This window comes from Chelmon rostratus, chromosome 14, assembly GCF_017976325.1.
Source record: "Chelmon rostratus isolate fCheRos1 chromosome 14, fCheRos1.pri, whole genome shotgun sequence".
NCBI lineage: Eukaryota > Metazoa > Chordata > Actinopteri > Chaetodontiformes > Chaetodontidae > Chelmon > Chelmon rostratus.
The window spans coordinates 22,592,716-22,664,641 of NC_055671.1; the positions used below are offsets into that span (position 1 = coordinate 22,592,716).

The 71,926-nt window shown below is 42.3% G+C and overlaps 3 protein-coding genes across 5 annotated transcripts; 2 read left to right on the forward strand and 1 right to left on the reverse strand.

The window, feature by feature from the left end:
• The first annotated feature begins 1,823 nt into the window (after window positions 1-1,823).
• si:ch211-247j9.1 (rho GTPase-activating protein 22) lies at window positions 1,824-7,879 on the forward strand. The gene is made up of 9 exons (XM_041953069.1): window positions 1,824-1,875; window positions 2,937-3,050; window positions 3,371-3,578; window positions 3,670-3,802; window positions 4,332-4,405; window positions 4,611-4,732; window positions 5,280-5,514; window positions 6,059-7,039; window positions 7,639-7,879. Exons 1-9 carry the CDS (start codon window positions 1,824-1,826, stop codon window positions 7,877-7,879), a joined length of 2,160 nt encoding a protein of 719 aa, XP_041809003.1.
• A 3,353-nt stretch (window positions 7,880-11,232) lies between these two features.
• On the reverse strand, window positions 11,233-18,753 carry LOC121617239 (putative monooxygenase p33MONOX). Of its 2 annotated transcripts, none has more exons than XM_041952343.1 (9): window positions 18,629-18,753; window positions 17,121-17,250; window positions 16,827-16,890; window positions 15,470-15,645; window positions 15,229-15,340; window positions 14,868-14,995; window positions 14,178-14,281; window positions 13,901-14,076; window positions 11,233-12,228 (listed from the first exon to the last, which is right to left on the reverse strand). In XM_041952343.1, exons 3-9 carry the CDS (start codon window positions 16,849-16,851, stop codon window positions 12,017-12,019), a joined length of 933 nt encoding a protein of 310 aa, XP_041808277.1. In that variant the 5' UTR covers window positions 16,852-16,890; window positions 17,121-17,250; window positions 18,629-18,753; the 3' UTR covers window positions 11,233-12,016. The 2 variants fall into 2 exon arrangements, with proteins under 2 accessions (XP_041808277.1, XP_041808276.1); XM_041952342.1 differs by having other exon boundaries at window positions 11,233-12,231.
• Window positions 18,754-19,880: 1,127 nt separating this feature from the next.
• Window positions 19,881-51,380, forward strand: pof1b (POF1B actin binding protein). 2 transcript variants are annotated; one of them, XM_041952627.1, is made up of 13 exons: window positions 19,881-20,438; window positions 24,602-24,679; window positions 36,014-36,267; window positions 38,632-38,665; window positions 38,955-39,035; window positions 39,685-39,777; window positions 40,872-40,985; window positions 41,829-41,981; window positions 42,132-42,251; window positions 42,972-43,103; window positions 44,656-44,726; window positions 45,824-45,938; window positions 47,779-51,380. In XM_041952627.1, exons 1-13 carry the CDS (start codon window positions 20,115-20,117, stop codon window positions 47,797-47,799), a joined length of 1,590 nt encoding a protein of 529 aa, XP_041808561.1. In that variant the 5' UTR covers window positions 19,881-20,114; the 3' UTR covers window positions 47,800-51,380. The 2 variants fall into 2 exon arrangements, with proteins under 2 accessions (XP_041808561.1, XP_041808562.1); XM_041952628.1 differs by having other exon boundaries at window positions 47,824-51,379.
• The last annotated feature ends 20,546 nt before the right edge of the window (window positions 51,381-71,926 follow it).

Below are 71,926 nucleotides of genomic sequence, written 5' to 3' on the forward strand. Positions count from 1 at the left end.
AGGGTGAGGATAGTGGGAACAAGGGAGAAGGACGAGCTGGACAGGGACATAGAGAGGGACAACGGGAGAGACAGAGAGGAAGGAAAAAGGGACGGAGTGAAGGAGGAGAGGAAGAAGAGGGATGGGGATGATGATGAAGATGTGGACATTCAGTTATGTAGGCTGTGTTCTGGAAATAGAGAAGGGCGTCCACTTAAAGAGCTAATAAGGGAAGGACAGAGAGGGACACAAGGAAGGAGGGAGGATGCAGAAGGGAATACTAAGACCGTCTCTTTCCTCGTGGACGATGGAGTAGTTAGACCCCCTGGCTGGTGGAGGGGACGAGAAAAAGAGTAAAATGTTCCTTCAAGACAGTCTGACTTTTTATCTGCTGCTGAGAGAAAATGTAATGCGAAAAGAGTGAAATATAGAGAAAGAGACAGGTGGAGTAAGTCTGATCCTCTGACGGTCATCATGAAACACTCCTTCCTACAAAGAGAGGAAGCAAAGTCAGACGTCTCACTCCCGGTGCTTCGGCGGACCGGAGACAGTTTGGAGTTCATGGGTGTGAACGGACACGTTCTCCACGAAGTCTGCTCTTTGAAGCAACAAAAGGACAAATGAAGACTCTCTGTGTCTGCGGGTCTGGATATGGACGAATGCACCCTGAATGATTTCCTGTCCTTTGTAGTAAAGGTAGAACGGTTCTACCAAGAGGAACCGGCACATCCAATGAGCAACTTGGAACATTTTGAAGGTTGTGTCTCTCACTAAGCATCACTGCACATGTATGCTGAGATCATTTTCTTGCATATGTTGAACTTTCTGTCAGGAATTTCTGTGCCTCTGCAGTGCGAGGAGGAAGCTGGAAATACAGGAATCGGAAAATGTTGACTTTGTCTCGTAAATGAATCGACTGAAACTGTCTGTGCATCCACAGCTGATGGTCTTCAGAAGGGAGCAGGGAAAGATTTTTAAGAATAGTCTGTTTGCTGAGTCGTGCAAGGTTGCAGCATCCCGAGACTTTTCTCTCTCTGTTCCATATTCACCAGGATCGTCTCTGTCTGCAGCTTTCAGGAGCCGCTCCTGAAGGTGCAATCCTGCATCCAGTGACCTCCTTTTAAGCCTTGGTACCCATCAGATCTCCTTTGAGGTTAAAATCTGTCTTTAAGGCCCCACATCCACAAGGAACCTCTCCTTAAGACATATACCAAGGACACGCCTTTTTTAATGATAGGAAAAGTTCCTTATCTTCCATAATCCTCTTTTCTTCAAGGCTTTGTGCCCATCTAGGATAACTTAAATACCAGGCACGACCCTGCAAGTTTAAACATATATGCAAATAACTTGTTTTTCATAGTTAAGTATCCAAATGCAACACTTTTGTTCTCCTCACCTGAAACCTCTCCATCATGCTAGTTGAAATTTCCTTTAAAGGTAGAATTTATTCCCTCTTACTGTAAAATCCACTCATTCACTCCACTTATTAAGGCGCTATATCCACCAAAAACCTCTCTTTTAAGTTTTTATAAGGCAATATTCATCAGGAAATTGTGGCCAAATATCAACCAAGGACCTCTCATTAAATCTATCCACCACTTGAACCAGAGTATCCAGGAAGCTGCATGTATGGCTCCATATGCACCAAGAAAGTGCCTTTTTTGAGGCTTTTCCCCAGGAACAAATCTTTTTGACCACACATCTACCAGGATGTTAAAGACCACGAGCTTGACTGAGGCATGACAGTGATTTCTACGCACTGCTGCTGGTCTGGAAAAAAAAACTTCACATCGTCGTGTGTAATTTGCATTTAGCATCTACAACCAGAGCAGGAGTGCTGCAGCATGGGACTCAGCTGCTTCAAGTCCTGGAAACATGACAGAACAGGACACAAAGGTGAGACACACACACACAAAACCACACATGCAATCAACATATTATTTGTTAATCCCTCCAGAACTGTAGCTGTGTGTGTGTGTGTGTGTGTGTGTGTGTTGCCCTTAAGTGACATCTGTTAAATGCTGACTCAGGGTCTTTAGGCTTCTATCAGAGGTGACATTGTGTGTGTGTGTGTGTGTGTGTGTGTGTGTGTGTGTGTGTGTGTGTGTGTGTGTGAGTGTGTGTGTTTCATACACACATGTATGTGTCTGTGTGTGTTTCATGTGACTTTGAGGAGGACAGACAGTGGGGCATGATGGGACATGGGAGGAGAGGAAAGTGTATTAATGAGTCCATGCCATAGAGATGGGGTAGGGTGTGTGTGTGTGTGTGTGTGTGTTGCTGGTGGCTGATAGTTGGAGATAATACATATTTGACAGTACTGGGTGGTAAGGTTTTGGTCTTTGTTGATGTGAACTGTGGTCATGGTGTTGTTTCTTTAAGCCCCATGTGGACATTAAATAAAATTGCCTCACGTTAAATAAAGACAGCATTTGCTAAAGAGACTTCGGTCAACATTTACACTTACCAGACAAAGTCCTCTATCATTTTAACCATGACATTTCTCTAAGTTTAGGAGCCAACCAAGTCTGAGCAAGTAGTTTTTACTCTCTAACCAACCTTTAAAGGTCCTGTGTGTAGCATTTAGTGGCATCTAGCAGTGAAGATCAGATTCAACCAACTGATTACCTCTTACCTTACTCCTCCCATTCCAAGGAGATCCTAACCACAAAAAAACAAAAGGCGCTCTCTAGAGTCAGAGGCAGGCTCCGTGGAAGAGGACCCACTTCTGCTGTAGCTACACAGAGCTTCAATTTCTCCCCATAGATCCCCCTAAAGCCTACACACTGGACCTTTAACGGGGAAGTAAATCAGCTTTGCTCATCTGTTATAAAAGTGCAGTAAACTGGTGGCACACTTTGTGAAGCATAGGGTGCTATGTCAGCAGTGATCTTGACTTGGTTTGACAAACTTGGCACCTGATTTGTACAAGCCCCCTAAAAACAACATGTTTGTAGGTAACAGAGACGTGTTGGCCAGCCCAGGCTCGTATTTCTTCCTATCTAACAGCGCCGGTCAGGGTGACGAGTGGCTGAAGAGCCTCAACAAGGGAGTCTGGATCCCCTTCACAGGTACACACACATAAACACAAGCACCTAGAAAAAACATGCAAATATTGCTCTGTGTCTGCTGGATGTTTAAGTAGGCAACCGTTTGCTGAAAAGTCAGCCATAACAAAATTATTGATAATCTATAATTATATATATTAAATGAAAATTTTCCAAAGCCAGACGACTCAGATCATCTGATTTTCTGATCATGGACACAACCAATTGTTTTCTTTTTTTAGCAATGTAAAAGGTTTTTCAAAGACCGGTCATCTTCTTTGTGATTGGATGAGGTGGATCTCGGCTCCAGAGAGGGATCTCATTCTAACCTTCGTCCCTTGCAGGGGTCTTTGGTCAGCGTCTGGAGGAGACGGTGCTGTATGAGCGGCGTTATGGGGTGCGTTTGGTTCCTCTGGTGGTGGAGCAGTGTGTGACCTTCATCCGGGAGCGAGGCCTGCATGAAGTGGGTTTGTTTCGCCAGTCAGGACAGGCCAGTCTGGTCAAAGAACTGCAGGAGGCTTTTGATGCCGGGGAGAGACCGTCCTTCGACAGGTGCAGTCCCTCTCCCTCTTGCCTGTACTGGTTCCTGTTCACGTGTTCTTTAAAGGGTTGAAATCTAGCTCGCTGTGTGTTTCGCCTGCAGCAGCACAGACGTCCACACGGTGGCGTCACTGCTGAAGCTCTACCTCAGACAGCTGCCGGAGCCTCTGGTTCCATACAGTCGCTACCAGGAATTCCTCTTCTGTGGTCAGAAGCTGTCAAGTGACCGCACACTGGTAACTGCAGTTCTGTACACCACGCTGTCAAACAAGTCATTCATTAAAGGACCAGTGTGTAGGCTCTAGAACTCCTCACCTTGCTGCAGTGATGTCCAGGTCTAGTCCAGGACCCTGTGACATCACTCTTGGCAGAACACACTTCTGACTAAACCACTAAACTGACTAAGTTGCTCTTGTGAGGCACAGTTATATTTACTTTCAGTATTTCTTGCAGTTTATCAGTGAGGCCTAACCAAAAACATTTGTAAAGCCAATGTGAAACCTGTGTTAATAACGTCTTCGCATTTTGCCGGTTCATGTTTATCCTTGTGCTTCTCCACATTCATCAAAAGATTGGTCTTTGGCACCTGAAATGGTAAAAAACTCAAACTAAACTCACTTTAGTGTGTCGGCACCAATACAGTAAGAAGAAACATCCATTCTTCCTTCTCAACCTGTGTCTTTGCTTTTGTCCTTCTTTTCTTTCACCATTCTTTCACCTCCACCCTCACATCCTCTTGTTCTCCATGCCTACTTCTACTATCAGGGTTTGGGGGAGTTGAGAAATCTTCTTCGTGAGTTGCCGGTTGCAAACTTCAACCTACTCAAGTTTATCTGCCAGTAAGACTCCTCCTACCTTGTTGTTTGGACAGACAGTCTGTAGCCAGGTTTTCATTCACGTGTTTGTCTTGTATTATTAAATATGGAAAGGACAAAGTGGATTGAAATTGTTAAACTCAAACTCAAACTGCGTGTGTGTGTGTGTGTGTGTGTGTGTGTGTGTGTGTGTGTGTGTGTGTGTGTGTGTGTGTGTGTGTGTGTGCAGGTTTCTAAATGAGGTCCAGAGTTACTCCAGCAGTAACAAGATGAGCAGCCAGAACCTGGCGACTGTGTTTGGGCCAAATATCCTCCGAGCCAAGGCTGAAGACCCACAAAGCATCATGGGAGGTAAACAGACAAACTGGCAGCATATGAATGTTTCATTACTGTTTTTCTTTTCAAATTTATGGCCCATAAATGGTTCCATAAATCATTGTTATGGAAACTTATTCCATCAGAATAATTTGAAAGATCTCGTACTTACATAAAACACTTTGTGCACTTATGAGCTCCACAGGGTCGTGAGTCAGATTTGAATCACAAGCAGTGTATTTAGACATATTTTGACAAAAACATGAGTGTTTGGATTATACTGAGTATTTGATGGAAGCGGAAAGTGGATTATGCTGCAGGAGTGTTTTGCCAAGTATCTATGACACTTTCACAATGAAGCTGGATCAATCCATTTAAATCACTGTGAATCCAAGCTGAGCATAGCCTCTGCATACCGAGTGCTCCACCCAGGCTTTCCTCTGATCAAATCTGTATTGTCTAGCTCCACCAAAACCCATTGGCAGCATTAAAAAACACTGTTAATGTTTTTCTAGTTTATCACAAGAACCTGCGAGAACTAAAAGGGTTCTTTTAAGAATATCTTAATCTATCTGTGTCGTAGGTGCAGCATTGGTGCAGGTGCTCATGTTGGAGCTGATCAGAGAGCATGAGTCTCTATTCGCCAAAGTCCCTCCGTCCATCTCCGCCCGTACACCAGGAGGCTCACGTGCATCGCCAAGTGCTTTGAGGCAGCCTCACCTCCACCCGTCACCCTGCCTCCGCCAGCTGTCTCTGCCGCTCATCACAGAGCGCTCCAGAGAGCCAGGCCAGCCTGCTGCAGATGGACAGAAGACCAGGTACAACACACCTGCTCTAACAAAACTTCAACATACAAACGTCTCACAGTCTCACACTCTATCTGGCTCCTTCCAGGTGCCCCCAAAACAGGTAGGACCTGAACCACATGACCACCTTTCCACCATAAAGACCTGGAAAGAGGATAGACTACATTCACACACAAAAGGCAAAACTCAAGTGCACCATTCACACAAAGGGAAAATAGGCAGGTGCACCAGTCACACAGAGAAAGAGAGAAACAAGAGCACCATTCACACTGAGGGAGAAGAGACAGGGGTACCATTCACACAGAGGGGATGGAGAGAAGGGAACCAGTCATGCAGAGATCTGTCTAAGACACACCTAATAAATAACTTTATCTTCTATCTTCCTCACTTTTATCACTTTCATCCATCCTCAGTGCCCACTACTACCTTAGGTCAGTAAACCTTTAATCACACACTGTTGTGGTTTGGTCCTTGTGGTCCTTGCCAGTAAAATTTAGATATAAAAACCACTCAGAGGATCTTGAAAGTTTAACCTCCCTTTTGTTGCTTCCTGTAGCTGTATCCACTCTTCTGCTGCCAAATCAGACTTGTCCTCTGGCCAGAAGAGACTTCTCGGCCATCGCTACACCTCCTCCCACCCAGAGAACTGCTTTTACCCCCTGCCTTCCACCAGTCAGCCTGTTCAGCACCACTCTGGCGAAGCCAACATAAATTACCACCAGAACCACGCTGGCCAAGGACCATCTCCTGTTAGTATTCAAGCCTCTACAACCAGCCTCCAGCTACAAGACCCACTGCCAGACAGCTCCAAACCCAGGCCGAGGCTCATGGGCTGGGCAACGGCCTGGCCAGGCCCGGGAGCAGCAGGTGCTGATTTCTGGACTTCTGGTGCCACACAAGGAGAGAGTGCAGTGCCAGAAATAGCCAGTGGGGGCAGCAGTGAGGCTCAGGAGGACAGCACCCCTTCTGCCTATGACAACCTGGACAGAGTGTCTCAACAGCAGAGGATGGAGGATGTGACTGGTGGACATCTTGAATCCAATGATCCAGTAGGCCATATTGGAGGTAAAGAGATTGAAGAGGAGGCGGAGATAGAGGAGGCGGTACAGACAAGGGACTCCTCCTCTTCATGGTCTTCCTGTGAGGTTCTACCATTGGATGAGAGTGGTGATGCTGTGGGTGCAGTTAGTCTTGACATGTCACCAAAGAGATCTAAAAGGTTACCTTCAAGTCAAGTAGCAAAAGAGGGAAACAGCGAAAATGACGAACATGAAGACAACAACAATGACAACGATGATGATGATCAAGATGATGATGAGGATGATAACTTCCACCACCCTAACTCCCCTGCCTCAGGATCTGTACTCAGTGACAGCCCTCTGAGTACAGGCAGCTCTGAGGTGTTCCTCCCCTCTGGTCCTCCAGACCTCCAGGGGCCTGAGCCTCAGCCACAGCTCAGGGACGCTCACTCACTCCTGGCTGAGCTGCGGCAGCAGATGGCCCAGCAGAGGGCTGAGTACCAGACCAGGATACTGAGGTGAGATACCAACACAAGGAGGAAGATGGCATCCTTTCATCATCCAAGCACATTTTTCATCCACATCCAGTACTTTTGTGTGGAGAATTAAAATCATTGTGTTTGTAGATTTGTCCTTTGGTATTGAAGTTGTAGCTTCTTTGATAGAAATGAAAGGATTTGCCACCATACATGCTGCTCTGGTACACTTTGAAATCTCATTTAAATTCTAACTTCTACAAACTAATTTTGATTTCACTGAACATGTACATGTGCAAAAAATGCTCCTAAAAATCATAAAATTTTAACATATCCCACATGTCTTAACTGTAAAATTGTAGATTTTAACTGTAGATGGGAAAACTAACTGAAATATACAGTAGTCAGAGAAAGTGATGATTATTTACATGCAGGCCAGAATCAGACAGTAGCCTAGATCAATATAAACAACACAAAGAGAACGTAAATATATGCTAAACTTAGGAAACATGAATAAATACTCAAAGTAACCTTAATTTAAATTGATGTTTCACAAGTGTGAAATACTTTTTAGATAGTGTTTGTTGTATACGTATGCACTATATGCACTATAAACATGTGTGTATGTGTATATGCTGCAGGTTGGAGCGCTGTAATGACGTCCTCAGGCGTCAGGTTGCTGTACTTCGGGTCAGTCTGGAGCAGCAGAGGCGTAGCCAGAGTGTCGCCGAGGTCAAGATCCGCAACATGGAGCGAGCCAAAGCCGACGCCGACCTCCGAAACAGCACGCTGCAGAGAGAGATGGAGCTGTTCTTCCAGATGTATGGAGAGTTCAGGAGAAGAGGAGGGGACGAAGGAGAAAGAGGAGGAGCGACTCTCTGAAGATAGACGGAAAGAGAAGGGAGGAGGAATTCTTTGACGTGCATGGATGTCAGAGGAGGGTAGGGAGGGAAGCTGAAAAGATGATCCAACTCCTCTGAGCGGACCGCGAAGGCATCAAACCTTAGAGGAAAACAGTCAGTGAAAGAAATTACGACTTTTTGTCTGATCCAGAAGACAATCACAGAAATAAAACAGTTGTGTGTGAGTTAAGCTCAGGCTGAGTTGGTCAAGTTCACAGTTTCCAGAAGAAGAACGTTTGGATTTAAGGAGCAGCGTCACCTGTTTTCACCTGTGCAGTGAATGTCTGGACTTCCCCATCAGGGGCTCATTGGATTGCTTTCACTGAGCGACTGATGAACACTCTTTCTTTCTTTCCAGGAGTTTAGGTGTTAATGGACACAAACCTATGTGTCCTTTGAGAAAGCAAACTCCATTCTGAACTATTCCTGAACAGCCAAGATCTGGTCCTGGAAACTAAAAGCTTGTCCAGACTATAAGACTTTCAGAAGTGCTGTATTGTTCACACTTCAGACTTTTTTGTCATGCTGATATGGGGGCTTACAGCCCACACAGCTAATCTCAAATGAGGTTTACAAGATTATTCCAGTAGGAGAGAACTGTGACTGGAGTGCATGATGCCAGAATTCCAGCTCAGTCAGTCCACCTCGTTTCCACCTAAACCAGGGACCACCAGTGCTGGTCTTTGCCTTCTCTGAAGCCATTTTATGTTATTTTGGAGTATTTGCTGCCTCCCTCCTTCCTTAACCACAATTTTCTGACAATCTTACTGGGTATTAATCAGGATGTCTCAGATTTGTCTCCATACTCCAGTAACAAGCGCATCCTGGCTTCGCTACGATAAAATCAAATACGTTCAACGTTTTCTGACGTAGCATCTGGGACAGTTCACAACATGGTCAAAATAAATCTCAGAACGGCTCAATCTAGACAGAGTGTTTGGATGGGAAAAGGTGTAGATTCCCTTTTCGATAAGTTTTAGTCTCAGACCTCAAAAATATATATGGGATGGGAAAATCATTGCTAAAGTTATGCATACTGCATTGGGCTTCAGATGACTTGAATAGGATCCTCCAGATGTATCAGAGAGATGGAACACTATCAATCTTTTTACATATTTATTAACCCCAAAATACATTTTTGGCAAGTGATTTAACAGTTCCTAATTGTACTGTGTTCAGCTAATATAAGCTGGAGCACAGGGGAAAAACTTGAATCTGAATGTCCATGTTTCCTTGTTTTTACACAGCTCAGGACCAAAGTCATTGGGAATTCTGACTGTGCCCTGAATGCAGCATCACAACCTGTATCTTTGCTCTAAAAAAATGAAGGGACTTGTTGGAAATAATAAAAGAAAAATAAATCAAATGGTATTACTGGAGCAATCTGGTTTATTTTAAGATAATCTTTGAATCATTTGGATGTTTCACACAGTGGCTACCACTTTTTTTTTTTCCTGTTCACTCCGCATGAAGATGGTTTTCCAATAAAACACTCTGCTTTCTCCTTTACCTGAAACAAACGTCGCACAGGTAATCAAAGAATCGCTCCTGTGTATTTGTCAGCTCCAGTTTTGTTAAAGATAAATCCAATTCGTTCTTTATTCCTACTTGCTTGTTGTAGTGGATCAACACAAGGTGAGAACTGTTATTAGTGGATGGTGAACTGATGCCCTCTAGTGGCTGAAATAAATCACTACAGACCCGCAGGGAGTATTTCCATGGCAATAACACTGTGTCATTCAATCAGTTTTTCACACTAAACATAATAAATGAATGAAACCTGGATCTTATTTTTCTGATGAGAATATGTAACATTTATTCTCAAATTCCAAACTGTGATTGAAACAGAAACAGTACACAGACTGTATAAATCAAGGAGAACATCTCTTAACATCAACTGGAAAAAAATCTGATGAACAGAAACATACTATAGATCAGTCAGTCTGTACTATGGAGTCACACTACCATACAGAGGAGATTCAGATGTGTTACTTCAGTCAGGGAGAGATTTAAAGGGAAGAGCGTCACACTGTAAACACAGAGCACTTGTGGACACGTACTATGAAACATGAACAGTTACAGTTACAGCTGCTGACGGCAGAGTGTGTTTCCCTCTGCGTTCAGCTTCAGGATCGTTCACCAAGACGAAAAGAAATCTGACAACATCCGACCGACACCTCAGCAGAGTTACAGGCGACAAACTCTTCCACTGCTGTGTCACGTTACGCATGGACTCTATTACCAGCAGACACAGTGTTTCCACTTAAAAATGAAAGTGCAATAATAATAATGACGACAACAACAAACAGCCAGGTGCTTCCAAGCTTCGCACACACGCACATCATCTTGCAGGAACCAGAAATGTGAGACAAACTCACTGCAGTTTCTAGAATAAAACCCTGGATTTCAGTCATTTTCTGTTACTGTAAGGCAACGTGTTTTCACTGGGGTGACGACTGCACTCATCTCCAAATGGCAAAAGCAAAAGTTTGTCTGTGAAACACTCGTTTTCTGAGTGACACAAGGTTTCTGCAGGATGAGGCCGGTGTGCACAGCAGCTGTCTCTTCAGTCAACGGTTCAGCACTCATCAGAAACAGAAACAGGAATCCTTCATATTTGACCGTTGGTGAAAAAAACAAAAAAAATAAAAAATAAATGGAGGCAGAGTTTTTAACTGGGCTCACATGCTAAAACTAAAGAGGCTTCAAACACACACATACATACACACACACACACACACACAGTGGGTATTTCTTTCTTCTGGAACAAAATCTGTTGCATCAGTAGCAGATAAAAAAAATAATAATCTACACATTAAAACAACAAAAGTGTACAAAAAAAAAAATCAAAAAACAAATAAGTGGAACGTTTCAATGAGCAGGAGCCTGCTAAATTTCCAAAATTTCCTGAGACAAAATTTCTACAATTATTTATGGATTTTTGTTCTATTGGTTTAACTCGTATTAAACTACACTTAAGGAATTGATTAGCCTCGTTGTTCCCACCCTGCTTAGTGAAAAGCCCCTTTAAGAAGAAGAATGGTTTTTAGAGACTGACAGCGTGTAAAGTCTAAAAACACTGAAGCATTCATTTACACTGGATGACAGATGATGGAGCTGGTCTCAGTGGGGGGGATAAAGTGCATGTACGGGGGATCATTTTAACCCAGGATCACCATCATCTTCACCTTCATTCATGCTGAATTTTTTCAACATGCTGCAGCTAGATTAGCTAAGAGCTAAACAGATGAAGGACAACAGCCAAGCAACACAGTAAATGCCTCAAAGCAGCACAGATGGGAAACTGTCGACACTTCTTTTTTTTTTTTTAAATCCAGAATAGCTTCGATGGCGATGACGGTGGACAGAACAGTGGTTATCTGGTGTTAGAGTTAAAGGTCCCATGAAATGGCTTTTAGGAAGGACGACGAGAACGAGGGAAATGTCATGACCGGCACCATGAAGGCCAGATACCTGTCAGCAGAAAAATGGGCGAATAACACTGATGATGTTTCAAACTGGCACCCAAATTCAGATTCATGTATTTGCTGCTAGCAAGATGAGCTAATCCACTTTATTCGCAGGGAAAACTTAAAGGTGGCACACTTGAAATGTGAGCCCCTCATCTGACAGGAAAACCGTCAGTGCACCACTACAGTTATTATGGTATGTCAAAGGAAGCAGGAAGTTGGACTGTAAACTATGATGGATGTTTAAAGCAGACAGTCTGAGTGGTTTGTTTTCTCCTTATTATAAATTTCTCTAACTTGGGCTTTGTTTACCAGCTAAGCTTCCAGATGTCAGTTATTAACTTGTTGAGAACAGTGTGTTTATTACCAACAGGGATGATGTACAAAAATGTAATAGAGCAAATTCATATTTGGAGGCATCCAAAAATCTATGATCTCATTACTGGATGGAAATATCAAGTGCAAGATGCTAACAGCTAAGACATGCTAACAGGTGAAGCCGCTGAAGATTAAAGGACTTGAAAATGAATGAAATGGACGTCTGACACACTGAAGCAACAGGTTGTGAGACAGTATGTGAGAGCCGCTCTCACTTCATGGGACCTTCAGGATGTGAGCGACGTGCAGCTCCGACGTCGTGTGTCCTCTCAGAAGCCGGACGGCGTCAGGATGTTCATGTCTCTGGGTTTGAGCTTGTGTGGTCGCGCTCCCTGACGTCGACCCTCCACTGTTGGAATCTCCATTTTGGGAGGGGCCGCCGCCTGAGCAGCAGGGTTGTCTGCCAGCCGCGTGGCCTGCGACTTCATTACCTCCATGGGGGTCGGCTTCTGGGCACCGCGGTACGCCTGCAGCGCAAAGCCTGCTGGGAAAAGAGAAAAGAAGCTAAGTTCTCGTATTTTGGCAGAAGAACTTGCACGATGCTCAAAGCTTGGAAGTTGTTCATTTATATCAGATGTCTAACTGCAGCTTTTATGTTTTTACCTCCACCATGAATGACTGGTTCACAGCAGTTACTGCAGTCTGTCGACTCTCAGGAACTTTCTATGATGCCAGTTCGTCAACAGTCATCCAGCTTTATGAAACACTTTCTCTCTTTAACTTATCACACCTAACACATAAGCAAATATTATACTTTGTGTACCTGATATTTTACTTTCCTTTTTATCTACTTAACATTTTAACTCCAACTGGGTCTCCAAATTGTAAATCTTTTACAGCTACGTCTGTCTGTTCTGCGCTTTGAGACAAACATGTGATTTTGGAGTATATAAATAAAACAAGCTGAACTTGAACGATGATCCAGATGTTGATTAGATTTACAGAAATATGCTTCTGTATTGAAAAATAATTTGAATAATGTTCAAATGCTTTTTAACATCTTATTTTGTAACCCTGGTTTTGAAAAGGGCTAAAAAAGTTTTACTTATTTACTTTATCATTTTTCTATTTTCTCATTTAAAACAGCCCCTGAATGTGAAAAGAAAACTCTTAAAATCAAGAGAAATGAACTGACATCTTCCTGTTTAGGTTGAGGGCAGCTGTGTTTCATGTATTAATGCCTGTTCGAACAAACAAAAAGGATTTTACGTGAATTAACCTACAAATCTATTTTTATGCATTCTAGTTAAAATAAAGCGTTCCTGCTAATGATGAACATTATTAAAGTGAGGAGCACAAGTGAAGTTAGTCTGTCACGTTACTGCAAGAGCCTCTGTTAGAAATATCAGTATCTTTCAATTTACACATATTAATGGACATAAAAAACAGCTTCACAGGTAATGTTTCCCGCCATGTAAATGATAGCAGCAGTTATTTGGTTTGTTGAACATTCAGAAGTCTTTTGTCAGATCCTAAGGCTGATGTTACTCACTGCTGTTTTCACTTGTCAAACTAAACCAGACACCAGAAACTTCTCCTGCTTGTTTAAAATGACCTACCTAAAGTCATCCTGGAAAAAGATTCGGGTAGTTTCCAAACAGGCCGAAACGTCCCACATGTGAACATCTAAATGTTGTTTCTCTGCAGCCGCCAGTGATCTGAATTTCAACTTGTCCGATCTGATTATTATATCACTGGGGAGCAGAAAAACTCGTAACTAATAGAAAAAAAGTCAATAAAGGTAACAGGCTCACAGGGCGGTGAGCTCAGACTTTTGGTCAGTGTTTACCGTTAGTCTGAAGGTCATTTGTTCGCCCATTAACCCAAATTGGAGACAAAAAGAACAACAAAGTAACTCATCTATCACCAAGTTTCTGTTTACGCCTGAACATGCAAAAAAAACTGTCTGTAAAACTGTCTTCACTGGGATTTATTGGAGGTTTTATTGAAGAGTTTCCATTTCCACTTTGGTTTTGTAGTTTGTTTAGTAAAAAAAATGACGCCAAGGGAAGTTAGCTGACAACCATTATACAAAATCCTTCACCGTCTGAGGGAATTATCGTGTTTTCATTTCTGTTCTCTGTTCAGACACCACAAACCAACATTCAAGCACTTTTAGATTCAGTGACTCACAGTGAGGCGACGCTGTTTACCTGCAGTCGAAGGGTCTGATCCCAGGTCAGAAGTCGACTTGTGGACGAGCGGCCGCGGCCCAAACACGCTCCACCGTTCAACAACGCCTCCGACTCCTCCCGCCGTGTCTCCCATGTCCACACTGCTGTTGGAGGAGCTGATGCTGACCTCGGAACTTGTACTGCCGAACCAGGTCCTACGCGAACACACAAACAGTGTGTGAACTTGAGCGGGGTGGAGATTTGTCAATGTTTGTACAGGGCAGGGGATACTCAGTGTGTGTGTTTGCGTGTGTACCTGCGTTGTTGTTTTGGGGAGCTGTGTGGTGTGTTGGATGGAGTGGACTGGGCGGAGGAGTTCTGCCGCTCCTCTCTGGACTCCATGCTCTGGATCTGCAGTTTCTAAAAAGCAACAACAAAACAGGCCTCAGTCTAACGTGAAATCTGAGATGTACAAGGAGGTAGAATTCATTTCTATGGAGCTCTGATGTTATCATAAAATTATTATAAAGCAGTAAATTGACAGCTACAAATTTTAAAGGGGAACAGACTTTTCACATCACAGTCTGTTTCGTATAACTGCATATATGGAAAAACAGTTTCTTTGGCTGCATCAAACCTGATAAATCGCCTCACGTGATGTCATTTGAGTCATTTTGGGTTAGTTGGGTTTGAAGACCACAAGTTTGAAACATAAAAAAACATGTCTTGAGGCTACACTGGCAGCTAGTGGCATAACCATAACCATAACAGAATCTCTGAACAAATGTCATGTCATTTTTTTAAAAAGCTATTTTCACATAAGACAAAAATAACAACATAGTAACTAATTACTTATGTTTCTAGTTACCATGAAAAGAAGTGGAATTACAGTAATGCATTACTTAGAAAAGCGTCACTTCCAGTGCTGCTTATAAAATATCAACTGCATCTTGGTTGTACTGTACACGTGTATGCGGTGCCGTCGGTGTGTTGAAGTGTATCTTACATGGAGGGATTCGGGGATGCGGTGGTGGTGTCTCGTCTCCTCGGCGGTGAGGCCTTTGTGGGGCGTGTAGCTGGCGTCAGTCAGCCCCATCGTCTGCTCAAACTTGTACACGCTATCCTGAGTCTGCTCTGAGAGGCGGAGAAAAAATACCTTCAATGATTGTTGGACAACAGACAACAGAGCAGTCATAACTTCAGAGTTAACTAGCTTGATTTGTCATTAACTACTTTGTTCTTTGTAAATTTAACAGTTATCCTTTATTTTTATATTTATTTTACTTGTTCGTGATCTATTTTGATAGTTCACTTTTCTGTGGAACTGCTAATATATAGAATTTGTGTAATTAACAGATGCAGCATACTGGTGATGAGAGAATTCATGATGACAGAGGAGGCCTTGGCTTTCACTACACTTGGTGACCTGGAGGGGGTGCTGTCCGGCACCGAGTGAGTCACAGCCCCGCTCTCGTCCTCCTGGTGGAAAAAAACACACACCAACATCGTAATCATCATCACTGCATCCACTCTGCCTCTGAATGGCAAAATAGGTAAAGCTGCTCTGTGTGTGTGTGTGTGTGTGTGTGTGGGGGGGGGGGTTCTCACCTCAGCCAGGTGTGAGAACCTCCTTTCTGGTATGATTGGTCGTCTCCACAGGTTGTTGATGCTGATGTCATGGGGGGGCGTGGACATGGGGGCCTCCAGGTTATCGTCGTAGCTGAGGGCTCGTCGGGTCATCCCGACAGGAAGCTTCATCCCGCCCATCCCAGAACCCTCTATGGCTGCAGATACAAACAACAAAGACACCTTAACAAGCTTTCTCCTCAGTTTCTGTGACTGGGAGTGCATCACTCAGATACTGGGTGTGACGGTTAACTGGCTCACCAGTTGGCAAGTCTCCCAACAAACTCGCATCAGATTTGGAGTATTCCATTTCTATGTTTGTTCATGTGAACATCAAATACTGTGTTCAAAACTCAGAACAGAAAATCTTGATACTGGTCATTTTGTTTTGTTATATCCCAATTATAGTCATTACCAGGATACTGTAAGACTTCTAATCATTATATTATTACATATGTAAGCATACATAGCAGTGCTTCAACCGAGCAAAGATCTGGCTTATTTAGCAAAACTGAAGAGAAAATGTATTCACTGTGGGCAAACAAGCTGAGCCCGCAGACTTGGATCATGCTGCATTAGTAGGCTGACAAATTGTTTTGGTTTTGGTTTGCTGTTGTGAAATCGCTGCTACTGGTAGAAGCTCCAATGTCATGCCGCATTCCTATGACCGTGTGGCTCCTTGCAATCAATTCCAATTTGTCTGGTGAGGGAGACAAAAAAATCTGTGTAATCTCACCCTATGTGTGATGTAACTCATTATGGTGTATATTCTCTGTCTGCTTCCAATCCATAGATAAAACCACTGTGATGCCTTCAAGTTCAAGCTCACAGAAAACATACTGAAGGTTGAAGCAGCGGCAGCATGATTTTGCAGACCGAACCATCAGAAACTTCACTGCAGGGCCAAAAATGTGTGGACAACTGAACTTTATGTGATCACTGAACATTTCATTCCTAATCCAAGCACATTAAGATGCCTCGACAACAGCCTGCACTCCTCTGGTTTCAGGCTTTCCACAAGATCTTGGAACCTGGCTGCAGGGATTTGCTCCCATTCAGCCACAAGAACATTAGTGAAGTCGGACACCGATGTTGGGTGACAAGATCTGCCTCACAGTCAGTGTTCCTAATACAATCCAAAGCTGTCGGTGGGAAAACCACTTGTTTATGAACCTGGCTTTGTGCCAGGGGGCACTGTTGCATTGAAACAGGAAAAGCCACAAAGTTTAGCAGCACACTATTGTCTAAAATATCATTGTGTTTGCATTTAACCAAGCCCAAACCATGAAAAACAGAGCCAGACCAAAGCATCATGACTTCTGCAGCAAGGAGAACTCACCTGGTAAATCCCCTGGGCCAGACATGATTTCAGTAAGACAATGAATGATCAACTAGGAAAGGGCCTGGAAAAAAAGAGACAGAGAGGTTTCAGCATTGTTACATCTACAAAGAGGTCATTAACAGAAAACGACAGAACAAAAGAGCCTCTGCTACACACTTCTCTGCAGCAGCAAAACACATTTTATTCTTCCTGCACATTTTCCCAGAAATATCCACATGCCTCAGATTACAGCAACAATACAGAAGACATGCAAATATAATTAAATAAGTCAGATGGTGAAAATGCTCCAACCTTCCTGCTGTGCTGCTGTGATGTGGACTGGCTGATGAAATAGCAGCAACAATGGTTACACTGGTCTGTCTGAGACACACAAAACCCTCTGGCAATGCATTGTGGGTAAGCAGCCAGGCCAGGGGAGGAACTAAGGAGAGAGCAGAGGTCAAAGGTCAATTGTATGACAATCTCATCCATTTAATCCATTTAATATACTAATGAGCTTCACTCTTTTGATGTTCTGTCCTTAATTACACACATACTGACATTTTTAACATTTAATCTACATATCACAACCCCTGGTGAAAATATTTTTTTTAAATGCAAAATGTTTGGTAGATTTATCTAAAAATAGGGAACTATAGAGGGTCTGTTAAACCCATTTCCCCTCCATCTATCAGAACAAAATAGCCTTTTCCAATTTTTTTTGTGAATTTTTTTGTGAATTTTGAATTTTCCAAGTTTAGCCTTGCATTTAGGATTTTTTTGCAAATGACATATTCATAAATGAAAAAGCTTTAAAAAGGCTTGAGGGGAGGTGAAAAATGGATAAAATAGGATAACTTTATTGATCCAACACCGGGGACATTATATTACAACAAAAACAAGAATAAAAAAGGAGTAGTCAAAGAATAAATACACAATCAAAAGGAATACAAAATAGGAATAGAAAACAACATGTATATACACATTAAATGCAAACATGTTTGAAAATAAAGTTGCCTTTGAAAGCATCGCTCAGTTCCTAAATGGAAATAAATAGCGGACATGTATCACAAAGGGATCTTGGCCTCTCTTCTGACTGCGGGATTATTCCAGAGGATGACGGCAGACAGACTGGATTACATAATTCCTGCTGCAGCAGCAGCGCCTGCATCACTGACAAAGACCAGAGGTTTACCTCTACATAAACCTGACATAACACATAACATTACCTCGCAAAACAGAGTGTAATAAAACTGATTTTAAAACATTAAGGTAGCAATGTCTATCTTTACCGACGAACGAGGCCACAGCAAAACTCCATTCAGACATTGGGCATTTTAAGGTGTTTGACAGTCAGAGTAACAGGTATATTACTCTGTGAGGCCTTTGATATTTACATGATATCATACATTAAGCGAATATTTCAATCATGCAAGAACATTTATTTCCAATCGATTCTTAGAGGTTGTTCGTTAATGTGCGTTTCGGTGATGGGAGAAACAGATGAGCCGGTTTTAAAACGTACATTTCCACGATAACAGTTGCTGCTTATGTACTTTAACTAATGCCGAATCGAAGATCGGCAGCGACATCATTCGCAAAATGTCTGACGTCGAGTTTTAACATTAATATACATCAACCGAAAGCGTTGCGCTGTTCAATTAGAAATGTTTACAATGTAGTTTGGTCAGCTATAGGATGCCCAGATAAAAGATAACGGAACTAGCCGGAGTTGAAGGACAACAAGATGCTAAACATAGGGCGACTAAAAACGTTTGACAAACTGTGTTGTCAGAGAAGTCTGTTTTATTTTCTCTCACCTGAGGTAATGGCGGCTTCAGGACTACGACTGACACATAGCTGACCCTCCAAAAACGACTGGAGCGGGTAGGAAAAGACAGACTTGTTGGGTAGCAGCCATTATTGTGCCCGATAAATAAAAGACGCTTCCTCATGGAACGTTCAATTACGTTGCCTGTTCTCGCTACACATCGCGAGAGTAGACAACACACGGACGTTGACGTACACATAAGATACAGACGACGTACACATAAGATACAGATAAGATAAGATAAACTTCATTGATACCAAGCAGGGGAAAGCTTTGGTGTTACAGGCAGCATCAATAAAAATAGCGGTAGCAAAGGCAACAGAAAATGAAAATGAAAAATACAAAAGACAAAAGACAAAACAATTAACTGACTATGTTATGTACAGTTTATACAAAAGACTATAGAAAATATATTGCAAATGGAAAGTATTGATAAGTATAGGAAAAATACACGGGGATTGAAACAAAACAAAACAAAACAAAACAAAACAAAAAAAGCACGTTGTTGTTATAGAAAGCCCAGTCTCAAAAATGCCAGTTTCATTATAGAAATTCTTTACGATAGATATTAAGATTTATCATAGCGACAAAAGCACAGGTGTAATAAGTGACACTGATAACATCTCTGTTCATCTGAGTAAACCAGAATACAAATATGGTACCATATCAAAAATAAGACCATCATTTAGAATAACAATATGACTAAAAGCAGACAAAATATTCAACATTGCAAATAATCCAACACATTCCTAAAACTCAAACGAAACTGACATTATGAAACAAACTGCAAACTGCCAGAATGAAATAAAAGAGTGGTCTGCAGCAGGTCACTTCTGTCTGTGGCTGTTTGTCTCCACCTAGTGGCTGCTGCAGGTTCAGCAGCTTCTTTACCTTTGCTTCACCTACTGTACTGTCGACAGGTGTTCGTAGTGTGGGTTAAATCTTCAGGTGTGTTTACGTCTGACAGCACTTTATTATATGACAGTGTCACTTATATTTAGTTTGAAATGTCATCTTTCACCAGGATGATTTGAGAATGTGAGATGAGCACCTGGACTGAACACAGACGCGGGAACCAGTCTCTGTCTCACCGTTACACCTGAACCTGCGTGTTCAGCCTGTCACAGGAACCAGGTGGGACTTCCCTCAGCTCTGTCCTCTGAGCCCTCCCACCTGATGCGCACAGCAGTATTTGCATAGAGGAGCAGAGCGCCTCCCTCAGTTATTTGGTCTTCCTCTCCGTGGTAGGACTCCACTAACCGGACTTTCTTCTCCAGTTTGTCCCGCAGAGGAGGAAGTGAAACTGGGGCGCCACACTTCTTCGCTCCGCTTAAAACCCTCACAGGAAAACGACCTGAGGAACCTGCGCGGTTTTATCCCGAAGCGACTTTGCGAAACAAACTTTTCGTCTGTTGTATTTGTTTTCTATCGGTTTTGTTCGAGTCTGAGCTGATTCGCTCCGCCGATTCATCAACATGTCTGTCCAGACGAGCCAGAAGACGTCGACGACCTACCGCACCGTGCAGGTGGCCTCTCCGGAGCCGGTGACCAACACGGTGATCTCGACCGGGTCGGTGTCCCCGATGCAGTACGCGATGAACGGCTATGAGACGGTGCGGTACCTGGTTCCGATGCAGCAGGCCGTGCAGCAGCAGTCCTACGTCCTCATGCAGCAGCCGATGATACAGCAGCCTATGATGCAGCAGGTGGTCTCCCCGGTGTACCTGCCGAGTCTGCAACACCTGAGCGTCAGCAGCCAGGAGTCCGACCTGATGTACCAGCAGCGGAGCACGACCGAGGTGAGCCCCATGTCCCGCTTCTTCTCCTGGTGCAAAGCTTGTTAAAACCAGCTCTACTGTAAGGGGGGCTGGGACAAAACTTTCTGGGGCCCCGAGCTGTATGTGACACCCCGGTAAACATAATAAAACAGTGTTATTGAAGCAGTGAGGAGGACAAAAGCAACTTAAAAGCTGCTTTAAGTAGCCCCACTGCCCCCATTACACCCCTGTAGGCCAGTTGGCTTTTCTAAAATTCATCTTGTACCAATAGTCAGCCACCTCTAAATCCCCTTAATTACCACCATACATTAATAATCATCTATTTAATGTACAGATTTCCTATTTAAGCAAAGGTAAAGCATAAAACAGTACAAAAGCAGGAGAAAATGTGACTTAAAACACTCTAAAATGATGTGAAATACACAAACAGGCCATTGCAGGTGTAATTTCGTGCCTCAGCTATGATTTAAAGTAACTTGGAGCAATAGGAGGAGCTGTGAATATAATTCTCCACAGTTTTTGGGTATGATTCCAGTCCCTGAGTCTGAAGCTGTGTGCTCCCTTCATTCCAGATAAGAACACAGACATAAATACATGAATCTTGATGGTTTATGCTGAGATTTCACGACTGACTCTTGTTGTTAAAGTCAGCATCTGTCTCAAACTGCATCTCGGCTGTTGAACGTCTCAGATAGTTCATTAGTTCGTCAGATTGAGCTACTTTGCAGCTGTCAGAGGAGCATCAGCAATGCAAGCGTGTCCCACATAATGATGATTTATTCATTCTGACACTTCGCTGTGAACTTTCACAGCTTGCGATCAGAGATAAACAATGCTGGTGAATGTTTGTGGGAGTGGGAGACATTTTCACTACATAAAGGAGAAAAGACGATGAAAAGTCAGGACATGCTGCATCGGAGCGTTGCGTCATGTTGTCGCGCAGCAACAACATAGCAGTGAACAATAGTTTTCACTTTTTATTGTTTTGACAAACTGGGTGTGATTCATCTTTTCATTCTAATTGCGTCAAATCTCAGGATTTGATGTTTTTCTTCATCAGACGTGATAGTAAGATGTGAGCTCAGGCTGTGGGAAATAATGTTTTCTGACATTTTATAGACAAATAGATTATTTGATTCCTCTGTAACATAAAGGGCAGATTCATGGATAATGAAAATAATGGCTGGTTGCAGCCCTGATGCCACCGCCTTGATCTCTTTGTGTTTCCTGTCATGTCAATAAAAGGCTACAAATGGCAAAAATGAAATGGCTGAGATGCGTCTGCTGTCTGCAGCTGTGAAGCATCACTGAACGTCTGTCCAGATTCAGTCAGAAAGCTCGTGATTCCAGTCAAACTTTGCTGCTTTTATTTCTCTTGCTAAGTTGCGTGCGCGGCTGCTTTGTTTAAACGCTAAACACTCGTGCAGCTCGCTGATTTTGTTACATAGAAAGTCGAGTTTCGTCAGGAAGGACAGCATGTTTATGTTCGTCGATGCATGATTTGGTTTTGTTCCTGACAGTGAGGAAACACTGACAGCAAACAGTTAATATCCATTGAAAATGATTAAGTGTCGTCTTCTTGCCGCCATTTCTCTTCCTGACAGAATGAGAGCATCATCTGCTCACCGTCTCTGAGGGATTGTGAAACTCTTGCCTGTCCTGCCCTTTGCCAGTTGACTGACTAATTAACAGCCTCTATGTCACTGCCAAGATTAAACGTGCTATTGTTAATTGCACGGTTCTGTAGATGAAACCAAACTGTGCTGCAGGTCTCAGAGTTCGTCACCTGTTGCCGTGCTGGCTCTCAGCTCTGGTTTATCTGACTCTTCTTCGTCATTGATGACTTTTTGCGAGGCGCTGCCAGTCTCGTCCTGGCGGCGAACTCTTCCCTGCCCTGATAAATGATCACTTCCTGAATGCCGCGGCCTTCGCCCTTGGGATGGTTTACACAAGGTCTCTGCTGTCGGCTGAAGACATTTGAATAATATCTGCTCTCTTTGATAAAAATATTCTTTCTTCAGCTCCTGCTTTTATTCGATGTCTCTCTGGCACTGAGTGCAGCAGATACATGAGGATTTCCTCTGCGCCTTCCTTGGCGTCCTGATAATTTAGAGTTTAGAGTTTGAGTCACTGCACTCTGAGCTGAATTCTCATGGTGTGTTAGATAGGGCAGCGGTGCCACGCCCGGTCTGACTCTGCTGATGCGACACACCCTCACATTTGAAGACAAACACATTCTTCCACCTGGTTGGATCACCTGTGCTCAGTCAACCGCACTGATCTGAGCTTAGACAGCAGGGTTTCCCTCTCATCTTAGAGCACAAAATCCCCTGATTCAATTAGTTCAGCACTCTCACTGTCCATTACACCATGCCCTGCAAGAATACTGAAATCTGATTGGCTGGAGGGTGTCCTTCTACAGTGCTATGTTTGCCAGGATACCAAAGATTTGTGTTGAGGTGCTCTGTATTTTGCATCATGAACTGCTGTATTTAGATTTTTAACATTTGTTAGAGGCACCTCTGCTGATCTGCTCTGTGGTGCTTTCCTTGACAAATAGCAAACATGTAGCTCATCTGAGTTTATTCTGACTGTTGTTGGCTCTGATTCAGTTTTCGGTTTTGTCAGTGCCTTCAGAGTGACATCAGAACACAACCGAGCGCCAACGTCCTCTTCGCACCGTCAGGAAGTAGTGCTGCTCGACACATTTTTAAAGGGCGAAGATGTGTTTTATGTTTGCAGTTTTGTTGAGTTTTTCAAATGTTATTCATCAGTGGTTTGAGCTTCACAATTAAAATTCAGTTCTCCTCCATTGTGATTTGGACAAATCAGTGTCAGAGTACAAAAGACTTGACAGCTAAACGTGGGGCTGCATACTGACACATGATCCATCATATTGACACATGATCCATCATATTGAGAGTTTCTATGCTGTGATCCACAAAGAGACCTTGGGAGACAAACAGTGAACAGAGATCGAAGCGTTTGACAGTAATTTGTTGTGCTTAAACGAAGAATCAGGAACAAGCAGAGCCATTTTTAGGTCCAAGTCAAATCTCAGTTCATTCGAGACCAGTACACGTCAACCCTCGAGTCTAAGAGAAAGTCTGAAGTCAAGTCTGATTCAAGACAGGTTCAAGTCAAGTCTCAAGTCTATCAGAGCAATACGAACATTGCAAGTATTGCAAGTATATAATGTTCAAGTCTCAGAGGCCTGTTGATACGTTATTTATTGCTTGTTGTTCCGGGATTTTACCAGGTCGAAACTTCACAACACGTTTTTTCTTTTAAGTTTCTTTGAATTTAAAGTCAAATCTCTCAGCTGTGGAACAAAAACATTTAGTCAGACAGAGTTGAGTCTGCGTTTTGCTCATTTTACAAATGTGTCAGTCAGGTGGAGTCCTCGTTTGACATCACTGTGTCACGGCTGACTTGAGATTAGCATTCTCATCCTGCATATTGCGGTCTTAAAAGGACCCTCCCTTTGTGGTGCCGCCCGATTCAGAAGTGAGACATGTTTTTACGGCGGTTCCTGAAATAACATCGTCACTCCCTGTGCAGCAAATAATCACGTTTGTACCTCCACACGATGCAGCGCAGGTCCGAAACATGAGGAATCACACGGTCTGCTTTTCAGACAGTTCACCATCACCAGCTGCTTTAATGGGCCACAGTGCAAGAAATGGTCGTTTTACCTTCTGCACCGACTGATGAATGCACCTTCTCTTTCTACATTTTTTGATACTTTTAATACATAAAACATTTCTTTGAGGTGGCGTTCAATACTGTCAGTGTCATATTTGTGCTTGTAGATTGTGTTTTATGTGTGTAAATTAATTGTTTTTTTCCAAACTCACCTGCCTTAAATTGCCTCCTGAGAGACAAATAAAGTATTTTGAATTGAATTGAAAGTGCACACAGGTCCCATCCATTAATTGGAGTGAACAGTAATGACTTATATATTCAGTTGTGGCTGAATCGAGGTAGAACTGACCTGGTTTAATGTTGAATGTAAGTCAAAAGCAAACATTATTGATTTTTATTGGTTTCAACATGATTTTTAAGCATTTTCTGAAACAATTAAATGATAAAGATGCTGCCATGCAGTCCCAGGATAGAGCTTTATCATTTTCTGTTCAAATCTGACAGTTTCTTCTTGTTTGTTCCTTCATTTCTTATTTCAGAGCATCAGCAGGCAGTCTTCATCAGTGTTCAGCCAGTCGTCCAGTCCCATCAAGAGCCCTGAGCCGAGTGCAGAGGAGGCAAGCGCACACACACACACAGACACTGTCCACACAAACTACAGATTAAGCCTTCTCGGTGAAACCCTCAGTACAGCAGAAGTCTGGCAATCACACAAGTATGTCCTTCACTCAGAGTGAACCCACTGCAGCAAAAGCCTTGTTAAGTCTTGCCTTAGTTTAGTTTAGCTCAGTTTTTCTCATCCACTTCACTTTCTGTTTTGTTTTGTGCAAACACACTCAAACATAGAAATAACAGCTGCACATAATGTTGAGGAGAGGCATAAAAAAAGCAAACACACACAACACACACACACACACACACACACACACACACACACACACACACACACACAGACACACACACACAAACAGTTGAGGTCAATGGCCCCGGCAAAAATAACACAATAACACACTCCCAAACTAATGAGCCTGGAACTTGTAGAGACAGGTTGCATGTAACGCCGCTCACTGAAACCGTCTCTTCAGTTGATAAGAGTGCAAATGCAGCAGTGCTACAGCTAAATGCAGCGTTCAGCAACAGATACATCTAATCTTAACACGTGTGAACAGATGTGAAACCACGCAGACAGCAGCCGTGACCATCAAAGTTTCAGCATGGTTGAAAGAAAGCGATGTGGACAGTTAAAGCTGGACTACATTTGGTTGAAAAATGACACATAGAAGTGTTGTTCATTGACTTTCAACGCGTATTTGGGGCCTGCTTCACCTGCTGTTCAATCAAAGGAAATATGAAGGGATGGGAATGGAAATCTTTTTGCACTGATGCGACATCTGACTCTTACTCTTTTGATATTTTACTTTAAGAACATTTTACAGAAGATGTCAAACTTCTTCAATGTTGAACGTTTCCTAAAACACAAGCAGCTGAACAGACAAAAAAAATGACAAAGGATAACTGAAGATGACTGAATGAGGATGAACTTTTGACGCTTGATGCTACTGACACATTTTGGGTGGTACCTAAAGGTGTTTAGAGTCAGCACCCAGCCCAGGTTACACACCCAGTGACCACTTCATGGGGCACACCTGTATAATCTATGATAATCCAATGCAACAGCTCAGCTATAAATTGCACTTTTATGATGTTTCTAATTGGCTTTTGGTGATATTGTCAGAAATGTGTATCTGAATCATATGTTTTGTTGCTGAGGTCATTATTTCTGTGTTGTTGTATTGGACTGCATTATGTTTATGTGTTGTCCTCCCTGTTTGCACTCATGATGGAGCCAGAATATAAGAAGCACCTCTGAATATAAGCATCAGATTGAATGAACACATCTGTGACGATGTCGAAGAGAACTGAACATTACGGCATCATTAAAGCAGGCTGTTGGCAGGACAGTTGTGTTGGATTACACTGGAGTGCACAGGTGATGACTCCTGTACGAGCTGAACCGTTTTCACTTCTCCGCACTTTGTTTCATTTAAGCCGATGATTTGATGAGCGATCGAGTGAGAAATCACCGTGGATCCATTTCGGTGAAATCAAAGCCTGCGGTGTGGTTTGTGCCAACTCTCCAAATGATTCACGGTTTCAAGTACAATCTTGCGGTGCGACAGGGAGCCTTTCCTTCAGAATAAGAAACAAAGAGGAGGAAAACAGGCGGAGGTGGTGTGGAGTCCATGTGCTGGCTCCGTGCAGACACACCCGTCAGACTGAAGCCTCGACATGGGAACGTGTCGGTGTGTGAAAGCACAGTAGCACTTTTTAAAAAAGAAAAAAAAAAAAACTTCACCTGGGGAGGTTTACTGCACATTCTGTCTATATGCGCAGCTACGCCCTTCCTCCACATTCACACTGTTACAGCGGCACTGTGTTCATAATCACAGGACCTTCAACTGTCGCGGCACAATCCATTCAGGGTGGGTGTTAAATTTGGGTGTGTCCGGCCACATCCCAGAGGCCTCTGCTGTGGGTGGGTGCATTCCTTTTTTCTGAACCTGCAGCGTCATGTGTATGGCTGTTGTCAAAACAGGCAGCCTCTCTGATTTATGGTGGTGCCGTTTGTTTTGGAATGGTCTCAGAGAATCATTTTGCATTTACATGTAACTGTAAATGCGTCTTTATTCATTTGTCGGAGGCTCCATCGTTGAAAGCTGGAGCCTTCGCTGAGAAAACAGCTTCAATTTCAGGTTCTCTCCCAATGAATAAATAATTTGTTCATTCATTTTGTCTTTATTTTAGCTTTTCATTTAATTTAGTGTAGAAAATTTGAAATTAATAGCGAAAAATGTCCGTCACAGTCACCCATAGTGACATCTTCATGTCACTTTAGTTGCCAGACTAACAGTCTAGATCCCAGAATATTAAATTCTGCCATTATAAAACAGAAAAGCAGCAAACTGTCACATATGAAATGCTGGAACAGGTTTGAGGTTTGCATTTTTTTCTTAATAAATTACTTAAATTCATGCTTTGGTGATCCACAAATTCATCAATGAACCATTTATATTAGCAGCCTGTCCCTTTCGTCTTTGTTGCATAGTTTAAGTCAGGTTTGTTCAGTCTTTTTGCAGCAATGCACAATAAAAACACAAAACATTAGGATAAGATAAGACATCAAAACATGCTCTCAGCACTCAGTGCAAAAGTCCACAATAAAACTTGCAATAAATAGAAATACAGATAAGAGAAAGTGCTGCGCTGCTACATTATATTTGACTTGAGTCTATTTATTTATTTCATATAGAATAAATAGAAATTTGAACCAGCTGTTCTCTCTGACTTTTGTTAATGTGTTGCTGGCTGAGAATGGTTTGAGCCACTCGATTTCTTTCTTCTTCTTCTTCTTCGTCCTGTGATAATCAAAACCTTCAAAGACTTTGAGAAGTCTGAGATTTCTCGTCATTCCCCTGATGGCATCTGCAGAGTGTGTGCTGGACTTCCTGCTGCCTCCAAGCTGTTTTCCTTCAGTTTCGAGTCAGCTGAGGCTTCACAAAATGATTTGGGCTTCAGTAAGTCCAGCTTTCTTTTGATGATTTCATTGTTTTCATTGTTTGGTGAAGATAAGGTCAGATGAAAATCGTTGTCAGGGAGACACTTTGACTGCACTGCTGCCTACATGAGAGAATTTATTTTCTTTAAGTTTTTACATTTGTTAATTTTTAAGACATCAGAAGCTGTTTAGAGGTTCAGTGTGACACATTTTCTCTCCTTCGTCACTTTGGTTGAAAATGATACCTCGATTAAACTTTGACATACATTATAGATGCAAACACACACACACACATACACACCTTTCTGGCTCGGGCTGTGTGTACTGACTCAACTTAATTCACATTTATTCATAGTCACTGTGTTTTACAAGGTCGGCAGGTTACACAGGGCAATAAATACGTGTCAAAATATGAAGCGTAATCATGAAGCACCATGTGTCATCGCATGTATTTGAGAAAACGTAAGTGCTTTTTAAGTGCAGATATACATCAGGAGAAAGAATTCATGTCATGTTACACACCCTGTGGCAACCGCAGGTAGATTTGAAAATCCACCTGATGACTAACAAGGGGTGAGGTAATATGAAAAGCGCCTTATACTCAACTGCATATTGTTGTTACTTCAAATACAAATCACATAAACTGCCTTCACACTTGCAAGCCGAACAATGTGGTGTCACCGAGTTTGGTCACAGGACACCTGCCGCGACATATCTGCATCCTCTAGCAATGCTCAGGTCTTCACATCAGGGTGCTAAAGCTCACACCAATATCTTATGGCCTCAGTGAAGTCGAGGCCCCGCTGTTCAGACACACAGAGATTCCTTCCTTCATAGTTCGATATACAAACAAGCATTTTATGAGGAATTATCAAAGCACAGTTAGAGGATCCAAAGTTGCACGTTCAGTCTTGTGCTATCACAACAACGTGGCATCACCAGCAACTTGTTCACATTTTGTTATAGTTGGTTTCATGGTCCTTTGACAATAATGACAAAGTCAACACAACTGATCACAGCCTGCGTGGAAGGCGCGGTAAAATAACAAAACCAAAAGCCAGATTTGATCAACCTCCGGGGCTGAAACATGAAGCCAATGAGGAAGTGCCAAAACCTGCAGTTCTGTGAATGGCCACTCAAGGCCGGCTGCAAAAGCAAGTCAAATCCCCATAGGTCTCCATATTAAAACACCCAACTTAACTGCTGAAACAAAACGTGTTTACAGCCTGGTGCAAGCAGCAGTTTTGGTCTCTATAGCTAATTTCCTTCATCGTGCAACTGCGCAGGGGTGAATTTTTATATAACTCACTCATTCGAATGATAAGTGCTGCATAATCATGAGCATGGCCGCTTTGAGTGACGCTAGGATTCAGCAACCAGGCTTCATTTGGCGCACCTCAGCTCCACCCACGCTCCACCTCTTTGCCCATTTCTGGAGTTGTGGTGGAGTCTCACACTGCCAATATGGCGATGGCCGGAGCCAGCGTCACGGAGCTTCACAGTGACTCTTCAGGAACCTTTGTGCGAGCATGTTTTATACAGTCTGTGGCTGCACCAGAGTCCCACAGAGATAAAGACAAATGCAGCATAGACCTGGGTTGATCAGCATTATATATTTTTTTCTCTAATTCTCATCTAAAATCTTCCTCATGAACGTAAGAGGAACCTCACCACCTCCAGTAAAAGATCCTCCTCACACATGAGAGCGTCTCTTTGAGGCGTCTTATCACGGTGACACATCGTCTTCGTCAATCAGCCTCTCCAGTGATTGGACGACACATTCCTTGTAGTCAAATCTGCTCTGCCTGCGGTTATAAGCTGAGGCTCACAGGTCCGTACAGGCCGGAGCCACAGGCGTATATGATAGGATGTGAATCGCCTACAGTTTTCACATTACGTTAAAGATGAACATCCTGCGACAGAACTGAGGCTTTAGGTTTTTTCAGTGATATTTTAGACAGCAGGGTGTTCTCGGCTTTGTGGTAACAATTTGTGTTCGACCCTTTCCTGTTTCAACAAAACAATCCTCGAGCACGAAGTCTGACAGGGAACTAATGTTCCTCACTGCGATTATCTGACAGCTTCCAATCAAGACTGTTGCACACAAAACATATGAAGAGTTTATGAAACATGTTGTAAATGATCTTTATTGTAAACTACCCAACAGTGTATGGAAGTATATCTGAAACGATTAATTGACAGAAAATTAATTAACAACTTTTTCAATCGTTTTCATTGGTCGTGCTTTACTTCCAGATTTTGATAATTTTAACGTATTTTTGATAAAGTTTGAGGTTTGGTCTGTTGGTTTTGGGTTTGGCCGCTGCCTCATTGTGACCACATTTCTCACGTTTTTCAGAATTTTTACAAACCAAACAATCGACTAATGGAGAAAATAAACATCAGATTAATCCAGAATGAAAATGAAATAGTTCAACATAATAATAATATGAAATAATATATAATAGTTTAACAGACACAGGGGACACTTGTCTGCATTGAGTACTTTTACTTTAATACTTAAAGGACATTTTCCTGGTTATACTCAAATAACATTTTCAATGCATATTTTCACAGTGTACTTTTAGTACTTTCACATTAGTAAAGAATCTGTACTTCCTCAGACACTTTTTAAGTTTTATACATCAATTCTCTTTTTATCCACCAGCAGAATAAACCTCCACATCTTCAACAGTGTGTAAACCATCAGTTTGCAGTACGTCAAAGGTCAAATTCGTGGTGCTCTAGCAGAATCACTGTGATGAGAGAGGAGCTCAAGGAGCTCGAGGAGCTGAGTGAAAGGTGTGTAATGCTTCTTTAGCAGGTTGAAGTTCAAGTGTGATTGAGCAGGATGGTCGCTGACAGACATGTTTGCTACTGTGAGGATGAAACCCGTCATCTTTTAGTCATCGGAGATTTTCCCTCCGCCTGCAGGTCTGACACAGCCGGAATGACTGTGCCTCGTTTGAACCCAGATTAAACAGATTCAGGGATTACGGGAGTGTGACGGACTGTTTCTGACACATTCAGCACTGTTCCTTTCAGAATCGTTTTTGGCGTTTGCTTCTGAGGAGGCGTTTCTCACCACTGTAGGGTATGTGAAGTATTCAGGCTTAATTATAGGACATTGAGGGAGGGCGTCACGTTGTGGTCACGCTAAACAATACGTCATGTTTTTAATGTTTACTATGAAGAAATCTCTTCAGCATCTCTGTATGTAAAAGCATGATTCTGCAGCTTTAATTAAATGGGCATGAATAACATTTTCTAGCAATGCGAATGTTGATGTATCTGCTTGGGGTTGATTTGCAGCTTTTAGGGTCACTTTCATTGCCACTGTGGAAGAAAGTACTTGTCATTTCAGCTCCTCCATGCTTGTTTGTGCCTTCTGCCCTGTTCACAGGCTTGCAGGCAGCCAGATGACTGTAAAGGAAGAATATTTGATGCAAAGTTGCTCATTTACGATCTTTTCTACATGCTCACACACTGTTGACTGAGCGTCCTGACTTGTTTTCATTTGGATTCACACAGCACAAAGTCATCTGTGTATTTTTATCCCATAACATCTGGACTCCATCTGCTCCGCTGCCTGCTGCTGCTGGTAAATATTCACATTTCTGAGGCTGGTGGTGTAAGTTGTAGCCTTGTGGTGCAATCGCTTAGTATCTGCACATGGTGGAGTAGAGTTGGTTCCCTGGTGAACTGAGGATATCTCTTACAATTTACTGGTAGATCGCTAATAAGATTTGGTGGTTGGCTGTGAAAGTTTAGCCTGAATCAGACTGAACTGCCATTTTGTTCTCGTTTCAATCTGTAGCGAGCGACTCCTCCACCTCGTCAACGTATTTCTCAGTTGACACAGTAGCTGCGACACTGGATCTGAAAGGCAGTTTGTCAAGCCATGAAATCAGCTTATTTACGACTGATTAGATAAATGTGTGCCACTATTCTACATGCCATGTGTGCAAATATGTCATGCAGAAGAGAAGGTTTGTGGAAAGGACCATGGTCCTGACTCAGTGTGCCCCCAGGGACCCTGAAACCGCTGGTGCAAAACATGAACGTCATTGTAAACTGATGTTAATGGAAATAAAACCATGTTACTCACCTCAGGCAGCACTTCTGCACCATGCAAAGAAAGTTTGAAGGAATAGTTTCATATTTGGGGAAGTAAACCTTCCCCAAATAGACCACTATCATGTCTGTACAGTAAATAAGAAGCTGTGGCTGGAGGCCAGTTATCTTAGCTTAGCATAAAGATAAATACAAAATGTTAAATGTGCTCTTTTGTGCTGGGGTTGCTTGGTGCTGAATAGAGAACAGAGACAAATGTAGATCACTTATGACCTTTGCATGATGGCAGTTCGCTCATTACGATCAAAGTTAAACTCACTCTGTGTGTGTGTGTGTGTGTGTGTGTGTGTGTGTGTGTGTGTGTGTGTGTGTGTGTGTGTATAAACAGTTTTACATGGCCTGTGCTTTGTGTGCACCTCAGCCTGCAGCCACATCTCACACAGAACCAACACTCTTAATTGATGTTTTTTCAGTTTTTGTTGCCATAGTGACATGTGATCTCGGCTGGAAAAACTACAGTTTGACATTGACTCTGTTTAGAAATTAGTTCGTATCATTACAGTAGAAGGAGCAAACAAAAAAACTCGAGGAAATGTTCTTACTGCACTGAGCGACTGAATCACACACAGAATGACTTCAGCGTGCAAACACAGACACACACAAAGAGCCTGCAGGTAAAGTGACTCTTCTCTCTCCAATAACAACCTCTAGTGTTACTCGGTCACACAGAGTCCTGAGAGCCTGGCTCACACACTGTCCTACATCACCACACACACACACACACACACACACACTCCAGAGGGCCTGACATGGTGAAGAGGTGGGATGATGAGGTACTGAGTCTGAATATTAGGTTACTGCTCCTGTGGGACGCTCCTTTCACAGCTTCGAGAGCTAAACCTCAATCAGTCAGCTTCTGGTCCTGAAATGTTTGAATCAGATTCACCTTAAAGAACTCCTGATATTTCATCACATTTACAGGAGGTTTGCCCTCCAGGCAGGGAGTAGAAAAATAAACTTATCTCTCTCTCGTGGAGAAAAAAAGATGACGAGAGCATATAAACAACCCTATACTGCAGAGAGACTTACTGTAGGCCTGCAGCTAATTATTATTTCTATTACAATGTAATCTATTGATTACTTTTTGATTTGTCAACACATTTACATGTGCAATCTCACATGTTTTGCAGTACAAAAATTGTAATTGTAGAAAACACTTTTTTGTCATGTGTTCTAGAAAAATAAGGTCTTTCTGACTCAACTTGGACAGAATTTACTTGATAAGATGGAAACATGTTGATAGTGCTTCGTTCGACCAATGGCTGCTCTGTTCTCCCTGCTCTCACACTTTTCTAGGTCAGTCTGCCTTACACACACACACACACACACACACACACACACACTCCTCTGCTGCAGCTCTAACCCACTAACCTATCATCGTAAAGCTGTTGCTATCTTCCCACACATTCTACACAGCAGCATGAGCTCAGGTCTGCAGTGGATCTCTGGAATTTAGCGACTGCAGGTTAGCTGCGTATTAAACTGTGTCTGTTGACCTGAGGCGTTTTTGTGATCCTTGAAAATGAACCCCGCCACGACCAACAGCAGCAACCCTAAGAAAACAGCTTCAGCCTTACAGCTGCACAACGTCTGTGGCCTTCATGTTCTTAAAGCTCTCAATCATTTCAAGATGACTCTGTGTGGAATGTAAAATATATTTGGAGTTTTTCCTTATAAAATATAGAACATGCTGCTTAGTTTTGCTTTATTGTTGTTCACCTTGTTCATCCATTCAACGCTTCAGTCCAACTTCAGCTTTAACTGGCCAGATTACCATGAATTATGTGTCTGTTCTCAAAGTCCCAGAGGCTGAATCCTGTTATTTTTGTTGACCTTTTGTCAAAATTACCATTTGGCCTAAACTTTAGTTTAGGCCAATGACAGCCTATCTTTGAGGGCTGCAGTCAGCCAAAGGAAATCTTGCAAATGAGGCACCGACTTGCATTTCTGATAATTCCAGAACTACTTGAAGTTTGCACGGATGTCATTAAAATAAGCAGCATCTTATCATCAGCACTGACGCCTGCTGGTATGTGGTGTTAACGAGCTAACTGTCCTCGACGTGCTTTGCATGCAGACTAGTCAGGTGAGCACGTCTGTCGTCTCTGCTCTCCCTTTCTCTGCAGGAATGACAGGCATGTTACTGTAGCAGCCACAGCCCTGCGGCTCTGAGACACACCCACCTGCATGTGTTCGCATTCTTCTGTTGCACTCTTCTGTTGTTTGCATCTATTGTGTAACAGCAGAAATGGCCCAAAGGTGCCGGCCTTTAGTCCTGCGTGACCTCTGAGCTCTGCAGGATCGTAAACCAAACTCCAGGTTTTGTATTGTTTCTACTGCAGCCAGACAGGGCTTAACTTTACAACCGCATTCTGTCAGATACCAGAGTGAGGTGTCATTTGACTGACTTGCTTTAGTCCCAAGCCTTGATTCAACCACTGTGAGATCTGACTCCACATGTGCGATTTGTAGTATAGACAACCTACATAAACACTTTAAGTTTTGCTTGTTTTTATGGTGGCTCATACTCTGCCACAATATTTCACAAAAACATTATTCAAATTCATCAAATCATGAGTGCATTCAGGCTGAAAATTAACAATAGACAGATAGATACTGTAAGTTGGACTCTTGAGGGATGAAGTTTGTGGCAAGTCTGCGGTTTTTATTGAATTTGGGTCAATACATAACTGTGTTTAGTTACCTTTGACCCACTCAGATTCAGGCTCTGGAAGAGTGAATGCTGGATTTTAAACAGCGGGTGATCAGTCTTTCCAAAAAAACCTCGCTTGCAGGTCTTTGTCCTGGGGTTCATCCTGAACTACATACCAGGTTCCCTGCAGGAATCACATTCCTAACAGCCTCAGCTCGTGTCAGTTCCTGCAAAGTTTACAGTTACTGAGCTCGTTGGAGTTCAGTGAAATCAAACCTGTGGTCTTTCAGGCCTCCTCGCTGCCTGTGTTGTTCTTCCCGTCTGTGGAGTTTCCTTCTTCATTTTCAATGAAAACAATTCTGAAACTCCAGTGTTTCCTGGTAGTGATTGCATTATTTTTTAGTCGCTCTCCTATTGGTTCTGCTGCATGGGTGGCGACTACAGGAAGTGCAAAGGGCCACGGTACTCACAAACACTTTGAAGCAACAGAGACGAGGAACTTTGGCATCTGAAGTTTTTCTCTTCTTGATGCTCTGAACTACCAATTTATCAGAAACGCCTGTACACCTCAGTCCAGCTTTAACTCCTGCACATGAAGCTTATAATGTTCCGTTTTGTTGACACTGTCACAGAGGGGTTGACTTAACTATCAGGTTATAGTTAGTGGTGCTGTCACACGTGGCTGCGCCTAGTGATTATTTTTTATTAATGGTTAATAAAATTGCTTATCATTAAGTCTATAAAGCAAAGCAAGGAGCAAAAGACATCTTCAGATCCTGGTACGATATTCAATTAACAATGATTTAAAAGTGAGAAAAGCAGCAAATCCACACATTCGAGAAGCTGGAACCATAAAATTATTTCCCATTTTTGTTTGTTAAATTCAGTCTTAATCGTAAAGTGCTTCTTAACAACCACTTTTTCATCGCAGGGCCTAAAAATAGACGAAAACAGGTTAAAACAAGACCAGACAAACAGTCTAAATGCTGGTGTGGACCGCCAGTCGTATGTCTGCAAACAGTGTGACAGCCAGGTGTTTGCACAGAGTGAAAGCACTTTCTGTGTGAAGAGTCCATACGGCAGGCAGCTCAGCTCAGCGTAGTCAGATAACAGGTTATGCAGCAACTAATCGACTCCGCTCTGTTGCTACATGTCAAACAACACGAAGTGATGGACGTGTTGGGCTTACATCGTGTGTAGCTGCGGCTTGGACTGCGCAGGATGACAGGTGGAAATCCTGAGACCTCAGGCTCTATCACTGAGCCTATCAGAGGTGATTTACCACCAGATGATCAATGTGCACGATGTGGCCAAAAGTATGTGGACATAAGTATGTGCTGTCCACGCCTGCGGTCCCAACTCCTGTAGAACTGGGGGTAATATTTATCCAGCAAACACTTGAGACATTAACAGCTGACAGGGAATCGCTACCTTGAATATTGAAAAGCATTGATTGATTTTCATTGTAAATGTCAAACATTTTCTCCACACACATGTTGCACGTACAGTTTATAAGGAGAAAGCAAACAAACTCGTCTCATTCAGACACAACACATCAACCTGTAAGCACACAGTTGTTAAAAATCTGCCTCTGCCTTGTTCCACTAGGAGGAAGAGGAGGAGGAAGAGGAGGGGGAGACAGTGGAGGTGGAAGAGGTGGAGATTGTCAACGTCATACAGAATAAGCCGCCCCCCGTCGTGGAGAAGATCTCCAGGACGGAGGTGAAGACCGAGCTGAGGGAAGTGCCCCAGCTGACCAAGATGGACACTCGTTACTTCGGCGAGCTGCTGGCCGACGTCTACAGGAAGAACTGTGACATCCACTCCTGCATCTCCGAGCACGTGGCCAAGATCCGTGGAAAGTGAGTGCACAGTCATTTAGCTCGGCAGCTCGTCCACAGCAGTGTAGACGGATTTAAATCATGTCCCAGTCCATGCAAAATGATGTAAAAATGCACTCAACTGCAGCTGAATGAATGAATCAACACCTCTCCAATTATTGGGTTATTGGATTAGACTTCATTGTTTTAGATACGTGTACCTAATAAACTGGCAACTGAGTGTATCTCCTGAGTCAGGCTTTAAACTGACTCTAAAACGTGAGGCACTAATCCTCACACACACAAGATGTTCTTACTGGATGAAACTGACTACAGACTTTTATGCGATGATGTCATTCACAGTCTGGTTTTATTATCCGACCACATGGGTTGGTAGATTCCTAGACAACAGTCGTGGGGTGTTGTCATGGAGATAGACGCTGGGTTTGGTGGCTTGGATTAGCCCCATGATTAGCATGCTCCAACAGGTGACAGGCGAGTTTCGGTTGGTTTCTATCCACCGTAATGCCTTCAGTTTATTTCCTCCTTCTCCTGCAGACATGGCAGGTGCCATCACGGAGGTGCACAGGTGAATAATGTGTTTGGGAAATTAATGTTTGGCAAAAAATGAGTTCTTGTATTTTAAAAAAACCTGGAAAAACTGTGACTTTAATGTTAGTTCATTTGAAGCTCACAGATCTGAAAAGGTAGTTTTGTTTCCAGTGAAGGTTTCGTTGACACACTAAAACTGTCAGTACAGTTATGGTCTGTTCAGTTTCTGTTCCGTTGCCGTGAAGGCATTACATCACCTGAAAATCCTGCGTGAGGCAGGCAGGTACAGGAAATCTGGGTGGGAAAAAGGGAGGATGATATGAACTGTCGGTCAGGTGGCGTCATGCATCCAGTGAGAGAGGGATGTGACTCAGAGCTGCAGGCTGTCAAAGTCAGGTTTTTGTCCATCAAGTTACCACCCAGGTGATTCATGTGGCGTCATTTTAAAGCGTGCATGTGTGTGGGGGGGTAGATCTTCGGCTGCTTTCGTGGACACGTTTCGGATTAAACACCAGATAACTGGGGACGGCTGCTGCAATTGAGGGCAAAACTGGAACAGCTGATTTTTGGCTCAGCGGTTAAGGTTAGGGTTAGGTCAAGGTTAGGGTTAGGCTCCAGGTAATGAATGTAAATCTATTTAATTTCCCCAAACGTGACCTGAGTCAGGTTATGCCTGTTGTTTGTGTATGTGTGAAAGAGAAAAATTAACCTTAAGATCTTAATCGTCCTCCAACTTTTCCATCAACCAGCTGTGACGTGAGGCTCCAAATCCCTCAACGCAGACACCTGCACGAGTATGCACATGTGTGGCCGTTGTATTGACTTACAGCCAGGGCTGTTGAAGGATATGTTTGGTGATACGCCATATTTTTTTCTTATTGTCACCAAATCCCATGAAAAGACCAAAGCCAACAATGAATTGATCCTATGAACAAGCACCCTCTGTGCACCCAAAGCCTGATGTTATCATCTGCGCCACAGAGCTCAAAAAACACATCATTGAGCCACGCAGTTGCAGCAGCTGACATGTTCCTTCATTACCACAAACACACACACTGTAGTTTATTTTGACTCAATCCCAAACACACCATCCTGCCGCGACAAATACTTGCTGGAGCTGTAAATGTGTATCAATCTGCGGTTGAAAACAGTTTTAAATAAATGCACTATTTCCTGTCCCGCTGTTTCAGAACATCACTCTGCCTTTTTATGAAATTAAACTACATATTTATGACCCATTTTAATGATTTACACCTTCTTGACTAAAGCATTGAGGACCATAAGAAAAACAATGTGATGAAAGACATGTGCTTTAATAAGAATATATGTTTAGTGATATTTATCACTAACAAAATGTCTGCAAAATCACCTAACACTGCCTATAAAATGCTCTGAAAGGATTTTTTAAAATGATAACATGAGCAAATCAGCATGATACAAGCCCACTGAATGTTTATGCATGAATTAAATTTCCATTCGTAATTACATCATATAGTTCCTTGAAATACCTGAAATGCAGCTGCTACATACTGTACCTCCTGCAAGCTCAAACTTAAGATAGCTCTTGAAGCCTAAAAGAAAATACTGGTCAAATTTCTGTCCCCAGATTGGAGGTGAATCCCCTCAATGTGACAGAGTGAACAGTTTTTGTCCTCATGATGTGATGAATTCATAAAAACACACACACCTCTGTGTCAGTGTTTGGTTAAAAGCCTGTTGCCTTAAAGAAAGACTTGTGAGTCTCTAGGAGAAACAATTGGGTTTTGTGTTCACTCTGCACACACACACACGCCTCAGTTTTCTCCAGTCATGCTGCTGCTCTCATTGTTTGTCTTTCCTTTCTGTGTGTTACAGGAAACACCAGTTGGATCCCTGCAATGACTACAAGGTGAGAAACACACCAGCATCGCACACATCTGTTAAATACATCTGATCTGAGCTCAGCAGACACAACTTAATCTGCAGTCAAAGTCAGTCTGAGCGGGAATTTAAACTGACGCCATATTAAAAAGGTGAAAAACATTAAACATGATGCAGTCAGTGCTTTTCTATTTGTGTTTTTAGTGACCAAAGATTTAATCAAAATCAGAAGTATTTGTAGCTACAACAAGTAAATTTTCGTAATTCTTTGTTTTTATTCTTTTGTTTGTGTCCTATCTGTATGTGTGTCTATTCAGGTGGAGAAAGAGGAGGTGGAGGCTTTGCTTCCCAAAGGCACCTCTGAACTGACCAAACAGCAAATCCGCTACCTGCTGCAGGTGAGTGACAGGTGGAGACTTTCCCTCCACTTTGTGATTATAACACTTCCTCATCAGTGCTGCATTCATGCCAGGATTAAAAAAAAGGAGTTCATTGTTTCCTGATCTTTTACGCCGTCAGCATGAAAAGCAAAATTCCTGAAATGCTTCTTAAAAACATTCATATTTTCTTGATCTCAATCTGTATTTATCCGTAATTCAGCTGCTTTGTCTTTAGTGTTTGTGCTATAACCTCCCAGTCTATGAACACTTAATAACAATAATAGTATGACGTAGCTGTAATCATACAAAATAATGTATATAAACACACAGACAAACCTTAACAAGGCGTTATAAGGCATTTATTAAGCGTTTATACTCATATACACACATTATTAGCAATGTCTGCAAATGTATGTTTGATTTGAGGAGTTGTATGTTTATAAACACGTTTTTATATTTGCTTTGTTATATTGTCTCATAAAAACCTTTAAATACTGCTAATAAACACTAAGTAGGTAAATTAAAGTGAAAACATTTATTTCTGACAGTGAAGCAGCTTCATCTCTATCATTTCTCAGAGATGTGATGTCCGGCTGCAGGTTAGCGCTGGATGCTAACCCTCTCTGGTGTTAATTCATCTTGCTGTGTGTGTGTGCTTCTCTGTCAGACTCGTCTCACTGCAGATAAGAGCATGCGTCTGCTGCTGTCCACCTTCAGCAGTCTGAGAGAGGAGCTGCTCCACATGTCTGAGGACCTGCGGGTAAGAGCGCCGACTGTAACACCTCCGACGTCTGGATGATTTCACGTCTGTGTGGGCCATGAAACGAACAAACACGGCAGCAGCATCAAGTTGCATGACAATCAGAACAAACTGCTCTGGAAAAAATGTAGAATTATAAAATTAAGTAAATCACAGTGGTAACCGCAGCGGTTACTTTTCCTCAAGGTTTGGCTTCTTTATTCTATTGTAGCTTTAGCAGTGGTGGAGTATTCAGATCATTTACTCAAGCAAAAGGAAGAAAATCACATTATTTCTTTGGCAAAATGTGCATAAAGTATCTTATTGGATTATTATTATTACTGGTGCATGAACATGTGCTTACAGCGGTTTAATGTTGGAGCTGGTCAACGTGGTACTTATTTATTATTTTATATTTTGGTGGCTGATTTAAGTTACTGCATAAGAAAAAGGTCATCTTTTTTATAATATTATATTTTGTTAAATTCCTAATCTGTAAAATAACTGCTGAGTATAGCTGTTGAATTAATGTTCTGCAGTTAATGTAGTGAAATAGAAGTAAAACATAACATAAAATAGAAATACTGGATTGGACTTAATTGCAGCGCTTCAGATATCCTCCACTCCTGCTGTCTTTACCTGAATGTATCTGAACAAAAACAGCCAAAATACAACATGCATGATGGTGGCTGGTTACAAACGCACAGATCAGGATCAGTATGTCCCTGCGTTCTGCACTAATTACTGTCCATGAGCATGTGACAGTCACAGTAGAAGCTAATTAAAAGCTTTAAATTAGAGAGCAGACATTTATGAGCTTTGGGCCACATAATGACAGCCTGTCTGCCACTGTTCATGTGGTGGAGTCAGTTTTAACTTGCATTTCTGAACAGAGACAATTATCATGTCAAACAGACAAAAGGGAGCAAATAGAAATATGTTTCACTCTTTTAATCAAACAACCAAAAGAGCCAAAAACCTGAGAACGAGGACAAATATACTGCAGGTGTATTCCTCCACCCCCACAAAGCAGATTCACAGCTCATCCAAACCAAATTCAGAAAGTACGAACAATACAAAAACCAAGAATTAATTGTTGTTAATTGTTGCCGCAGCGTCTGGAGAGCGAGAAGGCGGCTTTGGAGAGAGATCTGAGTTTCAAAGCAGACCAGGCGCGGCAGTATGACTGCCTCCTGGAGGCCGTGAGGGAGAACAACAGACAGCTGCAGGTACAGTACGTGTGTGTGTGTGTGTGTGTGTGTGTGTGTGTGTGTGTGTGTGTGTGTGTGTGTGTGTGTGTGTGTGTGATGAGGAGGGTTAAACATCACCAACAATAAAGTACACATATTAAAGTATAATTCAGGTTTTCTAAAACTGTGATCTGTTCGTGTAGTTTTTCTATTTTGCCATCATTTCTATCAGTTTTGATGCCATCACTCTCACCAGATGTGGGAACAGTCAGACGAACAGGCAAGTTCCAAACAGTTAATCCACGTTCATTTGGAGTGAGTGCACCTGAAATGTCGGCAGTAATGCTGCAATGCATTGTACTTGGAAAAAACTACCTCCAACCCTCATTTAACTGCACACAACTACTGCGAGTCTGGTACTTCAAAGCTGAAGCAGGAAGTCGGCCTGTGAACTGAGAGGGATGTTTGTGTGATGTTTTTAGGGTTTGCCTTTATTTCCTCCTCCAAATAAGTTTGTCTAACCTGAGGATTCGTTTAAAACACCCAGGCTGACTGTGTTTCTTACCATATCTGACTCTTCTTAGTGATGTAGGAAGCTTTGAAGGGTGCAATGTCATTATTACTGATAGAAAAGATGGCCGAAAATATGAAAATAGGACCCAAGTTGTAAAAAAAAAAAACATAATGCATTACTGTAATGACAATAATTTCTCCCTTAACAGTCATGTTTGGCATTAAACAGGTACAGGTAAATTTCTGTGTTCCTTGAATATATATGTAGTATATATACGAGTCATCTCTCTAAAACAGAAGGAAGGAGTTATTGCAGGTTGACACTGCATCATCAGCTTCACTTCCTGCATCTGTGTCATCCCTCTGCAGCTGTCTCTGAAGGAAACCACCGCCTCCCAGCGCAGCCTGGAGACCCAGCTCATGAGCAGCCAAAGCACAGACTCGAGCCGCAACTTCAAGCTCAAAGAGATGGAGGGAAGGATAAGAGCGCTGGAGAAGGAGAACGAGATGCTCCGACAGAAGGTATCACACCACCCGTCCCATCTACTAAATACAGTACATCCACGTGGAACAATAGTGTGTCTCTGTAATCTTTGCATTTTCAATCGGAAATAGTCAAATTCATTCATTCCCTTTCCTCTGTCCTTCCTGTCTCGTCCATCCGTCCTTCAGGTCGCAGGCCAAGGCAGCAGCTCCACCCTGCATATCAAGACTGAGGAGTTGTCCCGTCAGTACAAGGACCAGCTGAGCTCCATGAGACAAGAGAAAGACCAAGAGATCCAGAGGCTCCGGGTGAGGATGGAACAAGACTTCTGGTTGGATTAGAATGAAATCTGGTTCAGACATTCACGTCCACTTCAGGATGAACTGCAAATCTTTGAGAATTTCATACAGCGCCCCCATCAGGTCAAAGTTTTGTACTTTGCGTGGTCATTAGCAACTGTTAGCATGCGTATGCCCTGAACCCAGATCGTTAACGTGCTAAACAACACACCTGTTAAACATCAGCACATTAGCATTGTCACTGTGCGCCGCATATTAGCATGCTGCTGTGACTCTTACTTTCCAAAGGTTTTTGTGGAGTTTTTCCGTAAAACCCGTTGAACGGCTCTTGTCCAGTCCATCACGCTGTGTTCAAGCATGAATGTACTACGGTTTTGTGTATCTTGCCGTCATCGGGGCCTGATGGAGGTGGCACCACCCTGTCTTTTTTAGCCAGTCTTCATCAGGGTGGTTTCTGTTAACAGCCTAATGAAGAGATGATAACAGAAAATGTGGCATAATGGAAAAGAGTTTTGCAAAATATTTAAATTTTGATGGTTTCACAGATTGTAACGCCCCTTGTGATGGCTTTACATACACATTAGACTGAGCTCACTGAATATTCAAAGGCTAAAATCCTAAAAATGCCCTCAGGGAAGACCAAATCAAACAGGTTCTTCTAGGAACAGCTTTATTGTAAATGTTATCATTTACATACTAAAGCTCGGTTTTTGTCCGTCCCCCCTGCAGTCCCAGATAACGCAGATCCAGACGGAGTTCAACACCACCAGGTCCTCCTCGGACAAGACTCTCCAGCTGAAAATCTCAGAGCTGCTCGCCATGCTGGAGCAGCGGCAGACCACCATCACTCGACAGGAGGAGGTCTGCACCACAACACACCAACACTGTTTCTCATGGCATTTCAGCCAACCACTGACCAGCCCCTGTAGCTCAAAACCCCATAGAGTATTTCCGACTGAGGCACATATCTATACTTAATATGTATTTCATATTTTTTCGAGGAAAATGTGAAATCACACATTTTTCCTTCAGTACAGCCATTGATTTCCATTCATTTCCGTATATACAGTATTTTTATTGCCTTGGTTTGGTTGAAACTTTTGTCCAAGGCAAGTTTCCTTCTTCTTTTTTGCTGTATATTGGGAGGAATTCCAGGACACTTTGACATGTGGACGGGAAGAATCTGGATATGTGACCCTGCAGTTCTTAAACGGATGTTTTACTTTCACTGTCATAATATGGTGATGTAGGTGCAGATTGATCTGAAAAGCACTGCAATGACAACATAACTATGATGAAAATAAACGCAGACTTGAGGTTCACATTTCAAGATTCTGCTGATAGTCATGCAGGATGGAAATGAATGGAAACCAATGGATGCCTGGCACTGTAGAGAAAATATGTATTTCTGAAAAACAGCAGCTGCAATCTGTTCACTGCGAGGTAAAGCATGCATGATTTGTAGTAGTGCAGAATTGTGGCCATCTTGTCTATCAGCTCTAATAACATTGGATTCACAAAGTTAACTGCTGAGATCTGTAAACGAGGCAACATTAAAAGCACAAGAATCCTGAGCTGTGAGGTGAGGAGACAGGTTGTAAAACCAACGGTTAGCCAGATTTACCACCAAATAAAGTGTTCTTTGTTGGAAAAGCACAGGAGAGCTCACTTGAAATGGTGGTAAATGTCAATAATCCCTCATTGCATGGGAAAAACATGCGAAAAATGTCCTAAAATGCTAAGCTAAGCTAAGCATTTGTTGTTTCACAGTCACAAAAGTGCGACAATGAGCTCCAAGTTTAACAAACTAGAATGATCCTTTATCATGTTAAAGTCACAGGTGGAAGAACAATAGAAATGTGTGATCGGTCGTGCAGAAATAAAGTATGTGACTTACCCAGAAGCGTTTAAATCATGCAAATCAAGCCAGCTGGTTTCTATTACAGCATAGTGATCTGTTTACACATGCACAAGCACCAGGCTCGGGAGCTGATTTGTTTATTCGTTTTCACCTTTCAAGCCCGACTGCATTCTGGCCCTTTTTTTGTTTTTGTGCAGCGCCAACTGAAGTGGGCTGTCGGTTAATTTTAACCTCAGGAATGTTTTTGTAACCTCAGGGTGCTGGCATGACATACCTTTTAGTTTCTCACACAAATGCACACACAGAGCAGCAGACAGTTGGTTTAAGGTCATCGGCAGCAAACTACAGTGACCAAGAAAACCTGAAGAGAAGCAGATTAACATAGGCGAGACTCGATTGAATAATAAAACACTAAATGACAAAGGTATAAAGTCAGATGTATCGTTTTAGTGAACTTGTTTTCTGAACACACTCCATGGCTGACCTGTAAACACGCTGTACCTGTTGCTGAGTGTCTGAGTCAGCTGACCTCTGACCTCTCGCGGCCCCCAGGAGATCCGGAAGCTGATGCAGGAGAGGAACGACAGCTCCAAGAACGTCACCAAGACCATCATCACCAAGAGGTACAACACCACAGCAGACCATCTGAGATTACACAGCAGAGTGGATTACATGTTTTTACACTTCATGAAGATAAGATCAACTTTATTAATCCCCAGCTGGGGAAATTCGGTGTAACAGGCAGCATCAGTAGAAATAGCAATAGCAAAGGCAATGGAAAATAAAAAAAATACAGAAGTTGACTATATGTATATATGTACATTTTATAAAAGAGACTATAAAAAATATTGCAAATGGAAAGTATTGAGAAATATTAAAACTGGCACAAGGAGTGAGGGAAAAATTAAACTACAGAGCTGAATTTTCCCTGTCCCAGAAAATTGAAATTAACTATTTTAATGTTAATGAACAGTTTAGCTCATGTTTCAAGCAGAAATGCGCTGGTCGAACAAAAGAAGCAGTTTTAAGATCTAACCTTAATGTTTCACTATTTTTAATATTTTGCAGACAGAAGAAAATAAAGAAAATAATCAGATTTATCTATAATGAAAATAATTGTTAGCTGTATCTCTAACACACTTTCAGGTTTAAGCTGTGCTACTTTTTATAAACTAAACCGTTCTTAATACAATGTTGACAATTTAATTTTAGTGCCAATATTTAAAATTGAAGATAACTGTGCAAATAAACAAAAACACATCACTCGAGTTTATCCAAAGTTTAAGGCAGACTAAAAAAACAAAAAAACAAATGTAATCCCTCTTTAATCATTACAACAGAGAATAGCGTTACAGTGCAGAGGTAACCGCCAAAGCAAGAAAACCGCCTTTGCGCTTTATTCCTCGCCATCAAACTGGCCTCCATCAGTCTCTGAGGCTGTTTTCACTGGGAGCAAAGTCAGCTAATAGGACCGCTAACATTAGCTGCATGACCGCGGGGTGTAGTCCATATTCAACACTGTTGGCTGCTATAAACGGCAATTAATATCTGTGACAATTCCCTCTGAACCTGCCTGTTTGTTCAGGAAACATGTAAATATGTGGAAGTAAATGGCGCTCTGAGAGCCTTTTCATGGGAACAGGTCCCTAAAACCTGCTGCCAACACAAAAACACAGGTTACATAACTTCTAAAATCTAAAATGTGTGTGTGTGTGTGTAGGTACAGGAACCAGTATCCCATCCTTGGTCTGCTGAGCGACGACTACCAGGTCACCTCACCCATCAAAGAAGCCAAGACCATCGTCATCGAGAGAACTGGAGAGATGATTAAACAGGTAAGAACAGGAGAAAGAAAGAAGAGATTTTAATGGATCCTACACGGTAAAATGTTAGCAGGCGAAACCAGCAGTGAGCTGTTTAGTGGGACTCGTGGATGATTTTGCTGTCCGGAGTTTTCTGATGAGCCGACTAATTCTGAGAAACCTGCTGGCATCGAGGCCTCGTGCTAAATTCTGTCCCTGCTGACTGCTACACCAGACGACTTCCACCATGCACACCACATTCAACACTGATACAGTGAAGGAGGTCGGGGCGAGGGCGAGGGTTTTCCAGCACTACATGTAGTACAAGACATTTTGCAGGATTTATGCTTATCTTCAGAAATTTATTCTACATATTTTTAATTGCAGCTAGCTTTCAGAGGGGCTTCTGACAGTGTTCAGAGCTCAGGGCTAACACAAGCATACAGAAAAGGGAGGACATTTTAACGTGTTGCACACATAACAGTTTGACAAACTCCTGCCTGTCTTTGCATGAAGATGCATTCATGCAAAGTTACTGTTAAAATTATTCCACCAGGATAAACAGAGTTTAAAGAACTAAATGGTTCCACAGTTTAGAGTATGTGACAAACCTATAAATAGCGTAATAACCTGTGTTTTCATTCCTTTACACTGAAATATAAATATGGACAAGAAAATTTGAATTGAACTTTACAAATTTTAATTCACCCATACAAACAAATACTATTTCTGAACAATATGAGATGATTGTGACATTAGAAACTGTCCAATGTGACAGAAATGCTAATGGACGTCTGGCTTTGCCTTATTGTTTGACTGGCCTTTGTTTTAGATTGAACTGCAGAATACTGAATATTCTAATAGTAGTGATATTAGTGTTAGTGCGTCTCATGTTTTATGATAACACAGCTTAAACAGGGCTGTGAAAGCTGTTGTTCATTGCTAAGCTGGTGATGAGCTGGTGCCACCTTGTGGTAAGAAGGTGCAGCTGCAGACAGTTCTGAGGGTATTTTGGGTCAAATGATCCATAACTAACTGTAGTAACAGCAGACTTTAATGTGCATGTGCTCTCTATTGTGACATACAGTGTGTACAGGATTATTGAATAATTATTGATGTTTGTGTTGCATTTAAGACAAATGGGGAAAATCCACTTGAATTGGTCTCTGACGCCAACTCAGCTGAGTTTTCTCTGAGCTTTCTGTGTATGTATTGCATATTTCAAAATCAGTTAATACAGGGTGACACTTTCATGGTTAGAGACAAAAAGTTCAAGAACACAAAGTTCAATGCACAATTAATGATATAATGCTATTTTTTTAATTTTGTGTGCTCAAAGATCTGCCAAACAGTCTAAAATACCACTTGAGTTGGTATATCCCATTTCCTACGTGTCTTAAATGCAGCACAAGGGTAACGTGTCATCTTGTCTCGTCCTGCATGATTTTGTCCTGTTATAGTTCTTATATGGAAATTAGCTCTTGACACAGTTGTGTTTTCTTAGCTAGCTGTTAGCCTGCGTCACACAAATCTGGTGACACTTCCAGCAGAGATGACGTAGGCTGTAATGAAATCTGAAGTGGTCAGCTGGACACCACTTTTCATCCGATCACATGTTGATACCAGGTGTAAACCGAGTCTAAAAGTAACTTAACTTGCACCTTTTTTCTTGTCTTCACTTCAGCTCAGAATAAAGATGGAATGACGGCTAAAACTATGACAAAACATGAGAAAACTTCATGTCCAAGTGGTGGAAAGTTGTGCTGCTCTGCTCTGTCTAACATCCAGACCTTCATTTTTATCTTTCTAAACCTGACTGAACACTTGCACAAGATGTAACAAGTGTACCTGTGTTTTGTTTATTTCGAAACAGGAAATCATTACAACCCCTTAAAGACACACTGCTTCTCTCCGACAGGAATGATTGAACGACAGGAAGACCCAGACGTCACCCCCTTCACCCCCTGCATGCACATCCCCTTCCCCTCCCTCATCCTCAGGGCTCCCAGGGTTGGTGGTGGTTGAAATCTCCCTCTCCCTCCCTAAATTTGGGGATCACTGGTTCAAATCTTGGGTTTGAACAAATAGAGCTTGTTTGGGGTGACTGTTTTATTTGGGCTTTTTATAACAAATAATCAAAGAGCAAAACTTTTCAGAGTGTGCCGCAGCCAGTCGGTTGAGCAGGAGATTAAGGCGGCACTAAAGAAGCAATCATGACAAACTGGGCAAGATTTCAGAGGAACAGAGGACAGTTTTGTTTGAAAATGGGAGCTGAGATGACATCCTGCTTATTTAAGTGAAGGTTTGAGGTTGGAAACATCAACAAATGTCAGATTAACCCAAAAAAAACCATAATCTGTGTCCCAAACTGGCTTTTGATTGGCTGTTCTGCATACTGCCTGCAGTAGGTGACACTAAAAGGTGAGAAATTCTGTAATAAACGATGTGTATGGGCTTGTTTTAAAACCCTTTGCTATTCTAACATACTCACCTCTAAATTTAACATTTAATTCAATCTGATTCGTGCATTAACACTGAAATCTGACGCACAATATTTCAATGACTACTTTAACCTGGTGAAACATTATCAGCACACTGCAGCAGGGTTGGGAAATCATGATGCAACGCTCATATTTGAATCACTAAAAATGTGATTATGTCATTTACTGCAAGACAGTCTTCTGTGATACAAGAAGTATGTAACTGAAGAGAAGCACTAAAATGGCAAAATATATATGAATAAGTAACAACTTCCTGTTTTTGCTGCCTGCACGATGAAGAGCTTTCAATGTCACTGAAGTTTATGGACAACTGTGACAAACAACACAAACTGCCAGACAGCAGATCAGCTCAGAGTTAAACATCCTGGAGTGAAAGACAGCTGCAGCTGTGTCTCAGTATCACACGAGATTGGATTGTGATAAATTGCTGTATCGATTATTTGTCCCATCCCTGCGAGGCAGGCGAGCTCATAGCTTATGGCAAGGCTGCATTCAGCTCTACGTGCACGTCGTCTTCCCTCCAATCAAAAGAGAATCCACAAAATGCTTGAATGAGAGATAGACGCCACAGCGAGGTTGATGCTGTGCCCCAAATCCAGACTACTTACTGATAATAAGCAGGTTTTCTATCCAATTTCCACGCGTTATACAGTGGGAGACAAACTGAGGTACACTCAGACCAGACTGTGCGCACACATGAAGGTATCAAACAATTCACGACAAGGCGATGCTGCAGATGGTCTACAGCAAGAAATCCAGTTACTTCACCTCCTTTTTGACAATATTCAAATCAGCAAATACCTGCTTAAAGAATAAGCCAACACTCAATGTCGCTGCTGACACTAATGTTGCACAACAGACACATGTTGGTCGATACTTGTAAAGCACTAAATTCAATTATACCAGCCTGACCTACAAGTGTGGAGTTATGAGTTTGTCGGTGCTGATCAATCACAATACCACAGTGTGGCTCACATCTTGTACATCATACGTTTCTCCACTAGGGGGCTCACTGAAGGGAAGACAGCGCGCGAATGTGGAACCGAATTACCAAAAGAGTGCCGTCTCAGCTTCCAGTTGTCACTAAAGCATGTTTAGACAAGCCAGATGCCATCGAGCATATAGCATGAGACCCTCCTCAAAGCCACCACAGCCACGTTAGCCCAGGGGACGGGGAAGAGGATGTGTTACTATGATTGCTACTCTGCATGTAAATATTTATATATAGATTATATTTGTAAGACGGGCACGCTCAGCAAATGTTTTCCCCAGTGTGACTGTAGAGCAGCCCTGCATCACAGTTCTGATGAACATTTGAGAAATGTTCCGATCGGGTAGTTTGCTTTGCATTTGTTTTGTGCTAAATGGTCGTTTTTTTTAAATCTGTCCACTGTGTAATAATGTCTTTGAGAGCTTTTTATTTCGAGGTGTTGTTAGCCTCAGAGGTGCATGGGTATGTGCTGATCACATGTAGCTGTCATGTGTTCATATATGAGAGTGGGGTCTGGGTCGAGACCGCATGATGTCTCACATCCATGAGAGGACACGCAAGCTTACGCTGACTCTCATGGGTGTAACGTAACGAGGGGTGGATGGGTGGATGTGTGGAATGGGAGCATGGTTTTATGGGGGTTTATGATGGTGGAAGAACATTTTAAAGCACAATGTTATATAAACTGAGTTTTTCTCTGAGTTTTCCTGGTTGTCACATTCAGGCTTTCTATATAAGGATGCATGTTGACGGCTTCATGTCCGCTGGGAGCTCGTCTTACAGGTGCTGCAGCCTGTTTTACTGACCTCCAGCTGGATTTACAGCTGGCTGTTTATTTATTGTTGCTCCTCGGAGCCAAACTTTTAACTAGTTCAACATAAAGAGACATTTTCACCTTCCTGCTGCCAATAAAATGAGCATGTATTTGTGGTTAGCATGGAGCACATAAATACAAAAATAAATGAAAAACTGTATATATCATAAAGCCTACTGACAACTTGTATATATATTTCTGCTCTCAGTCAGCCTGCTGAAGATGACTTGATGACTGGCTCTGATTGCTGCACTGTTAATAGTGGAAATCAGAGTTGTTACTACACAGATGCACACCTCTGTAAGGCTCATGCACTGCACCACTCCAGAGTAAGATACTGTAGCTCATCAGCGGTGCGTTGCCACTTTGATGACAGAAAGTGCTGGTTTTGTTTCTCCACCTCTACCTGGAGGTTTTTGTCAGTAAGAGTCATGACTTATGCTAAAGGCTCTTGCATGATTTTACTGCTGGAAGTGGTCAGGATGAGTTTTTATTTTAGCTTGTGCATCAGATAAAATTTACAAAAGTACTATAACTGGTTTAACAGACTGCAGTTCCTAGATGCTTTCATATTATAAAGGCGTGCCTCCTAAACATCTCACCAAAACTACTGACAGGAAAGAGCTGCCCAGTGGACACAGAGCTGAATTTCTGTTGGAAGCCTGTACAATATGTTGACTATCAAAGCAATCCAGGTGCCTTATTGTGGTAGGTTGATAGCACGCTAATGTTGGGCCAGCATCACTGTTTGGTTGACAGAATATCGTCATGTGGTCAAAATCTGGTAACTCTGATCACAGCTTTGGCAGCACCGGACCAGCAGTGGCCTTCCCATTCGCTTGCTATCTGTGAGGAGACCTGATCCTGCCTTTCTTTGCAAGTGGAGAATAAACTGTATGCTGAGCTAAATTAACTGGTTGTAGCTAATCTGCAAATAGATGTGTCTAAATATATTTTCATATGCAAACTATTTTCTTTATTTCCCAGTTCCAGGAGGATTTGGGCTGCTAGCCAGGCTGCCTCAGTCCTCTCCAATGAATAATGTTTCAGCTGTGATAGATTGTTATTAAAATCAGTAATGCAGCTTTGCAAAAAAAATCCATGTTTTGTGTTTTACTTAACATGCATGATAAAAACTGTACCAACACTATAATGAGTATGGTCATGTTAAAGGTTCAGTGCACCCACATTATAAAGGGAAAAAGCACTACGCAGGACTAAACTCTCCTCTTTCCTTCATTTTGTCTTTCAGTCTTCTTTTCTGTCTATTTTCCTTTTTTGTTGCGAATGTAATGTAGTGGTTCACTTTCTAGCTTTGATATCATCGTCATCTCACCTGAGCCAGCCCCATTTGCTGAATGAAACATAGTGGAAAGCCCAGAGAAAGCCCTACCTGCTCAACACCAAATGACAGACAGAGACAGTTAGCGACTAGCTGGTGAACAGAGTCGAACATTTAGCAGCTGAAAAGCTAGATTCTTTGCTGGTGGAGACCAAAAACAGAGCTTAAAAAGCAAATAATTGACTTGACATGACTCCAAATGAAGATACAGTTGTTGCACAACTGCTGTTTGTGTGGCAACTGTTTGCCAGCACATATCAACTTAAAAGGTGATGACATGTCAAATTCTGCTCCCCCCAAGTGGCATAAAAGTGCAGGTTTAAAGGCTAAAACCACTTATACTTCCACAGCTTTTTAAAGAATAATAAAAAAAACCCAGCTCCACCACCACCACATTTTTCCTTTAATGTCCTGCAGCAGTCTGTCCTTGCATGCATTTGGTGAAAAACCACTGCATCACACACAGCATTTGCAACTTCCTGGGACCCTGCAAAAAGTTGATGTTCTACAGTACCTCCAGCAGAGGGAGCCAACTTCCCTCAGCAGCTCTCGCCTCACTCGGGGTCAATGAGTGGAGCCGATTGGAGCAGAGAGACGGAGAATGAGGTCATAGCAGCTCTGTAGGGCTTGGCTCAGTTGGCTGCTTGTCAACCATTTTGACTTCAGTCACTGTTCTCAAAGCTCACATGGCCACAGAGAACACACAAACCATCATGACTGTCCTGACATACAACCAGGCCCAGGAAGTAACACACGGGATGCAGAGGGAGGACAGTGAGCAGATCAATAATTAGCTGCTACAACTGATTATGGGAAGGGAATCAATAAATCTGGTTTGAGAGTCCAGGAAAGACGACACGGGGGATGAATGTTTGGAGAAAAGCCCTCAAGATCCTCTGTTTGCAGAGGATCTTCAAATCACCTTAAATTATGGTTATGGAACTGATAGTAGTTCATTTAATTGTGATTTTTTAAATTTAGTTTTTTGCCTATTTTATTCTTGCTGCATTTATTGTGGTTCTATTTTTCCATGTTTTATTTGTTAAATTCGTAACTCACATGTTTTTATGTCTCATCTCAAGTGTTCCAGAATGGCCATAACACGGACCGATGAAGTCTATTATTATTAGAGCTGCTAGTGGGGCTAAGTTCATGATATGGCTGAAATCATTCTCCATGTTTTCTCTCTTCACTGACACATTTCTTGACTGAATCGATTATGCAGCCCATTCTATGTAGGCCTCATGAATTAAATATGAGGAGCGCTGTAAACTCGCTGCATTGTTTGAATGTACACAGGAACAGACTCAGTGTGTAAATTACCTGCTGGCAATCAGACCGTGTCTCAGCTTTGTGTGCTTTCTTGTGGATTAAATGCGTCAGATGGTCGTCTTTACCAAAAATTAGTGTGACATGGAGAGAGACTAAGCAAATACTTGCTCCTCCGCTTCTTCCGTTTTCCATGCTTGATAATACAAATGGGTAAAGATCATGTTCAGCTTACAATAACGACTTCCTCGAACGTTTCAACATTTACTATTGGTTTCATACAAAATTTGAACCCTGGTCTCGTGTGTGAAAGTCATGTGTGTGGTCCCTGACCTTGACCCCTCGATGGACTCTGTTGCCCTTTAAACTACATTTTTCCTTCACCACCGTCATCGCCCCCTGCTGGTACTGCACCTTCACGTACCTCTCCTTTATAGGCAAGACGAACCGTTACACACTGACATGCTGTCCTCTTGTGGATCAGTGGGTCTATTTCACACATTTACATTTACATATTTAATATCGTCTATTATTTATGGTTATTTATATTGTAGGATCGTGTGCATATGTTTACATGTTTTCTAAGATATTTCTTATTTCTATTTTATTACTTGTTCTACAATGGAAGCAACTTTAGCTGACCCAATTTCCCCTGGAGGATCAATAAAGTATTATTAACTACTTTGTCCACTTGGGGGCAGCAGAAACAAGCATTAAACACAACACTGACATATCATCATCTTTTAAGTTGGTATGGTGAACTTGTTACCAAAGTGTTGCTTGTTTTCACACAGAGTTACACTAGCTTTTATTTAGAGTCGGGTTATTCGCTCTCCTTTAAGCTCTTTTGCTCTCCATAAACCTCTGAGGGAAGTATCTGGCTCCACTGTTCAGCAGCTATTTGTTAACTTAATCTGCTGTCTGGACACCACGCCGAGAGCGATGAGAGTGAAACAAGCCTGCTAAGTTAAGGGATGTAAAGAAAAAAAAAAGCCTCAGAGCTCAGGGGAACTGCAGTCTGGTGATATTATACATGGATTCTTCACTATGAGAAATATCTTTCACATATTCCACCATTGATGCATTGTTTATATATTGCAAAAACAACACAACAAATGTGTAATAGTTGTTTAAGGTTATGGGACAATTAGGGTCAAAGACAACAACAATGACTGCAAACAGAAATCTAAGTCCACATTTCATCCACCCAGCCTGACCTCTTCTCTCTGCAGACTTTGTGGCTCTATAATAAACATCACACTATTTCCTCCTTCCTATCCGAATTGCTATGACGTGCTCAAGGGACGTGCTCGTCACTTGAGTGTAAGCGTGTCATTTTTGGAAACTTCCTGAAATGACAGATGCTGTCGTTTCTCTTGGGAGAACAATCTCAAACTTTCTCTCCCGCACATTAACTTTCCTCTTTCACACACAAATTCTTTTTCACATGAACACATAATCTCTTCCACACAATCACATGCCCTCTCTCCGTCTCTCCGTCCACCATATACAACTTCGCTCTGTCACATCCAGGCTCATCCACCACGTCTGATGTATACTCTCTCTGTCTCTCTCTCTGTAAACCCAATATCCTCTGAGGCCCGGGGGTTTTAGAGTGTAAAGGCAGTGCAGAGGCAGGAAGAGAGAGACTGCATTATCCACATCAAAGAGCCAGAGTTAACAGCCATAATCAATGCTTCCCCATTACGCACTCCAGTCTGCCTCTCTCTCTCTCTCTCTCTAATCAGATCAATATCCTTTATTGGCATGAATGGACGTATGATATTAATATTGGCTAAAAACTTCATCAACAAAAGGTAGCAACGCACAGAGAAAGATTGGTTGATGCTTTGAAACAGTAGCTATAAAGTATGAATAGCTATGAATGTGAATATGTCTATTTTGAGTCATGAGACATATTACATCATTTTCATGAAGCTGATGCTCAATTGCTGATATATTACAAGATACAAGCTCACTGTAAACATGAATATGTGTTTTTATCCATTTGCATTAAAGCATAAAATGATACAAAATACAAAAATAGCTTTTATATCCACTATACAGAGGTAGATACACACCCATGCATGCATGAAACACATGTATGCAAGCATTCGGTGCATTTATATGCACTTAAAGGTACCCTGTGGAGTTTTTGACCACTAGTGGCGCTATGGAGTCATGTTTTTAACCAGTGCATGTGCATGAGGACGCACATGCAGCACGCAGCGTACAGTACTTCACATTCTTAGTTTCACTGTTCTGCTGATTGACTGGTGGTGACAGTAATGAGCCAAGAGACTATTCAGACAATTTAGACACATAAGGAACAGCTGTGCCCTCTCACAAAAAAATGGGCTTGTTGTATCACTAATACAGACAATAGAAGTAAACTATGGTTCCTCGTTTCTGTGTGCATGTAAAGTTAGTCGAAAACAACAGTTATAGGGAGATCTTTCTTCTGTCAGATCAGTTATGTTTAATTTGCATGAATGGATGGCAGCCATTGTCCCAAAAAATTAATGACTGAAAACTATATTCGATGTAGTTCAAAGAAATGTAAAATAGAACAATAAGGCAAATGAAAATCACATTTTCTCTGTCTTTCACCCTTACTGACCCCCTCTCCCCCACACAGCCGGGCCTATCGACCCCTCTCTCCAAGTAACCAGGCCCCATGCCTGGGGTCAGCGACCCACTGAAGCCCCCTGCCTGGCTGTGGGGTCGGGAACTGTGTGATTGTGATTGTGTGTGTTTGCCGGTACGTGGAGTCACACCAGACATCATCACCAACCCCCCACCTCCACATAGGGGCACGGGCAGGCATTTGTGGAGCTGAAACGGCTGCAGCTCACACCGATGCAAATCCAACAGCAGTACAGTACAAAGCTTTCATATTTCTCCTTTTCCCATTGAGGTGGAATGCTCTAAATGTACGTTGATTTGAATAAAAGCATCGGCTAAATGAATGTAATGTCGTCTTCTCAGTCAGATAATTTGGCCCTCATTGTTACTGGTTATATTATTGTACTCAAGGTAATTGCTTAGATCTGGGAGCACAGCAGCATCACTACAGCGACGTCTGCTGGGCAAGAAACCCAAGCTGCTAGACGATCTGACTGTAAGCAAGTCAGCTGATTATCTAAACCGCTTTCTTAGGAGGTATGACGATAATGATGATAATCCCTGATCACACAGGAAAATAGTGCACAGCCATGGCACATACAAAAGGTCAAAGCTGATGCAGGAAGTCAGTCTAAACTGTGATGGATGTTTGCAATGGACAGTTTAGGTATTAATGTTACTGTTAGCAGTTATTTTTCAGATAAATTTGGCCAATCTTGCACGTAAAACTGTTTGATTATGTGACTGCCCTGGTGGATTTTGGTAGCAGATTGGGAATGACGGTCAGAGGGAGCTTGAGTTCCATTTAAACTTGCAATAGCAATTACACAACTAAGAAGATTTGGTGATTTGGAGTTATGGAGCAACATCATCATTTGTTTGGAGTTGTGTTTCAGCTCACCTGTCCAATATTCACTTACTTTTAGCTCTGTTTTGGTCTTTAACAACTCAAGAGGGAAATATCTGGCTGTTTAGCTGCTATATGCTCCACGATGTTGACCACCTAGTCGCCAACAGTCTGCTGTTATTACTCATACATTGAAGAACAAATAAATATGCAAACTGCATTTTTTTCTACCACAATAGTAGCAACACCACTACACAGATACAACAGCTTAGCCCTCCTTGGGTTGCCAGATCGTGACTGCCCAGGTTGCATCTGCTCAGTCTGGATATTTTCAGTTTTCCACCAGTCACGACGGTCATCACTCTCTCTGCCTCGTGCTCTTTCTCTGCACCCGTCTCCCCTCCTCTGTCTCTCCACCCTGCCAGGAAAGCGTTGACAGCGCTCATCTTTCATCCATTTGATGTAATTATGCTCCTCTATACACATTTGAAGCTCCCCATTCACATTTTATGGTGTGATGAAAGGCCACATAGTGTTGTTTCTCTCATAGCTCTCAGCTTCTCCTGCTCAAAGTTAACCTCAGGTACTCGACGTGAACATTAAGCCTTGTTTTCTCCCGCTTCCTCGTCAGTCGCATTGGTCATGGCTTTTCCCTCATCCTCAAAGCGACAGGTTGGACAGAGTTTAATGTAAAATTGTAATTGTTTGTCGTTCAGGTTCAGGGACAGACAGCATTATTGACCAATAATTCAGTCAGTGAGTAGTTATCTTTAAAACTACGCCTCATAAAAGACCGCTAGCACAACAGTACACTTGACCACATATATCACAACAGATTAGACAGAAATATACAACTGAGATGTGAGGAGGATTTTCACCCAACGGGACATTCTCGCTCCTTCCAGCGTCATTTTGAGGAGACGATGGCAACCACTCATAACGCACAACATCTCAACTGTCCAATGAGTGAAAATAGGTCAGTAGCAGGGGAACAGTAGAAAAAAACACTGCTGCTGCTCCAACAATTATAGATATATTATGATTTCAAGGTGTCATTTAATGTGACTGATAGAAATAACACAAAGAATAGAAAATTTAATGGCCGCTATTGGTGCTGTCATTCCTGCATCCACAGGTAGCACGCCTGATATACAGTGTTACAAATCATGCAGCATTATTAATATTGCAGAATTGAGTTTCTGCGACGGTCTGGCTGCTTCTTTTACTGTCCCATCAGCTCAGCTGAGCTCAACTAAACAGAGCTTGAATGAACTGGTTTTGCCGTCCGGATACACCTGTGTATAGGATGCACCTGTGGTTCCACTCTCCTGCAGGAATCACCCCTCTGAAACACATTTAAGGGACTCAGCTCCACAAGGGGGCTCCAGTGAGCAGTGCCACCAACCCACTTCTATTGTAACAATCCATTGTAAAGCTTTTAAAACGCAAAATGCACAGAAGACAGTGGAATTATTTGGATATTTTGTTATGTGTTACCTCAAGTGAAACTTTTCGTTCAATGAAAAATGTGTGTGTTCTGGCACCAGAATGCACTATTTACTGCAGCCATGCTAGCAGCTCTGTGAGGGTGTTACACACAGTGTTGCCGTAAGATAAATGCTAATGTTGCCATGCTAACATGCTCAGAATGACAATGCTAGCATGCTGCTGCTAAATGTTGCCTGTGGGGTTTTTGGCCTCCAGTAGAGCTATGGCTCTGTTTTTCTATGAGTGGCCTACAGGTGGCAGTAACACACCAAGATATGCTGGAATCAACCAGCAAAGGCAGTAATGAAGGAGACTTTGCTAGAACGCAAACACAAGTGTACATAGTAGTTTTTGTCAGTGACACTGAATGTGAACATAAAATAAGAAACTGCACAGAGCACCTGTAAGCAGATATAATGTTTATAATGGCCTCCATCTTAATTGCAATTAAGATTGGTGCACAAAGTAGAGCTGAGGCTCATGCCACCGTTATTCATTTTGTAGGTTTTTTGCCATAAGACCAATAATCAGCCCTCTGATTTTTCAGGAAACATATTTAAATCAACATTAATTTTTTCTGTGTTAATCTGAAGTGGAAGGACAGGTGCACTGAGTGACCTGCGCTGCATTGGTGCGTAATGGAGTTACACTGTAAGAGATACTGTAGGTTGTGAGCCTATAGGAAACCTCCTCCCTATCTCTCCTTCTCTTTTAATGTCTGGGCTCTGGTTTGTTTCACTTAATTCTATCTCCCCATCTCCTGATCCATCCATCAGTGTCTCTCTTCGTCTCGCACACACTTTCTCCCACACACACCCTCTTCCTCTCTCATCCTGTGCTTGTCTCAAGCTGTCTCTTTGCAACTCATTTTCACTCCCATAATCCTCTCTTTCTCCCTCCCTTGATGAGAGAGTGAATGAGTGGGTGAGCGAGTGAGTGTGGGCGAGTGGGCATAGCCGCTGATGCACTCCTGGTCATTAATAAAAGTTTTATACACAGTCAGGAAATGCATTTGTGCCCCGGTGGCTGGAGCTCCTCTCAGACACGCAGGAAATGGGCGCTTGGCCGACAGCCAATCCTGCTATTTCAGGGGTTCGTCCGGAGCCAATCAAGCTGTGCCTGGTCAGTTAATGGATCAGTGGCTCTACTTCTTCTCTACACCCAAATATCAGCAACAATTAGAAGGTCTTGGGGAGGGGGTGACCAGGGTGGGAGGCAAGTGAGCACAACCTGGAAATACTGAAAGGAGGAAATAATCATTTACCCTATGGTAACAATTTGCAGCTACATGCATGTGACGCAATGTGATTGGTGTTCCTCATGCTTTTTTATAACATCATATGTACTTAAACATTTGCAACACAACAGTAGCTTCTGCTGCAACATTATGAGATTCAACAAAGGTGCAAACCAAAATAGCAGCTGCCATGATGAAATTATTTTCTCTGACAGACTCATCGTGCCTGCAGCCACGCTAATGGCTCTGTGAGGCTATACATAGCCGCTAAATGCTAACATGGTCACACTCACGATAATATGCTGATGCAGGTATAATGTTTACCATATTTACCATCATAGTTTAGCATGTTAGCATGCTAACTTGCACTTATAAGCACATAACGCAAAGTAAATATCGGGCAATTTTTTTCCCTAATGGTGGCGCTAGAGGAAAAGTCAGCAGTTTCGTTATCCAGGAGATGATGATATATTTGACAGAATTAGTGAAAATTTTAGCCAGCTGGTGGCGCGAAAAGAAAAGTCGGGATCACCAAAGTCATTAGGCTTCATCCATCTAGTAGTTGATGAGATATTTCTGTCTGGAGCAAAGCGGTGAACTGCTAGCATGGCTAAAAAGATTTTTCTGAGGTGTCTGGATACATAAAATAATGGAGCTAAAGGAACGAATGGAACACTGCATCTAATTGTGCCAATCCTCACTTCCTGCCTATCCATTATCTTCCTCTATTACATTTTATCATGCATCATTTCTCACATAACTACTGTAGTGAAACTTGCTATTCCTACTTCAGCTGCACCCAGGTCCCTCCCTTTTAGCCCAAATTTGGATTTTTTTGTTGTAAATACTGACAGAAAACACATACAGTGAGCAGTAAACCCCAACATCAGGCCTCAAATAATCTCAGAAACTGTACGGGTGACACTACGGCAACGTTTTTTCTGCAGTCTGAGCTTCAACTAGTCGACAAACTTTCATCATTCGTCACATTTAAGTAAAGAAATATGGTGACTAAAACCAGTGAAATTGCTCTGCATCTGTCAGTCGTGTCACATCGATTCATCAAAGTTGTCGTCAGTGCAAAGTGAGGAGAAATTTACCCTCAATTCATGTCTGAGTGTTCAGCCAGGCACTTCAGATAAAAGCATCCAGTGCTGTGAAGTGTGTGTGTGTGTGTGTGTGTGTGTGCGTGTGCGTGTGTGTGTGTGTGCAGTGTTGATCACGTGAGAGACATACTGTAATGTGTTGTGTAAGCTGACACCCATGTGCTTCATGGGTGGGACGCCTCCTCCCCATCCAGCAGGCGTTTGATACTGCAGCACAATGACACACAACCAGATCACACACACACACACACACACACACACACACACACACGAAGAGTGCATCCAGAGTGGAGCGCCGGCAGAAATGAATGACTTTGTCAGCTGTATGCTGTTAACCAGGCCATTTGACATTGATCCCTGCCTGACCCAGAACATCTCTCCTACCCTCCCCCATTCACCACACGCACACACACGTGCGCACACACACACACCATTAGTTGTTTTTGCTTAATTAGCATGCAGTTAAAGAAGCAATATTTCAGGAATGTGTGGATCAAATGAATGGATGAAAAATGAATCAAATGTGCACTAATGAAGAGCCATAGATACATAGAATTTCACTGAATTAAGAAGATATATTTCAGCAATACTAAGACTAGAAAGTTTGAAATGTTTTGTTTGTGTATAGAAGTGTATAAGTCATTTTCTGGGTTGTTTTCTTCTGGGTCTTTTGTGCAGTTGCTAGGACATCAGTTAATGCTTGCTAGGTGGTTGCCTTGTGTTCTGTAGCGTGTAGTGATGTTATGTTGAACAACTCGGTTTGCAAGCAGAAGTGAATCCAAAGTCCTACTTCTTTATGGTGGGTGCACAGTTGTGCATGAAAGCCACGTTCACTTCTGACTCAGAGAGCCTCACTGAGCTGTCAGTACTCTACATTGGTATTAAAAAAATACAAAATTAATATGTTGTTTCACTAGTGGCGGGTGAACAGAATTGACAGAGTTACTTATGTCTCTTCATCACTAGTGTTTTGTCGGGTTGTTTAGTTGCTCACAAAGTAGACCTTACAACATCTATTGCCACACTAGTGGCTCTGTAAGACTGTTCTTAGGCACAGTGGTTTACAGCTAAATGCTAAGCTAACATGCTCACAGTGACAATGTTAGCATGTGGATACAAAGCTGTACTCATATAACCTCCATTCCAAAAAAAAGACTATATTTAATGTTTGACCTCATCAGCTTGTGCAAATAGCTGCTTTTTTTGATTTTGATGCAGCAGCACGTTTTAAACATGTTGGGACAGAAGCAACTAAAGACTGGGAAAGTTGTGGAATGCTCCAAAAGCACCTGTTTGGAGCATCCCAAAGTTAAACAGGTTGATTGGTAACAGGTGATTGTATCATGATTGGGTATGAAAGGAGCATCCTGGAAAGGCTCATTGGTTAAATAGCGAGGACTGAGCGAGGTTCAACACTTTGTGGACTCGGACATCTCCCAACCCTCCAAGTGAACAGTGCATAATGGATTATGGACACTGAAGTTGTCACTGAAGGACACACTGGTTGTGTTGGTGCTTGAAAAGATACATTTTTAAAATATGAATTGTTTTTGTTGAGTGTCTTTATTACCCAACAAATCAAAGTAAATCAAGTCAGATTAATGCTGTTTTCTTATACGTTTCGCATCCCATTTCTGAATCATCATGTGAGTTTCTATTCAAAAACAAAACAAAACAAAACAAAAACCCTGACGTAGTTTTGATTTCTTTCAGATAATCACATTTTCTTTGTCTTTATTCCCCCTCAGTGTGTCTCTATCAGCAGTTTGTTTCATCTCAGATATTTTCCTCAACAGGAAACAGAGCTCCCTCCACCCCCATTAGGGACCAGTGTCCGGTTACTTTAATGTGTGTGTGTGTGCGTGCGCGCATGCATTTGTGTGCCTACACTGGTGTGTCTTGCTTTAGTCCGGATGGTTGCAAGTTGCTGAGTAAGGCCGCAGACCAAAAGAGACAAAAGCACATACGCAAACACACACACGCATGAGCATCCATTCGCACACACAAATGCACAAAGGAAGAGGTTCATATTACAGTCATGCAGCATATTGTCAGTGATGTCACTTGTCCTCATGGAACGAATGAATGAGTGAAAATCTCTCTCGTCTCTTACGACAGTAATCACGTACACTTGTGCCAAAACATTCATATCGTAAAAGGTTTAAAAGAAGAATGCAAAAGAAAGAAACAGTAACAACAAATGGTTTGCAGTTTGCACATTACACACTATATAAACTGTCAGAAACTGTCAACAAGCCTCAAGAGTTGTGAGGCGAGTTTGGCATAGAGGCCACAGCCACAATTGCAGGTTGTATGATGCCCAAAAAGACTTGTGTGTATGTAGTCATTTGTTCAAAAACAAAAAAAAGGGCTGTAAAATGACAAAAATACATTTTTCCAAATCCTCCACAAGGAGTTTTTATATTATGACTATTTGAGGCATCAATTTCAACAAAAAATGTTAAAGAGCTGCATCAGTAAATTAGCTGGAGTAGGCAGGAAGTCAGCTTGCTTCGCGCACTACATTTATCTGCTTTTGAGCACTCGCTAACGTTACCAGCAGCTACGTTAGCATTCATGTGGCTTCTTGTGGCCAGTTTCTATACATAGGTGGCAACTGCTAACACTGTTGGGTCAACACACGAAATAAACGGTGTAAGAGGAGACGAATTCAAGCTAGTTTTGAGCAGCTACGTTTTTTTTTAAACAGATAAATGTTTGGAAAAATCACCTGTTAAACCATAATACTTATGTGTACTTAGCCAGTACTGTCAGCTATAAGGAGCATAAATTATGGTGATTTCTGTCCCAGCTTGTTTTAACTTATTGTCCATTTAGACCGAGCTAGCTAGCAGTTAGCCAACAAACTGGGCCGACCATTGTGGTAGGCTAGCATTAGCATGTTATCAGCTCACCAACTATCCCCTCAAGGATGACGCTAAGGTTACAGCACCATCTCTTCTGCGTGGTAGCGCAAATGAACCAACCAGACACTGATCCTGGATCAGAAAGTGAACGAAAGAAAATATTTAAAGCCTGATCTGATTAAAGTGAATATAATTTGGATTGGTGAAGTCTCTTTCTTTCCACCACGAACTGCAATCAGAGGTGAACCAACACCTCTCTGATACAGTTTCACATGACAAAAGCATCCCAAGTCTAATTTCTAACTTAATAATTTTCCGTATAAAGGCAACATACTTCTAACTTATTATATTATATTGTACCAGTGCTGCTGGTAGAAACAGTAAAACAAACTGGTCTGAGCTGAAAATAAAACAAATCTGTTAACATAATGTCACCTGAAAGCATCAGCATTTGGCTTCTGCCCCGTCATGTTCAGAAAGCAGAAGTGAACTGAATTCAGTGGCAGTGGAGAGGGAGGGGGGAGAGAGAGAGAGGAGGAGGAGGAAGAGAGGAGGAGGAGGAGAGGAGGAGGGGTGACTGTGCGTGTGTGTGTGTGTGTTAGAGAGAGAGAGAGAGAGAGAGAGCGCATCCAGCTCTCAGTCATTCATCTCTCGGGGAGAGGAGAGGAAACTACAGCAGGACGGCAAAAGAAACAGTTTTCTGAGTGGGGAAAAAGGACGATTTCTTAAAAAAGTTCTGCATTTAATCCCTGACTTTTCTCCAGCTACAGTTTTCCTTTTCATCATCATCAGCAACACCCCAAAAACACTGCGCTGCTGCAAGCTCAAAGTACCATCGCTCCTTCTTCTCCGGTTGGAGATACTTCCACTTCTTCTCCTCTTGCAACTGAGGACGCTCTTCTCCCTCTGAAAACTGAATCCTGTGCCCGTTTTGATGAGCATCCTGCGAATGTTTTTGCAACTTGGACAGAGTGAGCGGAGCGCTTCGATGCAGCGTGTGTAAAAGGGACTGCTCGTTTTTTTTTTAGGGAGGTGCAGGAGGAGGTGACTTCAGCAGGACGCACCGGGATCAGGGCGCTCCTGAAGAGCTCCGGGAAGAGGAGGAGGAGGAGGGCGCGTCACGCTGAGGGAGAGCATCCTCCCAGCCTTCTCGCTCCCTACAAACACACACCCTTAACACAACAGGGCCACGGTAATCTTAGACAATTACCGCAGGGGGATATCATAGAAGTATTTTAGCAAAATAAAGCCCTGCTGTACCATAAAGTAAGATAAAGACATAAAAGAAATCACAAAAGTTAAGACATATTCATCCCTGAGTTCCAGAGTCACACTGCAAGTCATTTAAGCGATATTATAACAATATCACACAGCTAATTAGTCAGAGGCACACGCACACACGGACACCCAGTACGCCCAGCACGCCGCTGCAGAATGGATCTCCCTCCAATCAGAGGTAAGCAGAAATTCATCCTGCCGCCATCTGATCTGCCGATGAACTATTGATGATTTGCGTGACCTTGGAATGAAAAAGTTCCATTGGGGATGTTAGATAAAAAAAAGGGATTATTCAAAAGAGTTGTTTAGCTTTAGGAACAGGATTTGTATTTAAGTCTTTACTTCACCTGTGAGTGCAGGGTCGAATGATTTCCCTGCAGAACAAAATTTAAAAACTGCAGAAATTTAACAGGACCGTGTTAGCACTGATGTAGGACGTAAACTACGCCTCTTAAAATTCTCAAAGGCAAATTTAAGATTTACTTTTTCATTTTTTTTTTACTGGTCGGGTTCACTTTCTCCTCTTCAGAAGAAAAACTTGCCACTAACCATCTTACAAATTAGCAAAAAAATCCAAGCCAAGATGAACTTTTATGTGTAAAGGTTTCCACTTTGTTTTACCTGCTCGGTCTGTGATCGCTTGTTGGCTTCACCGCCTCCTGTGCAGGAAGGTGCCTCCTGAATATCTCATCACTATCTGATTGATGTTCAATTAAGCGGCTGGTGAATTGTTTAAATACACCAAACCTCACTCAGATAATATTCCCTGCCCGGTTTTCCATCTCACATCTTGGCTGGTGGCTGGAGAAACAGTGAAGGAAGGATGGTTTTTGTTTCATGTTCATTAGCTTTGCTTTATAAATAAAATACTGAGTGTTTACTCGAGTTAAATATCTTAATGTGTGCTTGGGCCTGTGGGAGGGTCAAGTGATCGACGTCTGTCTAACTTATTGTTATTATAGTTATTGTCTTTATTAGCAGTGAAGCTGAGTTAGGCGTTTGTCTTTTTATGAACTTTTGGTGACTTTAAGCAAACTCTGAATCACTGGGAGGAGTGAAAGCGTGAAACAGTCACATTAACTGACTGTTCAGCTGCATGATTGTGTGTGTGTGGAACTGTGATGGGGACATGTGGGGTTGGGATTGATTGTCCTCAAGGTCGGATGCAGAATGTCAATACCCATCTCCGCTGGGGTGGGACTGGAGGGGCGGGTGGATGAGCAAATGATGGGACGGACTGATGGGGGGATGGAGAGAGAGACAGAAAGTGAATGGGATGACAGGAGCGGCGGCGTTGGGTGGAGGGATTGACCAGGGATGGATGGATGGAAGGGAGGGGACAGTGTATGAGGAGTGGAGGAATATGGCGGATAGATGAATGAATGATGAAATGTATGGATGGTTAGTGGGACGGAGAGAGGGAGGGGATGAATGGAGATGGAGGGTTTTTACGCCACAGCAGAGGAACTAATGTACTGACTAATGCACTGTGGGACCACAAACTTGTGGAAAACACTTTGTAAAAAAAGAGAAAAGAGACAGCCTGGACTTTCTAATGAATTGAGTATGAAAGAAGAACAACGACGGTTTGTCTTCTATAAAGTAATAATGCCAAATGTTTCCAGTATAAACAGTATATAAACAGTCAGTTTTGTGACTGGAATGCTAAATACAACAGTATTTAAATACTGCTCGTCTCAGAACTCTGTCTTGCCAACCTTTGCTGATGCTCAGAAAGTCGAGACAGTTCATTTCCAAATATTTGCAATAAACAAAAAAACAAATGAGCCGGATAATTTGCAGGATGCAGGAACATGAACACCAACAGACACTCAAAATTTTAAATCAAAAAGAAAAGATGTCAAAGTGCTGCAATTAGCGCTTCGCAACGAGAAGTACCCATTGACTCAGAGTGCTAATGTCTCACGGTGTAGTTCTTCTAAAGGCCACTAGATGTCACAAGAAAAGCATTACTGTATTGAGGACTTTTTAATAAAATGTAGTCTCATGCTTAATAAGTGGTGAGCTTGGGAAACCTCTGAGGCTAGAGTACTGCTTGCTTGACCCAGCTCAGATTAACCCAGTCTCTGCCCCTTTGCCTACATTTGGCTTTATGTCGAATACAACTAGCAAGATTGTTGCGAGTGATAATCCCAAACTCTGAGCTTCACGGACCACAGATGCTGCCAAGAAATAGGATTTTCCTGCAAAGTTTTGAACCTGTGTCAGACAACACACCACAGCAAAAAGCAAGTGGCAGCTGTGAATCTTGACTGTTACAGTTACTCATTCACGGGAAGCAAAGTGAACAAAATTAACCTATAGGTCTAATGACACCTGACGAAATCATGATCATCTGGAGTTTCACAGACTTCCATACATCGCTTGCTGCTTGCTGCTTGTAATTTCATGACCAACGTGTCACATTTCCCTGAAATGAACAATATGCTACATTTCCGCATTAAAATGTCTAAAAACAACTAGATGAGATTATAGTATTTGTTGTGCTGTTGTGCTCACATTACACCGAATGTTTGCAGCAAAGTTCAGACGCAGAGAAATCAGTAACAGTGGGTTTCAATGGGTCGCTTCCAATGGCGACATAGGAAACATCAAATGATGCTTCAGAGCGCAAAGGAGGGAAGCGAGCCACCGTGATTAAACGTAACGTGAATTAAACTTTAATATGCAACCTCGCCCGTGAGCATTTCAGCCCGAGTCACGTCAGATGGATTTCCATCGCCAATGAATTTAGCAATGAAGACAACAACTCCCATGATCTCACGCTACTTCACGACATCACCGAGCTGTGGTTTTGGTTTAAATTGCTCTTATTGAAAGACCCGTGGCAGCAGAAGTTGAATGGACAAACTTTGTTGAAAGATTCGCTCCACTAACCCAGATTCAGTTACAACAGTACCCGATTTTTTCTAACTTCATCCAAGTTTTTAGAGAAAACTTTAATGAAAGAGATGATTACTCTGCAAAACATGGTCATTTCCAGCAGCACTGCCTACACAGGAAGTCGTGTTGGTTTGTTTGCTCAACGCCAGGCTGAAAGCAGTGTTTCCGACCATTTCAAGCCTGCTTCACCTCTGACCACACTCAGCATCACTGATGGGTGTGTTCAGAACACCTGTAACCACACCCAGAGTCCTGGAGTACACCTGTACTTCACTGCAGCAAGGTGGGAAGTTAAACCTCTGGGGTGCAGCAAAAACAAGACTTTCAGGGTGCGTTGAGTTTCTCTTTAAAGACAAAACATCTGGTGAGAGGGGAGGAAGGTAAAGTCACACTCTAAAATGTGGTATATAGAGCACAAAGTGAAAAATATTTTCCTAAAAACAAAAGATAATCATAAACTCCAACAGTTTGGGAGCATTAGCCTTTCACTGTCGAGTTCTCATGTGCACGTTGCTGTGCGCAGACATTGTTTCTGCACCAACGATCGCACCAAAACCAGGACCGAATGTGGACAAACATGACCCATCTACGTCTTATCATTATGGCTTTGATTTAGCCTAATGGGCAGAGTGGATTGTTCCGCGACAATCTGGCTTTATTCAATTTGGGTGAACGTGTTGTCAAATAACATCCAAAACCGTCTCCTACTTCCTGTCCAGCTCTCTCTCCTGCTTTCCTTCTCTTGCTTTGACTTTTCTGTCTATCTTATCTCTCGCTCTGCATCTGGCTCCACCACTTTCATTTTTATCACTATTTGTATCACCATCCCTCACTCATTCACTGCCCCTTTCCTTCCTCCCCTCTCGTTCTGCCCCCCTCCCCTCTCTCCCTCTCCTCCCTGCCTGGACTTGCTGGTCTGCAGTGTCTATTTCAGTCTTTCCGTTGGGGTCAGATTCGGCACATCCGGTATCTCATCCAGTTTATTGTCATTCAATCCTGCTGTGCTCCCGGAGGGCATCAGGAGGAAGGCCCCTGGGTCTTAGTGCCTGACGGGTCTAAAACGCACACACACACACGCACGAACACACACAGAAAAACTGGCAGCACTGTAATCAAATGTTTTGACCTTATGAATCTGCTGGTTTGAATATGCTTGTGCACAACTCTTTAACTCTTTTAACTTCTTTTTTTAGGCCTTTTTGTGACGACTTTGCACAATCGCAACACCCTGATCATGATTTGCGATTACAGTCTATTCCTCCTGTCACACTTTTGATGGCATTAGACAAAAAATAAAAGCTGGGTCCTGAGTCAGACTGGTTCTAAATTATCTTCAGCCTAAACGCGATCAGAAGGCTCCCGTTATTTTGCTGTGAGTCTTTGTGTTGGGTCTGGATTTTTGTTTGATGCACATGGGTTCTGGGTACAGAACTTGAAGAAGATCTCATGTACTGGATATTTAATATTTTTTATTAACTTTATCAAGCATGTTTTACACGAGACAACATCTTTCACATTCAGTGCTTTTTGAAATTCTTTTTGCAAAATCTGCACATTGTGCTCATGACAAGTAAACTCTGGTTATTGTTCTGCAACAAAAACAATGAAGGTTTGGTCTGGTTTATTCGCTACATTCATCTAACAGCTGCAGACTTTGAAGCTCTGGTTTTATAGTTGCAAGCAAAACACAACTTACGATGTGCTCGTTACACAACGCATTACTTAACTTAAAACTACCAAAACACTGCTTACATGTTAATGCAGTAAGGGCCATACTAAAGAATCAGTAATGTTAACTGAATTAACTAATGAATGAACAAACTAAATGTTACCACAATCAATAGTGAGGATGTAGACTGGACAAATCAAACCAGCCTGTTAACCTAACAGGTTTACTCCTGTATGATTAAACATGGCTGAACTGAAGCCATCTTTAAGGCTTGTGGCTCCTTGTGCTACCAAACTATAAGCCCATCTATGACAATATTTCTGGCTGCACTACTGATATTCAGATATTCTTCAGGCTGCTTTAGCCAAAAAAAGTATGTTTATTTATAATGAAATAAATTTAGTGTTTCTTTACCAGGATTACATGCTAAGACTGCGGGGGATGCTATGAAACTCAATGTAGGCCATCACAAGGAGATAAAATTTACAGAACATGTAGCAGAGTCGTTATCTTATTAAATGTACTACCAAAAAAAAAAAAAAAAAAAAATGTAAAATATATATATATATATATATATATATATATATATATATATATATATATATATATTTAGTGGTAAGTCAAGTATTTCTTATTTCTTAGGGGAGCGGCGTTGTGTTGGCAAACTCTACAATCATGGCTACAGCCCTGTTACAGTCTGGAGTTTTCTCACTGAATGCTGAGAGATTAAATTATTATTGATCTTCTCTGCTGAAAAATAAGCAGATGTGTTGTTTCAGACTAGTTGTGGAGTAATTCATTTATTAATGGCTCCCCTTAAAGAAGATGTTTAAAGAGAAAAGTAGAGGAAGTGAAGGACAGGACAGCAGAGAAGGAATGAAAGGGGAGAGTGAAGGGAGGCGGTGAAGGTGATGTGAGGGGAGGAGAGGATGTGAGAGGACAGGGAGCGAAGGGAGGCGAGAGGAGGAAAAAGAAGACAGGAAAGAGGAGGAGAGGGCAACCCCTCCTCATTCCAAGGCGAAGGGTCACTGCAGTCAGTTTTAAAATAGCCCGAAACCATGATGTCATCGGCGAGAGATGCAGCGACGCTCCGTCCATTAAACTCAATCGACCATCGGCAGGTCGAGTCCAGACTCAGCGGAAGTTAGAGAGTCAGCGGACAGACGAGGGATCAGCACAGTTTATAGGTGTCCGTTTACTTTTGACATTTCAACCAGTCCGTTTTTTGACCTCTAACTGACTTCCTTTTACTGAAAAAGTGACCCACTTTTTAGTCAGCCCCAGAACACCATAACAAGTAATAACAACAAGATAACGGATGTCTCAAAACACTGCGCTCATTGAAAGCAGTGCGCTGATAACCAGGAGTTTATTCCTGATTTTCTACTTCTGATGCTTTGCTACTCATCGTTCTGAACTAAAAACAATCTGGTGGCTCTCACGTAGTTTCTGCTTTATTTGACACAAGCAGAAGAACGAGTGGGGAAGTTTAGCATGAACAATAAGGAGAGACAGAAAAGACAGGGTGTCTGCAGGGTTCACCGGGTCTTTTTAAAACAACAGAATGACATTTTAACCCATTTCATGGTCATACTGGCTAAAAATCAGATATAATGGAAAGCTAGTAGGGAGGACTTTATTATTGTATCACACTTTTTCAGTAAGAGTAATATAGAGCAATAACTTTTAATGATACTATGTAATCAAATTAACCTGGACCCGGATAGATGGATTAAGTTCACAGAAGTTTTTGCTATAACTGAAACGTTCCCATTATGAGACGACAAACTTTAGAGCCTCTGGAGTGAGAAGAAGTGACAGAAACCAGTGTAAGGCTGATGGTGCTGAGTGAAACCCCACAAAAAAGACTGCTCACCTTCCTGCAGCCTGTAATAAGCCCACCCATAAGTCGATCCATGTAATAAGGACGGCCTACTTGCCTGTCTACTTACCTACCTGCCAACCTGTGCACACTCTGCTCATGCACTCATTGCACGTGACCCTCATCCTCAAGGCTAGGCTACATATGTTGCTAAAGCTACAGCGAGCTTGCTGTACAAGTGCAGCCAAAATTTCCCAATGCTAACATGCTAGCTTCAAAGCTGTGAGTACTAACAGCCATGTTCATTGTGTACGTCTGTGTGATAATGTTGGATGATGATGATATTTTGTTCATCACTGAGTTGTTTATTTATGTCTGTATTAAACCGGCCTTCTCATCACTGCTTCCCAGCGCTCTCTGTCGGACTTGAAACCAGGCAGCGTTCATGTGTTTTGGGGGAGGCCTAAAGGGAGGAGAGGGGGCTTTTCGGTTGTATACTTTCACTTGAAGACATCTTCTGAGACTCTTTTTGAGGAATTCAGTGATTCCTGCAAAGCACCTATGTTAACATTTACACTGCTAACAGACGCATCTGTTTAAACCTGTGAATGGTGATTGGGCAGCAGAGAGTGAATACAGTTTGTGTTTCTGTGGACCAGAGTGATGGAGCAGGGGTGTGTGTGTGTGTGTCCCAGGGCAGAGGCTCAGTCATTACCGATACTCCCCCAGCACAGAGGTCCATCCTCAGGTTACCACCAACAGCCTCTTGAAACACCAGCTCTCTCTCTCTCTCTCCCCCTCTGTGTGACTGTCTCTCAGTTGTTATTTGTTTTCTTGCTTTCTTGACATTCATTTTTACATTTTGCACATGCAATATTTGGGAAATTTACCACAGAAAAAAGATGCATGTAAAAGAAAAGCCCTTCCTGCCACTTCTGTCTTCCTCCCTCACTCCGTCTGTCACTAATGTCATTGATCTGATCGTATGTACAGAACAGTGAGATATGTATCACCTATAGTATACAATGAAAATCAAATGTATCACATATTTATCCAAAAATGATGCTGCTGATCACCGTTTTCAGATAGATAGAGAGAGAGAGAGAGAGAGAGAGAGAGAGAGAGAGAGAGAGAGAGAGAGAGAGAGAGAGAGGATGGATCTGTCTCCCGTCCTCCCTCCTCTGAGCCAGATGGATTGTCTACTAAATAAAACAGTCGTGTGCTGCCGGCCATGTTGGTTCAGTTTAAACCATAAACCTGC

Excerpts from the sequence above, each read along its gene's own strand:
- pof1b (XM_041952627.1), top strand. The coding sequence starts at position 20,115 with ATGTCTGTCCAGACGAGCCAGAAGACGTCGACGACCTACCGCACCGTG. Across the intron at positions 38,666-38,954 it reads ATCCCTGCAATGACTACAAG|GTGGAGAAAGAGGAGGTGGA; the intron begins GTGAGAAACACA and ends GTGTCTATTCAG. Across the intron at positions 42,252-42,971 it reads AAGAGATCCAGAGGCTCCGG|TCCCAGATAACGCAGATCCA; the intron begins GTGAGGATGGAA and ends TCCCCCCTGCAG.
- si:ch211-247j9.1 (XM_041953069.1), top strand. The coding sequence starts at position 1,824 with ATGGGACTCAGCTGCTTCAAGTCCTGGAAACATGACAGAACAGGACAC. Across the intron at positions 1,876-2,936 it reads TGACAGAACAGGACACAAAG|GTAACAGAGACGTGTTGGCC; the intron begins GTGAGACACACA and ends ACATGTTTGTAG. Across the intron at positions 4,733-5,279 it reads CCCACAAAGCATCATGGGAG|GTGCAGCATTGGTGCAGGTG; the intron begins GTAAACAGACAA and ends TCTGTGTCGTAG.
- LOC121617239 (XM_041952342.1), bottom strand. The coding sequence starts at position 16,851 with ATGTCTGGCCCAGGGGATTTACCAG. Across the intron at positions 14,996-15,228 it reads CATGAATTCTCTCATCACCA|AGCAGACTCAGGATAGCGTG; the intron begins GTATGCTGCATC and ends TCCGCCTCTCAG. Across the intron at positions 12,232-13,900 it reads ATCAGACCCTTCGACTGCAG|CAGGCTTTGCGCTGCAGGCG; the intron begins GTAAACAGCGTC and ends CTCTTTTCCCAG.